At 42.7% G+C, this 72,089-nt stretch overlaps 1 protein-coding gene and 1 long non-coding RNA gene across 3 annotated transcripts; one reads left to right on the forward strand and one right to left on the reverse strand.

Annotated features, from left to right (window-relative positions):
- The first annotated feature begins 2,566 nt into the window (after window positions 1-2,566).
- Window positions 2,567-33,971, forward strand: LOC311285180 (interferon-induced protein 44-like). 2 transcript variants are annotated; one of them, XM_084400703.1, is made up of 6 exons: window positions 2,567-2,789; window positions 9,156-9,363; window positions 32,301-32,447; window positions 32,553-32,724; window positions 33,301-33,401; window positions 33,529-33,971. In XM_084400703.1, exons 3-6 carry the CDS (start codon window positions 32,361-32,363, stop codon window positions 33,745-33,747), a joined length of 579 nt encoding a protein of 192 aa, XP_084256829.1. In that variant the 5' UTR covers window positions 2,567-2,789; window positions 9,156-9,363; window positions 32,301-32,360; the 3' UTR covers window positions 33,748-33,971. The 2 variants fall into 2 exon arrangements, with proteins under 2 accessions (XP_084256829.1, XP_084256828.1); XM_084400702.1 differs by lacking the exons at window positions 2,567-2,789; window positions 9,156-9,363 and adding an exon at window positions 31,928-32,066.
- Window positions 21,802-22,904, reverse strand: LOC311285182. Its single transcript, XR_014626315.1, has 3 exons — window positions 22,405-22,904; window positions 22,244-22,306; window positions 21,802-22,112 (listed from the first exon to the last, which is right to left on the reverse strand). It is a non-coding gene; the product is annotated as an uncharacterized lncRNA (long non-coding RNA).
- Window positions 33,972-72,089: the final 38,118 nt, after the last annotated feature.

The raw sequence follows: 72,089 nt of genomic DNA on the forward strand, positions 1-72,089 counted from the left end.
TAGCGTCTTTAACTGCTGCTCTCTGTCGCATCCTGTCATGCAAACTGACCTGTCAATCATATTGTCAAAGATAAAATCCTCCACATTTCATTTAATTTAATTTCCTACTGTATCGGAGAGAAACGCAGAAGCATGTTGATATGCAGTCGCGGGTCTTTCATGAGAAAACACATTAAAAATGTGTTTGAAGAAAAAGATAATCCGGGGACTTCTGGCATTCTCTTTTCAGCATACTATGCTTTGGGACACACTTATTTTAATCTCACATACAGTTTAGGGTGGATAGTATGGACATTGAGATGCAGGGTGTGTCTCAGGGCCGTAGCTAGAGGATACAGGGCCCCATGAAAAAATATTGATGTGGGCCCCCACATATAACAGAAGGTGATGTTGTTGTAAAACCTTTACTTTAAAAGTGAAATGTTTATATAAAAATTACAACTAATAAAAACTTACAAAAATCAAGAAATTGTTAAATAATAATAATAGTAACAGCAAAATAAAATAAAAATTCCCCATCAGTCTGTTATAATTCATAAATCAAACATTTAGAAATTGACAAGAATGCAGTCAAATGAAAAAAATAAAATAATTTATTGTCTTATTTTTTTTAATACTGGTAATATTATTAAATAAAAAGCTCAAAAATAATAATAAAAATAAAGCTAATAAATGTATTCATTGAAGTGCAGCAGTGTGTTGTATTGGTGTTTTCTTGATGTAATAAATACATAATCAGCCGGCAGGTCAGGTGCATAATGCATCGTGACTCATGTCAATTTTTTAACTCTATTTACAATAGTGTAAAAGACAGGAATTTTGACCACGTAATCATTCGGTCGATTGTGGTGCGCGCCGATAATGAAGAGTGACTGTACCCGGCAGGCTGTAGGCTATATGGTAGTTTTCTTATTCCCAGCGAAATAACAATACAACCTGTCTTTAAGAACGTCTTGATCGACTGGGATACAACAACTCTCCTGGCCTCCCCCTCCTTCTTTTCATGGCGTTTCTGGTACCCTGATTTATGTTTTCTTTTCCCCGACATTTTTCAGTCAGTCAGTCACTCTCCTGCTCTTCCACCAAGTTCATCATTAACTTCAGGCACTGCCGCCTCATCTCTGATTGGTTCTGTTCACGAGCTGGGGTGGGACTTACAATTTTATTGGGTCCATCTGATGTTTGTCACTGACTGAATAATTAATAAATACTTTAGATCGGACTAAACCATTTTTAGGGAGTTAAGAGAAGCAGATATTTGGAAAAAAATATTTAACCAAATTGCATGTTTTTGTGGTTTTCCCCCCTGGGCAGCAGGGGCCCCTATAATTGTCACCACCTTTCACCCCACTAGCGACGGCCCCAGTCTCCACCCATGTGTGCTGTTGACTTTCATAAAAAAATGTCAATGCTGATCCAACACACTTTAAATATTGAAATGTCAATCTCAACCAAAATTATGGTTTGGATCAAAACTCAACATTGTATCAATGTCACCATGCTATCTGGCACATCTCATCCGACAGACAGAAAGGCGGCGCTCACAAGCACACTTCTGAGCACTGAAATGCCAAATGGGACACCCTACGGACTCATACACTTGGCGAGCACGCACAATTTAAGGCCACAAGACCGCGAGTCCACATGAAGTGTGCCATTTGGGATCCAGCCCTAGTTTTCCCAGGAGGTCTCCAATCCAGGTACTAACTAGGCTCAACCCTGCTAAGCTTCAGTGGACAACCAGTCTTGGGCTACAGGGTGATGTGGCTGCTGGCATCAATATGAAAATTATCACAATGACCTTCAGTCACCAGATCTCAACCCAATTGAACACCTATGGGATATTTTGGTATTTTGATGATGGTGGTAGCACTCTCTACTACCATTATCAAAATGGCAAAAAGGACTAAATTTTGAAGAAAAAAAAAAAAAAAAAAAAAAAACGATATTTGAATCATGTAGTAGAGCTACAGAGACTTGGTGAATTGATGGCAAAGTGCACTGAAGCTGTTTAAGTGGCACGTGGTGGCCCAACACCTTACCATGAAACTTTATCTTGTTCTTTTTTCTTTTCTTTTTTTTTGTCTCCAATCTCTGTTTATACATAATCAAGTATTAAATATAATAATTAACCCAAATGTTTGTTTTGAGAAAAAAATATTCTGTAGGTTTTTGCCTGTGCTATCTTGGCTCCCCCTCCCTAGAATGATACAGCACTTTCAAATCACTTTTAGTTCCTGTTTCCTGGAGATGTAGGCTGGCATTACATTGATTTTAACTCTTTCCATCCTGTTAGGACTTTATAATATTTCACGTTGTACTGATGATGTATATCAGACAATTAATTTTAGATTAATTAAAACAAAATGCCTTTAAGTATTCTGCTTTTACAAAATAAATTATGTGGTAAAGCAATTAATTCAATATGCATTTAAATGTGTTCCCAGTATTGTGTGTAAAATTGAAAGTGAAAGTGAAAAAGGAACAGTAGGCTATATAAACACAATCCAACGGGCTCCATTGACTTTGCATTGCGAGACGCTGCCTCCTTGTCATTTATGACTTATAACAAAAGACAGAAAAATGCCTAAAAGCTGCTGTGTGACAAGGTGTACAGCAAACAAGCTAAAAAAAAATGTATAAGCTTCCGAACCGTAAAAGCCAGCCTTTAAGGAGACAAAAGTGGATACAGGCAATAAGACGTGAAGCATCAGGAGGAAGAATGGGTATTAAATTGTGGGATCCTGACACTCAGTATGTCTACGTGTGCAGTAAACATTTTGTCACTGGTAAGTCAAATATCCAAATGTCAGTTTTATATATTATATTTATGTAAGCTAAGCTGTAGCATTTTTTAAAATATCATGTCGCGTTCCAGTGGGCGTAGTTCTCAGAGTAGTTTGAGAACTAGTTGCGCTCTGTCTCAGTTGATCCACTTTTATGTCCCCAACCGTTTTTTGGGGTCGACAGCTTATAAAAATGTATTTCTGGGTTATTTAGCTTGTTTGCTGTACACCTTGTCACATAGCAGCTTTTAGACATTGTTTTGTTTTTTAGTCATAAAAAATGACTTTTTTAGTCATAAAATGACAAGGAGGCAGCCTCTCACAATGCAAAGTCAATGGAGACTGTTGATTTGTTTTCCCCCCCGGTGTGGGCGTAGCCTAAATACACTCTGTCTCTATATTGTTTACCAACATAATGTACTGTTTTAAAGATTTCAGTAAGAGCTTATTCTTTTTATATTGCCAAACACACTAAGTCCTTGGCTAAATAAATATCTAAATAAAGGTGTGACCAAATGAGACTTGAATGTGCGATATATGACAAATCAGCAGTTCTCTTTGTGTTCGAGATCTCTTTCAGTTCTCTTTGTGTTCGAGATCCACCTATGGGAAGGGCATCCGCACCTGACCTCTGCAAAAGCATCCAATTGCACCAAGTCTGGCCTGACAAACAGAAGCACGTGTCCAAAGCCCGGTAAGGGACCCGCCCCTTACCAAGTGTATAAAAAACTAACACGCGCTATCTTACCTCAGTTGTTATTCGCTTCTTGCGACCTCTTTGCTTCGCAGCTCTACGGTTTTCGCTGACTTCACCACAGTCAACAGGAGGAAATATCTGTTTCGATCAGCCTCCGCCAGGCGTGATTGTCAGATGGTTAAGGTTAGTTGTGATATATTTCTGGTTGCAAGCCACCCACGGTCGCTATCTGGATTTGCTCAGGCTGCCCGCCTGTTTTCTTAGCTTTCACCTCTCCCATGGATCACAAGCTCTCCGGTCCCGCTAACGCGTCAGACTCGCAGTCGCGTGCATGCCCTGCCGCCTGCGGTTCACTCATTGCCGCGAGGGATACCCATCCTTTTTGCGTGGTATGCATGGGATTGAAGCATGCGGAAGAAGCGCTTTCACTTCCTGAGAACTGCAGCCATTGCCTCACTCTGCCTAGGAAGCTTCTTCGACGTAGACTTAAGGTTGCGTCCACCCAAAACACGGACGAACAATACGACTCGGATGTTGGAGTAGGTGAAAGCGTTGCAGCTCCGGGGACCTCCAAGTCTGCTCTCAGTTGGGCTGACCTGTCTAACGAGGGCTTACTCGAGGAAATCCTTCCCGGTATTTCCTCGCTCGACTATGAGCCACCCGGCTCAGGCGAGGACGAGGACCCCGCTATACTTGATGGCTCGGACGACGAGGAAACCATCCCGTCCGCCCAAGCTCCCCCGGTTAGCGGCTCGGCTACACTGCCGCACGCGGTCCTTCTCGAGGTGTGTGAGTGAGCGGCCGCTCGTCTCGGCATTGAATGGCCGGCCCTCCAGAATGCCGCCGACCAAGAGAGGGATGTGTATGATGGCAAACTCCTAGGCCCCCCTCCCAGTCCTAGGAAGCAGCTCATGCCTGTCCTCCCCGCGTGCGCTAAGCACATGCGTCACTATTGGAGAGACCCGCTAGATCTCAAGCACGGTTTGGCGGGTCTGGAGGTTAAGGATATGGCAGCGTGTGGCATGGGCGACCCTCCCACCATCGAGCCCTCGATTGCCAGACACCTTAACCACTCGCAGGGAGGGTTACTGGCCCCTCTTAAGCCAGTCCTTCCTAATAAAGTACAAGGCCTCAGCCCTCGCGGTACGGGCTCTAAATGTTTCCTCCCTCCTCTTGGCCTACCAGGCTGAGCTTTTGGAGGACATGAGTTCACATTTGGAGAAAGGCGTGTCATCGCCGACGCTGTGGAATGAGATCGTTACCGTGAACGACCTGGTCCTTCGCAACACCCGCCAGGCTGTTCAGGCCGGCGGACGTTCTATGGCCCTGTCTGTTGTGGGTGAACGCGCCCTCTGGCTCAATCTCTCTGGTCTGCCCGACAGCGAGAAAAGACGCATAGCAGGAGCCCCAGTGGAACCAGGCCAGGCTCTTTTTGACCCTGCTGTTGCCCTTATGCAACAGCGGTGCGATGATAAGAAGAAGGAGGATGAGGCGTTTAAACTGTGCCTGCCTAGTAAGGCCACTCCACATCAGCCCCCCTCACGGCCCCCTCAGGCCCCGGCCACGGGACGGCCGTACCATAACACAGCCAGACCCAAGGCTCACAGCAGGCAACCCAGCCAGCAGCCTAGCCAGCAGCCCAACCATCCTCCTAAGCCCTGGGGTAAAATGTCTTTCGCTGCGGCCGCAGCCAAAAAGCCCACCAACTCTACCCCGTCGGACGGGAAGAGGAAGCGGCCTACCTGATGTTCAGCTCCAGGGGCTTCTCGGTCCAGGTTTTCGGGCGACCAGCCCATTGGACACAAGTTTGAGTTCTTCCCCCTCTTCACCCAAGAAGAGGAAGTTCTCAACTCGAGGGCCCCTTTTCCCTAGTTCGGGTGCCCAACCTCAGTTCAACATGGACATGCCACAAGTTCAGGTGTGGTCCATAAAAAATTTCCCCTCCCAGCTTCCAGTTTTCGAACTGGAGGGAAATTCACTGTCGAAAAGTGCCCTACCACTGTTGAAAAGTGCTCAACCACGGTCATTTCACAGTTTAAACAAACCACCTCTCACACATTCAATAAAGGTTCAAACCCCTGTGTGTGTTTCAAATATAAAAAAAAAACAAAAACAACAAAAATATCAAACACTGAGAGCAAAAGCTCTGCCGAGTGCTGTTGTTTGTCAGAAATCCTACATGTCGCCCCTAAGTTGTCCACTAGATGGCGCCATTGTATCACAAATGAACGATCCGGTTGTATTGCCAGCCCTAGGCAACTCTCCGGTGAGGGTGGCTTCTCTCACGGCACACGTGACAGCCTGGCAGTCTGTGTCGTCTCCAGAATGGGTGATTCGCACCATAATGAAGGGCTACAGACTTCAGTTTGCCAGAAAACCTCCACGTTTCAGCAGAGTTATCTTTTCTCACACAGAAGAAAGCTCCGCTCACATTCTGAAAAACGAGATCTCTTCTCTTCTCAAGAAGGGGGCGGTGCAAGTGGTGCCTCCGCATCAATGTCACCAGGGTTTTTACTCCCGTTATTTCCTGATTCCAAAGAAGGACGGTTCACTTCGTCCTATTCTGGATCTCAGAGTGTTGAACAAACATTTAAGGAAATACAATTTCAGAATGTTAACCCACAACGTTCTCTCTCGTGCAGTAAAACAGAACGATTGGTTCACATCGATCGATCTGAAAGATGCTTTTTTCCACATAAGCATTTATCCTCCACACAGGAAGTTTCTTCGTTTCGCCTTCCAAGGCATATGTTACGAGTTCACAGTACTTCCATTTGGTCTAGCACTCTAGCCTCCATTTGGTCTAGCCCAAGAGTGTTCTGTCTGTGTGTGTTCTGTCAGGGTTAGCGCCGCTGAGATTAGCGGGGCTCAAAATCCTGACTTACATAGACGATTGGTTGATTATAGCCGATTCGAGAGAGACTGTCATGCAAAACACTGCTCGTGTAATTGCTCACATCACAGCGCTCGGCTTCAAAGTGAACGTGAGCAAGAGCAATTTCACTCCCGAGCAGAGAGTTATTTTTCTGGGTCTGGAGCTGAATTCGGTTACAATGCGCGCACGTCTCTCACAAGAGCGCGTTCTCTCCTTAATGAATTGCCTCTCACAATTCAGAAAAGGAGCGAGAGTACATTATCGCGCATGTCTCAGGCTACAGGGTCTTATGGCTGCGGCTATACACGTCCTGCCTTTGGGCCTTCTGAGAATGAGGGCTTTCATGAAGTGGGTTTTATCTCTTCATCTCAGCCCTTTACGCGATCTCCGCCGCTCTGTCACAGTGACGCGCTCGTGCACAGTAGCGCTGCGCCACTGGAGAAACGCGGAGTTTTACGCGCATGGGACCCCTCTCGGGGCGATTATACTGCGGAAAGTAGTAATGACAGACGCGTCCTTAACAGGATGGAGAGGGCAGAACAGTGAATGGTGTGTGGCCAAGCACACTTCACTCAGCCCATATAAATTATTTAGAGCTCCTCACTGTGTGGAAAGCTCTGAATCACTTTCTGCCCCGCTTGCAGGGGCATCATGTGCTGGTGCACTGCGACAACACGACAGCTGTAGCATATTCAACCGCCAGGGGGGGATGCGCTCCTCCAAGCTGCATGCTCTCGCTCACAGGCTGTTAGTATGGAGTAGGCGGCACTTTCTGTCGTTACGGGCGACCCATGTCCTAGGCATACTGAACAGGGGCGCAGACCTCTTGTCAAGGGGAAACCCTCTCTACAGGGACTGGCGCCTCCACCCTCTGATTGTGGGGCTACTGTGGAGGAGGTTCAGCCAGGCAACTGTAGATCTCTTCGCCTCGTGCGAAAACGCCCATTGTCCTACGTTCTTCTCGCTACGGGACGAGGACGCCCCCCTCGGCGTGGACGCACTGGCCCATCCGTGGCCCAACGTGCTGCTCTACGCATTTCCTCCCCTTTGCCTCATAACGCCCAGGGTGAGGGAACGGAGCTTGACCATGATTTTGATAGCTCCCAGGTGGCCCAGGGCACCGTGGCTCTCAGAGATTATCCCTCTGCTGTATGCCCAGCCGTGGCCCCTCCCACTTCGCACAGACCTTCTGTCCCAAGCGAATGGGGAAATCTACCACCCGCACCCAGACAGGGTGGCCCTCTGGGCTTGGCCTGTGAGAGCAGGAGCATGCTTTCTGCAGGACTTTATGGATAAGGGAAGATCCTTTGCCACTAATAAGGTCATGTGGGGTTCGACAGCGCTACGGTGGGGCAACATCCTCTTATTTGTAGATTTATGAAGGGCGCTGGTCTCTTCCAGTCCCCAGGTGAGTAGTTCCTGAGTGGGACCTCTCCATGGTGCTGGAGGCAATGTCTCAACAGCCGTTTGAGCCCCTGGGAAGTATTTCCCTGAAGAATTTGTCTTTCAAGACAGCTCTGCTCCTGGCCTTGGCATCTGCCAAGCGTGTCAGTGATTTCCATGCACTTTCTGTTCATCCCTCGTGCACTAAATTCTCTCTCAGTGGAGATAAGGTTTTTCTCAGGCCCAACCCGGCCTTTATGCCAAAATGCTTCCCTGCATTCACGTGTGAGGTGATTGAGCTTTCTGCGTTTCACCCAGCTCCTTTCTCCTCCACAGAGGATCAGAGGTTGAATGCTTTGTGTCCTGTTCGTGCCCTGCGGGTGTACTTAGACAGGACCAGCTCGTTTCAAAAAAGCGACCAGCTTTTCATGTCTTGGGGCCCCCCGTACTCAGGGAACCCCATTTCCAAGCAACGCCTTTCTCATTGGCTTGTGGAAGCTATATCTTTGGCATATGAATCTAAGGGAGTGCAGCCGCCTGAGGGCATCAGAGCTCACTCCACTAGAGGTATGGCTGCCTCTTGGGCTCTGTTTAAGGAGTCTCTTTGCAGGACATATGTGCCGCTGCAAGCTGGGCCTCTCCCCATACGTTTGTCAGATACTACCGGCTCGATGTCACCAGAAGTCCAGTAGCTCGTTCTGTCTTGGGTGTTGGCTCTTTGTAGCTTTGTGCTCTTAGGCCCTCTACCCCTAATTTAGCCTGGGCTGCTTAGTCCAGTAATTTTAAATTCACTAAGCATGTTTCTAACCTGCACCTGGCACCATTTACTCACCATTATGAGTGTGGTCAGGTTTATTCATGAATGCATGTTACCACATGTTACTCTTTGTTGCTATGTGTCTTCCTCACTGTGTGTGGTGGGTTCCTCGTGACGTGTCATGCACCGCCTTTCCAGGTGACCGTCCTCTGGCTTCAGGGCCTCATTGTAGTGTATTGGGCAATCGGGGAGCTGACCATATCTCCCATAGGTGGATCTCGAACACGAGATGATGAAAAAGAACAATAGGTTACTGTTCGTAACTCCGGTTCTCTGAAACATCGAGTGGAGAGATCCACCAAGTTTGCCCCGCTTGCTGCACGAGAAGCGAATATGCTCACTGAGGTAAGATAGCGCGTGTTAGTGTTTTATACACTTGGTAAGGGGCGGGTCCCTTACCGGGCATTGGACACGCGCTTCTGTCTGTCAGGCCAGACTTGGTGCAATTGGATGCTTCTGCAGAGGTCAGGTGCGGATGCCCTTCCCATAGGTGGATCTCTCCACTCGATGTTTCAGAGAACCGGGGTTACGAACAGTAACCTGTTGTTTTTCTGAAGTTCCTTTCTTCAAAGTATTTTGTTTCTTGTACTTGCATAGACAAAAAGAAGTGCTAAAGAAACGCCTAGAAGAGTTCTCTGTGAGTAATCCAGATGTAAAAGACATCAGGATCCTTGTAGCTGGACAAGTTGGAGGAGGGAAGTCCAGTTTTATTAATTCTGTCAACAGCGTTTTCCAAGGACGGATCACAAGTAGTGCAATAGCTTATTCAAGTAGTAGCACTACTATTCACGGTTGTACAAAAAAAGTAAGTATTATTTTTTAAATAATATTGCACATATATAATATGGAAGGCATTTTCTGCCAAATTTAAATAAATAAATGAAATAATTAAAATTAAAATTAAAACCAGATTAACGATTTCATTACAGCAAACTGTACGCAAAATATGTGACAAAATTGAGAATGAAATTAAATGATTTCATTTTCACGGTGACAGTGCATCATCCCTGTAAAATTGAAAAATAAAATGCAATTGGTGATTTCACATTTCATTTTCACTACAGTCTCGAGGCAAGACTGCCAATATTAAAATGAAAAGCCAAACGTGAAAAAGGAACTACAAATACAGTTTTTACAAAGCTCTTTATTAACGCTCACGCAATAATAGTGACACAATTCAAATTCAAATGTAAATTTTATTTGTCATTTTAATTCCTCTTTTATTTCAGTTTTCATTTTCGTTTTCATTTTCAAAGACGATCTGCATGCAAATTCTATGTTAAGAGTGGGTGTGGCTTATTCAAGTAACGGCGCTAGAGACATGCCTTCTGTAAAGCGAAGTCGTTGACGTCCCGTGTGCATGAGTTGAATGTGTGAAACGAAATTATTTAAATGTGATTATATTGTAATCGAGACGACGAGATATGGCAAAATCTGTTAGTGAGCTTTTGCGGGAAGCTGCCGCAGCATTAGAACGTGGAAACAACCAGCCTGACCAGCATGCGTCAAACCCTCGGCCCACTGCAGTTCCTCGGCCTGAGTCGCGGGCATCTTCAGTTGCCAGAGAAACTGTTCAGAGTAGGTATCCGGTAGGCCATGTTAGTTATGATGTTAGACTAGACCATAATCGATGAGGTTCATTCATGTATTAGGCTGTTTTGGAAATTCAACTATTTGGGTGTACAAAAGTCTTAGTAACACAATTTCTAAAACAATTATAGCCAGTATATATTTCCTTCCGCTGGAAAAAAATAGTCCCTGACCATAAACAGCAACAGAAGAAGTTACATTATTTCTCCATTAGATGGAGACAAAGACTGTCTTAATGAGTGAGTCAGTCAGTAGAGAAGACTTTTGAAATGACTCAAACCTGATCACGGAGAAGAAAGATGCAACTGACATGACTATAGGCTCTGACAACCCCTTAACTGTTAAAAGTTCAAGATATCACACCGGACATTCAACCAGATTTTTTATTATGAATATAGGACTGACCTGAAGGAAAATGCTATATCTAGCCTACTGTAAATGCAGTTACACTCGCTTTTTTTCTTTTCTTTTGGCTTTTAGTGATTTTACTTCATGAAAGTTGCATAGATACATATTTTTCGGGTTTAATATTTGTATTGCGTGGTAACCGTTTTATAAAAGCAATAAGGTACTCTAGGCTAGTGCTGTATCTGAATAAGTCACGGCTGAAGGCACGACGCGAATATGAAACATTGGCCGAGGTCCTCGGTTAAAGCTAGCGGGTATTAATGTCTGGCTATAATTGTTGTAGAAACAGCCTAATACATGAATGAACCTCATCGATTATGGTCTAGTCTAACATCATAACTAACATGGCCTACCGGATACCTACTCTGAACAGTTTCTCTGGCAACTGAAGATGCCCGCGACTCAGGCCGAGGAACTGCAGTGGGCCGAGGGTTTGACGCATGCTGGTCAGGCTGGTTGTTTCCACGTTCTAATGCTGCGGCAGCTTCCCGCAAAAGCTCACTAACAGATTTCGCCATATCTCGTTGTCTCAATTACAATATAATCACATAATTTCGTTTCACACATTCAACTCATGCACACGGGACGTTGACGACTTCGCTTTACAGAAGGCGTGTCTCTAGCACCGTTTCTTGAATAAGCCACACCCACTCATTAACATAGAATTTGCATGCAGATCATCTTTGAAAATGAAAACGAAAATGAAAACTGTGAAATAAAAGAGGAATTAAAATGACAACTAAAATTTACATTTGAATTTGAATTGTGTCACTATTATTGCGTGAGCGTTAATAAAGAGCTTTGTAAAAACTGTATTTGTAGTTTCTTTTTCACGTTTGGCTTTTCATTTTAATATTGGCAGTCTTGCCTCGAGACTGTAGTGAAAATGAAATGTGAAATCACCAATTGCATTTTATTTTTCAATTTGACAGGGATGATGCACTGTCACCATGAAAATGAAATCATTTAATTTCATTCTCAATTTTGTCACATATTTTGCGTACAGTTTGCTGTAATGAAATCGTTAATCTGGTTTTACTTTTCATTTTAATCATTTTATTTATTTATTTAAATTTGGCAGAAAATGCCTTCCATACTATTACAGTAAAAAAAAAAAAAAAAAAACCATACAATGTAACAAGTTTTTATTTTCTCAGTGAAATAAAAATCTCTAGTTGACCCATAGTTGTCACAATTATGTTTCTGTTGACTTTTAGTTTGATACTTTGATAATTCTGTTTCCGTTTGTCCCTGTTTCATTGAACTTTGACATGTTATAATGGAAGTCATGAGGGTTATTTTAGAGCTCTGACATGCAAGCATCAGCTCCCTCTCACCCTTCACATTCCAGAGCACAGGGGGATTGCTGGGGACAGTGGAAGTGAGAAAAAAAAGGTTTTCCAATAATGAAATTAAAATTGAACAGAACATATCATGAGGATGAAACATACGCACACACACAGACACACACACGCACACACACGCACACACACACACACACACAAACAAACATATATTTCACAAGATGTCACACTGAAGACAAGGAAGTATTGTTGCGCTCAGATGAAGGCTAGTTGTAAGTACAGGTGCGTGAAAACCAATGAAATATAGTAGAGACTGTAGAAGGTTCGCACTCTGAAAAAACTAGACAAAGTCTTTAGCAAAAATAATCAATTATTTTTGATCAATTATTAGCAAGAGCAGACGTTTCAGCCATCCAGCTATTCTCAATGCTCATAATGAATCAACAACAGACATGCAGTCAATTAATACCCAATAGTTAATCAGGAAACAATTAACAGGTGCAGAGGGAGGGGCTTCAGCCCAGACCCAGAGAACAAATAGAAACACAATTCTTTTTATAGACAAGATTTCACACTACCTACAGTTGAAAAAGTTGAATAAACATTCTGTTCTTTTAAAAGAATAGAAATGAAATGATTATATCGTTCAATTTAAAAATGAACACCTTTTCTAAATTTACTTATCAAATTATTTTAGTTTTAGATAAACAAAAATAAAAATACATCATTTTACATTTTTAGAGAGTTGAAGAAGCAGCTCCTAACACATAGATGTCCATACAACGTATGAATGGGTTTACAAAAATGCAATGAGTTTTAAAGAGTGTTTCCCTCTCACAGCACCGTCTGTCAGTCTCTGAGCCAGAGGGGAGTGTGTGTTCAGCGATCAGGATGAGACATTTTGAATGTTTTGTTGAATTTATTTTTAGATTTATAAAGTATAATCTTAAAAGTTATTTATAGTTAAAAGTTTAAATTAGATCTTTTAAAAATAAAAGATGTTTTAAATTAAATTCATTGAATTATTTAAAGTCTTAATAAAAACAAATATTCTACATCGATGGTCTGTGGAAAAACTTAACTTGAACTTAAAGTATGTTTTATTTATCAGGGGTATGTAAAATAATTCGAAATTTGAAGTGTCACAAGTCATCTCAGACATGTGAAATGTTCAATAATTCCTTAAGTTGTATCTGTGAGAAAATCACCACATAGGCCTATCTTCAGAGAGAGAGAGAGAGAGAGAGAGAGAGAGAGAGAGAGAGAGAGCGAGCAACAATGAAAACATTTAGAAACTGTGAAGCCTCAGGCTGTCCCCAGCTGCTTATAAGGTACTTCTAATCGCCAGCGTATCTTCAGTGAAATACGTTACTTGACAATAATGTTAGCTTCAGGATATAGGGTGACAGACCAGATGAGCCTCTGTGCATCATGTCACAGCATATGTAATGTAAGTCTGCTAACGCCTTTTCCAGAGCGAAAGTTTTGTTCACGCTAAATTTATTTCACATTATAATCGTAAAAGATTAATGATCTTTTAAAATGAAAATACTGTTTAAATTAAACCTTTAAAGTTTTAATACATTCGTATTTTCTATTTATCCTTTAGAAGATTACTGTAATAATTTTGTTTAACGGTGACCTAAAGTAACATTTTTATTAAACAACGTCTGTTCAAAAACTTTAGATTGTTGAACATTTTAAAGAAAAAACTGTACTTAGTCGTCTTAAATCTCATTTATATGAAAAGATTTAATCAGCATTTTTGTCCATGTTGGGTTTAAATTTTTATGGGAGGCTTTCCATAGCAATAATGATTTCTGTACTGTAACTGCATATTATATCCCGTACACCTAAACCCGACCATCACAGAAAACTGCACAGAAAACTGTGAGGGCGCTGTCTGTGCAAACTGCGATCTAATGCCCCTGAGAACGCTCCGCTCCCGCATGAGCCTGTTCGATGAATCAGGCCAGGCTCGCACTCCCCGTGGGTCAGGTCCCGCGTCTGTCAAGGCAGTGCGACGCCTGCACACATGGGGATTGCAAATGGAGCTGGCAGATGATGTTGAGACGGCTTCAGCCCTTTCTCAGCATTCAGCAGCCATCTCCATTGGTCCCATGCACGGGTCGGAAGCCCGCTCTGCGGCTTCTTCCACCCTTGACGAGAAATATTACCTAGTAGAATATCTAGACACCTGGTAAGGTCTTCAAAATATATCTCAGTGGGTCCTGTGCACAGTGGAAAAGGGGTACAGAATTCAGTTCGAGTATCGTCCACCGAAATTCAGCTGGGTTGTGCACACGCTTGTCAGACCCGAGCAGGGTCGGGTCATGGAAGAAGAAGTTCAGTCCCTTTTAGCAAAGGAAGCCATGGAGCAGGTTCCTCCACAAGAGAAGGAAGCCGGGTTCTACAGCCAGGACTTCATAGTTACCAAAAAGGATGGGGGATTATGTCCTATAATAGATCTCAGGGTATTGAACCATTCTCTGAGGAGATTCAGGTTCAAAATGCTAAGCATACCTATTATCGTGAGTCAGATCAGGTCTGAGGACTGGTTTGTCATGATAGACCTAAAAGACGCGTACTTCCACATATCCATCCTTCCCCAGCACAGGAAGTTTCTGAGGTTCGCTTTCGGGGGAAAAGCGTATCAATTCATAGATGCCACCTACGTCACTACCAAATAGAACGCTGCCATATTTACGACCGATCTCGCCCGGTATGGCCGCCCAAACTGCCCATTTGAATGAGAGAGAGAGACAGAGAAAATGGCTCTGATCCTTATTTTTTACCCCCAGTTTTCTTTTGTCCATTATTATCTGCCCCAGACTTGCCCCAATTGGCCTTCCATGATATATATAGAAATACTTAAGTCATAGAGACTTAACGCGTTCATGAGAGTCGGGGCGATGTCATGAATGAATCTATGAATCTAATCCGAAGATCATAAAAGACTGCCATATCTGTCCGAAAGAACAGATGTTCAATTATAGAGAAGGTTTAATATACACACATATCAAAATGAATGAATCTTTCGAGTCAAATTTTTTTGATGATTCACTCACGATTCGACTGCGATTAAAAGCTATCAAGAGGTAAAGCTAATCAGTGATTATAATATAACGACTTAAATTGCAGTTTGTTCGTCACATAAAGCTATCATATGAATAAATAACTATATTAATATAACGGATGAGTCGTATTAGATCACTTTTATGATACTTTTGTGATATTTTTTGTCTTTTATTATTATAATTTTTTTGCGTGACAGCCCCCAGTAGGCTACGTTACTCATTCACTTTCATTACATCGACAAGAAGAGTCTCCATTACATATTCAAAAATGTCCCTTTGTCTTCCACGGAAAGTAACCTTAAGGATTTGCACATGAAGGTGAGTAAATGACGGCAGAACTATCATTTTTGGAAGAACTAGTCCTATAATATGCATTTCAAGGCTGAGATTATGCATCGTCTGCAGAGCTAACTTTACTTTCACAAAATAACATCTAAAGTGCATGTGACGAAGACAATAATCTCTATGAACTTCATAAAACTATTTATTAGATTTAGATTATTTTAAATAAATTATTCTCTCTTCTATCCTTTTCTTTTGGTATAGAATAAAATACCAGTTCGGGGTTCCTCTTTCGCCTGTTGTTGCAGCCAACTGCACAACATATTGCAGGCATTACTGAGACCGTCGGTCGTAAAGATGGCGGCGCAAAGCTACAGTGACGTCATGTGACCCGAACGAATACAGAGTTCTTCCATTCGGCCTGGCACTGTCACCTCGCACCTTCACGAAATACATGGATACCACTCTAGTTCCACTGAGACTTTAGGGAATCTCAACTACATCGACGACTGGCTCATTCTGGCACAGTCAGAGGAGATGGTGGTTCAACATCAAGATGTTGTTCTGAACCATCTGAGGTGCTTAGGGTTCAGACTCAATGTCAAGAAGAGTTCACTAATTCCTCTACAGAGAGCTATTTTCCTGGGGGTAGTGTGGGAATCAGTTACGATGTGGGCACAGTTGTGTCCTGCTCATATAAACACCATCTTGACCACAGTAATGAGTATCAAGCTAGGCCAGGCCATTACTGTCAAACATTTTCAAAGGGTTCTGGGTCTTCTAGCAGCAGCGTCTAACGTAATACCTGTTTTGGCCTGCTGTATATGAGGGCCCTGCAGTGGTGGCTCAGGAGCGGTCAGGGGAGCGGTCATGGAGGGATGTGTGCAGGCGTGGCCGAGGCAACGTCTGTACGCATTTCCCCCGATCGCTCTGCTCCCAGGGGTTCTAGAAAGGGTCCGGCAGCATGGGATCAGCTTGCTCCTAGTAGCCTCATACTGGCCACCCCAAGTATGGTTTTCAGACATAATAGCTCTCCTAGCAGGCCCCCCATGGCAAATTCCTATCAGGAGGGACCTTCTGTCTCAGGCCGAGGGCACAATATATCACCCTCGGCCGGAGCTGTGGAAGCTGTGGGTCTGGCTCCTAAGGGGGGACACACTCGTAAATCCTGGTCTTTCAACTGAGGATGTTGAGGCCATCTTAAACTATAGAGCCCCCTCCACAAGGAAACTGTATGCATTAAAATGGAATGTATTTGATTTATGGTGCAGAGAACATCAGTTGGACCCAGTTAACTGCCCAGTGGCTTCAGTGCTGGAGTTCCTCCAGAGTCGCTTCTCTGACGGGCTCTCCCCATCTACGCTTAAGGTCTATGTGGCGGCCATAGCTACCTTCCACACACCTCTAGGGGTGGGCACTTTTGGGAGACACCCACTAATAATACGTTTCCTTCGTGGAGCTAGGAGGATGAGGCATGTCGTCCAGACCAGGGTCCCCACGTGGGATCTGACAATGGTTCTCGAAGGGTTATCGCTGGCACCTTTCGATCCTTTGGACGAAATGTCCGAGAAATATGTAACCCTGAAGGTAGCCTTCCTGCTAGCTATTACGTCCCTAAAAAGAGTTGGGGACCTGCAGGTGCTATCTGTTGCTCCCTCTTGCCTCGAGTTCGCTCCTGGCAGACTGAGAGCCATTCTCCACCCTAGACCCGGTTATGTGCCTAAGGTGCCTACAAATGTAGCACGGTCTGTAATCTTGCAGGAATTCCATCCTCCACCGAATGTGTCGGCTGATCAAGCTAAGCTACATCTATTATGCCAGTCCAAGCTCTGGAGGTCTACGTACACAGGTCCTCGGGCTGGAGGAAGTAGGACCAGGTGCTTGTGTGTTTTGGGTCCCCTAAGAAGGGTTCTCCTGCTTCTAAACAAACTATCAGCAGATGGATAGTAGAGGCTATTTCCTCAGCTTACGAGGCGCGCAACTTGCCTTCGTCTCTTCTGATAAAAGCCCACTCAACTAGAGGAGAGAATATTTAATTTCCCTTAAAAACCAAAGATTAGGCTAAATGACACTAGTTTCCAGCGTTCCCCCCCAAAAAATACTCTATACGATTTGTATTACACTTTTTCAAAGGATAATCTTGCTTTTAAGTTTGAAAACAAATTTAAAAGCATATTTTCTGTATTCTGACACAATGTCATTAATTGGTACTTTTTCTTTTATAAAATGTACTTTTCTTATTTCTACAAAGGTTCAATTTCAATTCATTTACTAGCAAGTATAAAGTAAAAAATATGTTATATGATATGTCTGATGCAGTGTTTTTACTCCAAACAGTTCAACACACGACACCATTAAAGATGGTCAACGGCTTAGGTCAATTGGTGAATTGACAGATTCTGAGGTATTGAGGCATTGTATGTGTAAGGTAGTTTTTCAGATTTCCCCAAAATCAAATACTGTATTACACTTTTCAAAGGATAATCTAGCTTTAAAGTTAGAATAAAAAGTTAAAACCAAACATATCTTCATACCTGTTGTGTTCTGACACAATGCCATTAACTGGTCCTTTTTGTTTTATAAATGTACTTTTCTTATTTCTACAAAGATTCATGCTACTTTTATCAGCCTGATAAATATGGAGTTATAACACGATGAAAACAAGAGAATCATGCTACCAAATATGCCTGACACAATGTTTTTAAGAAAAAGCAGTGGTGTAATATTGGTGTAATCTTTGCAAGGTCTCAATCCACAAACGCAAAACTTTTTTGGGTGAAAACTTGGGTGATCCAACTTGAAAACTTGGGTGATCCAGGCATAGCTTTACTAAAAGAAAATATTATGGAAGTCATTTTCAAACTGTAATTTATTAATGTTATGCTTTAAAAAAATTGTTTGTTTGTTATTAACTAATATCTTTATTTTTTTTACTAACAATTCAACATCCAGCACAAAATTAAAGAGATGAATGAGCTAAGGATGTTCTCTGACCCCAAATAAACAGCTAATGGAATGTTCACAATCTACAATATACAGTTAGATATTCTCCTACTTAGTATGTGTGTAAATAGTTGTGCTTAAATCTTTGGGTGTAATTTTACAAGGCAACATATTTTGTCACATCGTAGTGATGCAAAGTTCCACACTCTTGTAAAGCCTATGGACTAACTTTAAAACATCATCTTTAAACAGGAATCACATATGTCCAAAACACCCATGTAGATTCAAAAGACCAAAAAGACCAAATCACTAAGAAGGCAGGGTTGAAAAGCACAGTTTATAATAAATACACAAAAGTTAGCAAATTATGGTTTTATTACTCCACTAGATTGTGTAATCTTGTTCAGATAGCAGATGTCACTCCTCACATTTTGTATGTTGGACTGTATGTGTTTTAGGTGACGACATTTCTTTGAAAGCTGTCAACATTCAGTGTTTATAGGAATAAGTGACAATTAAGAATTTAAGTGATAGTCTTTCTGTTTGAGAATGTTTGACTAAATTGATACTTCGTTTAGTACAACTTTCCCTCTATCTGTGATGTGGAATCACACAAAGTATTAACACGAAAAGTAAGTGCATGCTGTTTTACACTTAAACTTTTACAACAGAATCACATCTGACTATTGCACTGAGAGATGCATATTCATTAAAGCTTGAGGCTGTTAAACAAAGTTCCACACTCCGGTAAAACCTGCAGATAAAATTGCACAAAAGTAAATTCTAGAGGTCAACATGCTAAAAAATAAATGTAACATGAGTCATTTAAACCAAATACAGAAAAGCCACTTGTGATCAGTTTTGAATTATTGTAATTGACATTTTATATACAAGTCGATTACGTTGTTTACATCTTGTTTCTTTTTGTACAGTTTGCAAAAACTATAGTCTCTGAGCGTGTGTGGCAAACAAGAGAATCTGTCCCACAACATTGTTTACTTTCACTTTCATTTTAGCGTGATTTTGGGTGGAGTGTGTCAATTAACGACGGAAGGAAGTTGTATTTAAAGGGAGTGTGTCATACCTGAATCAGAAGCGTCATCCGTTTGTTTGCACATGAGGGTTGCCCGTATGAGTGATGGTTTAAGGCCTCATTATACTTCTGCGTCGGACATACGCCGGAGCCTATACGCCGTAGGCAACGTGTTGGTTTTTATTTATACTTCTGTGTCGCTGTCCGCGTTGACGCGCACCTGGGGAGCATGAAACCCCGAGGGAGGGGTTCTGGCAGACCAATCACAGCGCTTGTGTCCGCGTAGAATTGACGCGTTGTTACATTTTTGGAGAGGTGCACGTCAGGGTACGCCGAAGGGTACGCGCGCTACACACAGCCTACGACGTAGCTACGGCGGCAGTTCGACGCAGAAGTATAAAACAGGCTTTACGGTGGAAAGACGGCTGCGTGTCAATCAGCTGTTTCACGTGTAACTTATGTCTGGTGCGTGACTGAAGCATTGCATTTCCAGACCAACTGTCGTGAGCTGTCCTGAAGACAAGGCAAAAAAACGCTTATCCACCTATCTGGTGTCTGTTGACCCGCGATACTCATTGGTGCCTTCAATACCTGCAAACGTGGTCAGTACCTCTGCGCCGCCATTACACACACTGCAATATACGCACGCACGCACCCACTCGCATAGCTTTCGTATTCGCACCTTCTGTGTGCTTAGTGTTTTGTTTATAATTGTTGTTGCCCGTTAAAATTATTGTTGCTGTTGATTTAATGTTGGTGATTTACTTAATGAGATGTTTATCCAATGTTTTCTTTGTTCTCTCTTTTCTTTTCTTATGGACATTTTTTTGTGAATGAATGTGGACACGAATCTGCGAACGTGGATTAGCGTGACGCGGTCGGTTTCCGGCACGGGGTTCGGATCTCGAAGACCAGAGACCGCTAGTGTGAACTTCATTTTTTTTTTTTTTTTTTTTTTTTGTCCTTTCCGTTTTTTCTGAGTGATTGTGATTTTGAGCATATGTGGAAGAATAAATATCCCTTGTGAAATGACCTTTTTTCTTGGATTATTATTATTTGTTGTGTAACAGGTGGTTACATTTCGTGCTATCCTGGGTTAAGTTAATTTTTGACAGGTTTAATCCTGTCTGGCGCCCGAAGTTTTTTTCTTTAAAATAATTATTTAAGTTAGGGCGGCGACCACCGTGATCAGAGTGGCGCCCGAACAGGGACCTGACTTGAAACCTGCTTGAACTATTGAACACTTGAGAGGAAAAAAAAAAAAACTCTGAAACATTGTGATTCGTAAACTTTATTTATTTTTTGATGGAAAATTGGTGAAACAATGGAATTGTCTGAATTAATCTGGTAAATTGTTTATGCTTGTGAAAAATTTTTTTTGTGTGTGTGTGTATAAACTGTGAACGCTAAATGAGCAATTAGAGTTGTTATCTCTAAGGTGTCACAGTAATTGATAATTGTTTGAATAATTGAAATAAGTGAAGGTGAATTACTTTGAATACTTATTGTTTTTGATTTACTTAGTGTTTTTGAGATAATACTGATTGAACAGTTGTGAAAAATTGTATTTTGTTGTTTAGTAGAAATATTTCAGGGACAAACAAACTGACACACATCTCATTTACTGATATTTATTGTTTTTCACACTCAACATTCTTACACTCAATCACAGCAATCATGGCGCATACCCCTCCTTCCCAAACTACTTTTGTGGAAATTGAGCCTCCACCAGACATCTCAACTCCAGTATGGCCGCCTGCACTGCGACCGTGGATGCCTCTGGTACCACCTCCATGTTCTCCTGTGTTCTACCACACCCCCACTCCACTCAGTCCTGTTCATCCTGGAGCCCGTGTGCACATGTCCACTCCTGTTCTGGCTGGGAGCACGCCAGTGCAAACTCTCACCTGGGCACCACAAGTGGATAACATGCAACTTTGCACCTCATCTGAAGGTGGAACTCCTTCTTCAGTAGCACAACATGACCTGCCTAACATTCTACCAACTCCTGGAAGGGAAATACAAGAAGTCACTGCTCGGGTACAAGGGAACTGGGATACCTTGTTTGACTTGATGGCAAGGCAAGAAAGGAGAGTGAATGAACTTACCCAGGAAGTGAGAGATACCTCTTCTCATCACCAGAGCCAGATTGCTGATCTTGCTGCAAAAGTGGAGGATAACAAAAAACAAGTTTTAACCCTGTTTACTACCACTAAGCAACAAGAGGAAACTGAAGCAGATAACCTGACTAAAGCGATGAAGTTAATGATCACGGAAGAACTCCAGAAGGTGGAATCTACCTTGGTGTCCGAACTACGATTCATGGTTGATCAACTCCAAGCAGAGGTTCAGCAGGACATCAAAGCTGTTCAAAACACTTTCCAAACAAGCCATAATAAGATAACTTCACAACTCCAACAATGTGTTACTCAAACTGATCAATGTCTCACCGGTTTCAAAGAGTTGAAAAGTGAAGTGGAGAAAGGATTTCAAAGTGTCAAAAAAAATGCAGATCAACAAAAGTTAAGTGTATTGACACCACCAGATCCCAACACAACCAGTACTTTATCCCAGCCATCTCCTGCTGCTCCAGTGACTCCTTCAACTTCTTCAACCCCTCCTTTAACATCTGTGGTTAAAAGTGACCATATTAAATTAACTTTCCCCACATTTGGAAGGCCTTCAGACGATGCAGACCCCCTATTGTACTTAACCAAATGTCAGGATTTTTTGGCTATACATCCCCTGACAGATGCAGACATCCTGGCTACCTTCCGAACTGTCTTGTACGGAACAGCACGTGACTGGTGGGAAGTCAGACGGTCCACCATAACCACTTGGAATGAGTTTGAGACTGCATTTCTATCTGCTTTCCTTTCTGAGGATTATGAGGACGAACTGGCTGAACGTGTCCGTACTAGGATTCAAAGAGACACAGAATCTATTAGAGACTTTGCGTTTTCTTACAGAGCTCTCTGTAAAAGATGGAAGGCAGATTTTACAGAGGGTGAGATTGTGAAGATGATACTTAAGAATATCAAGCCGTACCTTGCCAGCCAATTGCGTAGCCGAGTGAATACTGTGGAAGAGCTGGTAAAATTAGGACATCAACTGGAAAAAGATTATGAGCAACAGCTTCGTTATGATTGTGGTCGAATGGGCCCTAAGCATCAAGCCACATCACAAAGACCCTCCTCAAACCAACCTACTGAGAAAATCCCAGTTCAGTGTTGGAGATGTAGAGGACAGCATCCACCAGGAAAATGTCCACACTATACCTCTCCCCAGTCACCTCAGACATCTGGTCCACAGTATTCCACCAGCGGCAAACAACCTTATCACCCCAAGTCAGGTGGTCATCCGTCCAACAACTCTGTTGCAGCAACAAGAAGTCATAAGTCACAATCAGCAACCAAGAAAACCTCCTCCTCATCTACAAGCTCTAATGAACGTGTAGCGATACCTCAACAACTAGTTGTTCCCCTTTGTATCGATGCCTGGTCAGGTAAAGCCATTGTGGACACTGGTGCAAGCTACACACTCATCAATGAGAATCTCATGAGGCAGCTTACATCCCCGGACCAGCTGCAACCGTGGTGCCGTGGTCCTCTTTATCTGGCAAATGGAAAAGCAGAGACTCCATTAGGATGGCTGAATACCACAATTAATTTACATGACCAAGCCTTTACCTTACCTACTGCTGTACTTTCATCCCAAGCTCTAGCCTATGCTGTAGTGTTGGGGTTGGACTTTATTTTCTTCAGTGGGCTGCAACTCAATGTCATTGATCAAAAATACTCCTTCAAGCTGGATCCTTCAAAAGAGTACCCCTTTCAACCAGGAAATCCAAGTGTGCCAAATGTAAGTCCCCAAAAAGAGAGATGTCAACTTAATGAAGCCACACAAAACCTTTCCTTATTAACTTCTGTGCCCCCTCCATCATCACCATTGCAAATTCAACACCCGGATGGTATTGACGAACAGACATTGATAAAAAATGCTGTAGACGCTGCTCATTTACCCTTTGATGATAAGCTACAGTTACTCCAAATCCTGAACGAAAGCCCTCAGGTGTGTACTCTCCGTACTGGACGTACTGAGGTTCTCCAACACAGCATCTATGCCACCAGCCAAGTCCCCATTAAACAACGGCCATACCGTTTGTCTCCCCTCAAGCAACTTGCCCTGGAGGAGCAACTTGATGAGATGTTGAGGCAAGGAATAGTTGAACCATCCCACTCTGGTTGGGCATCACCGGTGGTCTTAGTACCCAAAAAAGACGGCAAATTTAGATTTTGTGTGGATTATAGAAAAGTTAATTCTGTAACAGAAAGTGACGCTTACCCTCTTCCCAATATAACAGAAATTCTGGAATCACTCTCTGGGGCAGCCATCTTCTCAACGATTGATCTAAACAGTGGATATTGGCAGGTGACCATGGACCCCAACAGCAAAACCAAGACAGCCTTCATCACTCCTGCAGGTCTCTATCAATTTAATGTTATGCCGTTTGGGCTCAAAAATGCTCCCGCAACTTTTCAGAGGCTCATGGAGACAGTTCTGGGAGAACTAAGGAGAAAAATATGCTTTGTGTACATCGATGACATCATTGTGTACTTGCCTTCAATAACCCAGCATTTCCACGACCTCCAGACTGTCCTCCATAGACTAGAAACTGCTGGTCTCACCATAAACTTGAAGAAAAGTCAATTTTGTCTTCAAGAGCTCACTTTCCTAGGACATGTTGTAAGTGTCAAGGGCATTTCAGCAGACCCATGTAAGACTGAAGCCATTCATGCCTACCCTGTGCCTACGAACTTGAAGGAAGTTCAGCGGTTCCTCGGGTTAGCAGGGTGGTATCACCGTTTCGTTCCGAATTTTTCCAAGATTACTGAACCCCTCAATGCACTGAAAAAGAAGGGACATAGTTTTCAATGGTCAATTCCGTGTCAGCAAGCTTTTGACCAGCTTAAGTCTCACCTCACCTCACCTCCCATTCTGGGCCATCCCGATCTTCAGCGGCCATTCATTGTTTACACCGATGCCAGTGACATCGGCCTGGGTGCCATATTAGCACAACGTAGGGACGTAGGCAGAGAGGAGGTTATAGCCTATGCAAGCCGAACCTTAACTGGGGCCGAGCTCAATTATACTGCAACGGAGAAGGAATGTCTTGCAGTCATCTGGGCCCTGGAAAAGTGGCAACATTACTTGGAGCACAAGCTTTTTACAGTTGTTACCGATCATGCTGCGCTGCAATGGGTCATGAACTCCACGAAAACCACCAGCCGCCTCATTCGTTGGGTTCTGCGATTGCAGAAATTCGATTTCGTTATTGAGTACCGAAAAGGGAAGCTAAATGTAGCTCTGGATGCTCTATCCAGGTCTTCGGTTACCCCAGGATGTAACTTGTACACCAGCGGAAAAGACCCAGCACTGCCTGTATCAGATGTTGTCCTGTGGGACGAACAGCACAAAGACCCCGAAGTTACAAAATTATTGCAAGCAGTTGCAGATAACTGTGCGAGTCTGATTGACCAGTACGAAATAATTGAGGACAAATTGTATCACAAAACATACCTGACAAATAACCAACTACATTACAGAATCTACATCCCCAGCAGTCTCAGATCCACCCTTCTCCAGTACTATCACTCCACTCCCATCTGTGGCCATGGAGGAATCTACAAGACCTATAAGCGACTTCAGGAAGTAGCATTTTGGCCAGGAATGTGGTCAGCGGTGAAACAGCATGTGAGGACCTGTGTAAAATGTCAAACTCTGAAAAGTGATAACCGGAAGCCTGCTGGAAAACTACAGCAAATCACAACAAGCCGCCCAAACCAAATGCTGGGAGTCGACCTCATGGGTCCGTTGCCACGTAGCCCAAATCAAAATGAATACCTGCTGGTCTTTGTTGATTATTATTCCCGATGGGTTGAGTTGTTCCCCATTCGGAGTGCCACAGCAAAGAATGTTGCCTCCATCTTCAGAAAAGACATCCTGACACGGTGGGGCGTACCAGACTTCGTTCTCTCAGACAGAGGCGCTCAGTTTGTTTCATCTGTTTTCAGAGAGTTATGTGAGAACTGGGGTGTTACTCCCAAATTAACTACAGCCTATCACCCCCAAACCAACATGACAGAAAGAGTTAATCGAAATCTCAAGAGCATGATGGCGGCCTATGTGGACGACAACCATCAGAGGTGGGACCAGTTCTTACCAGAATTCAGATTCGCTCTTAATTCAGCCGTTCAAGAGACCACTGGATTAACCCCAGCAGAACTCCAGCTGGGTAGGAAACTCCAAAGTCCAATGGACAAAATACTCTCTGGGCCTAATCTAACCCCAGACACTGCCTCGTATGATGTAGTTCATCATCTTCATCATCTGCAAACTCAAGCCAAAGAAAACAGCAAGAGAGCCAAAATGAGACAACTAAGGAACTATAACAAAAATAGGAGAGATGTAACATTCAAAAGCAAGGATCGAGTATGGTTGCGTAACTTTCCACAGTCTAATGCACAGCGTAAATTTAGTGCAAAACTAGCCCAAAAATGGAAAGGTCCTTACCGCATTATCAAGCAGCTGGGTCCGTTGAACTATCAAATAGCCCTTGAAGACACTGGAGAAGACGTACGTACAGCTCACGTTTGTAACATAAAAATGTGTTATCCAACGGCTGAGGAATTGGAGATACAAGAAAAGAAAAAACTCCTGGATATATTTCAAGAATCCTCTGATGACGAAGATTTTCTAGGATTTTAATCTGCATTTTCTCTCTTCTAAACAACCATAGGTTGTTTTCTTCTAGGGGGGGAGAGTGTGGCAAACAAGAGAATCTGTCCCACAACATTGTTTACTTTCACTTTCATTTTAGCGTGATTTTGGGTGGAGTGTGTCAATTAACGACGGAAGGAAGTTGTATTTAAAGGGAGTGTGTCATACCTGAATCAGAAGCGTCATCCGTTTGTTTGCACATGAGGGTTGCCCGTATGAGTGATGGTTTACGGTGGAAAGACGGCTGCGTGTCAATCAGCTGTTTCACGTGTAACTTATGTCTGGTGCGTGACTGAAGCATTGCATTTCCAGACCAACTGTCGTGAGCTGTCCTGAAGACAAGGCAAAAAAACGCTTATCCACCTATCTGGTGTCTGTTGACCCGCGATACTCATTGGTGCCTTCAATACCTGCAAACGTGGTCAGTACCTCTGCGCCGCCATTACACACACTGCAATATACGCACGCACGCACCCACTCGCATAGCTTTCGTATTCGCACCTTCTGTGTGCTTAGTGTTTTGTTTATAATTGTTGTTGCCCGTTAAAATTATTGTTGCTGTTGATTTAATGTTGGTGATTTACTTAATGAGATGTTTATCCAATGTTTTCTTTGTTCTCTCTTTTCTTTTCTTATGGACATTTTTTGTGAATGAATGTGGACACGAATCTGCGAACGTGGATTAGCGTGACGCGGTCGGTTTCCGGCACGGGGTTCGGATCTCGAAGACCAGAGACCGCTAGTGTGAACTTCATTTTTTTTTTTTTTTTTTTTTTTTTTGTCCTTTCCGTTTTTTCTGAGTGATTGTGATTTTGAGCATATGTGGAAGAATAAATATCCCTTGTGAAATGACCTTTTTTCTTGGATTATTATTATTTGTTGTGTAACAGGTGGTTACATTTCGTGCTATCCTGGGTTAAGTTAATTTTTGACAGGTTTAATCCTGTCTGGCGCCCGAAGTTTTTTTCTTTAAAATAATTATTTAAGTTAGGGCGGCGACCACCGTTACACGTGGTCAAACATGTTCATATAGGAATTCATGAAAAACATGAACAAATATAGCATAAAGAGAATTAAATGACAGTCCTTATACATGAGAGTGTTTAAGACTAAACAAATCATATTTCTTTTAGAACATCTTTTTGCTATGTCTACAAAACATCGACATGAAAGATGAGTATTGCTGTTTTTCTGTTACCTATAAAACTATTACACTTCAAACTAGTCTAACTATTATACTTAAAGATGTGCATTTCACAGCACAGTCATAGATACACAGTGTGTATGTCGATAAACAACAGTTAAGCAAACGAATTACAGGTGATAAGTGGTATTTTTACATGAACTGTGGGATGATTAATTTTTTATTCTGTCCACACCAATACTTTTGACACCAGAGTTTTAGGGTTTTTTTTTTTTTAGGCCTGATCCAGAAAACAGACTTTGTGTTTTATGTCTTAATAATTATTGTTCTTTTTATGAAAACGTGTGGTAAGCAGTTTTTGGCCTCATCAGCAGAATGCCAAAATGTTTTAACATATCTTAATTTTCAATTGTTAGATAAATGATTGAACTATTATATCTACCTATCAACAGTTATATGTGAAACAAGCTCAGTTGCATTAGAGTTGGATTCTTGCTTATATTGAATATTGTTATTGAACCGCATGTTTAACAGTGCTAGTGTTCTCTGCCTCATCAAAGTTCACACAAGTCACAAAGTTTTCACCGGAGCATACCGACAGCAAGACCAAATATTAGCATGTAACATTTTGGACACCTTTGTTTTTAATGCATCTTTGATTTTGTTTGCATTTCTTCTGAAACACACTGTTTTGAAATTGTTTACCAATTTTTAACATCACCATTCTCAATATTGCAGCGTGTCTATTTTCCTTACACTTTGAAAAACAAACTTTGAAAAACAACTATGGTTTCCTAGAATGTCGTCAGCTGGTAGAAATGTCTTGCGTATGTCTATCTCACAGCTATCGCAGGTGTTGCCTGCACCACCTAATCTACAGCTAAAGAAAACATTTACAAGAGTTGAGAATGTGTGTTTGTATGTTGAAATGTATGTTATTAAATAAAAAATGCCACGAAACAAAGACAAGAAAACATCTTTCTATAAGTGACCCTTAAAATCTGTGCATACAACAAAGTATAGTGCATCCGTGTACAATGATTTATCAGAAAATTACTTTTGTCACTTTGTTTGAAGAAAAACTTAAATCAGCTGGTGGTTAATAACTATTGAAGTTATTAAACACCCCTGAATTCGGTAATGACGGGTTTTATGCAATATTTTTATCATGGTTTAATTTTAACTCAATAATGAGAATGAATAATGCAAAATGAAATACATCTTAGCTACTTTCTAAAATTCACCCATATTTTTTTTTTTTTTTTTATTTCACCATTCATATGTTGTATGGACATCTATGTGTTGGGAGCTACTTCTTCAACTCTCTAAAAATGTAAGATGATTTTATTTTTGTTTATCTAAAACTAAAATAATTGGATCACTAAATTTAGAAAAGGTGTTTATTTTTAAATTGAACTACATAATCATTTCATTTATATTCTTTTAGAAGAACAAATTTTTTTCAACTTTTTCAACTGTAGGTAGTGTGAAATCTTGTGAAATATGTGTGCGTGTGTGTGTGTGTGTGTGTGTGTGTGTGTGTGTGTGTGTGTGTGATTCATCCTCATGATATTTTCTTTTCATTTTTAATTTCATTATTAGAAAACCTCTTTTTTCTCACTTCCACTGTCCCCAGCAATCCCCCTGTGCTCTGGAACATGAAGGGTGAGAGGGAGCTGATGCTTGCATGTCAGAGCTCAATAATAACCCTCATGACTTCCATTATAACATGTCAAAGTTCAAACATGAATCAATGGACACATTATTCTCAGATATTCCTATTATCCAATTATTCCAATTATAACCCAGGTCAAAGGTGACATTGGCATGGTGGGGTCAAGGTCATTGCTAGGGCAGGGGGTATGGCAAGGTCAAGAGTTCACCAAAGGTCAAGAGGTCAACATCAATTATAGGGCCAACAATCATTTTTGACACATGCTATAGTATATTCACTACTCGGGTCCCTCACATGAGGCACTATGTATCTCATTCAGCGCTCCGGATAAGGATCTGATGTAGATCGCTGCCTTTTGTCCTCTGGAGAGGATGAGGAAGCTGAGCTGCCCCCCTTCGGGGTTGTGGCTCATTCTGAATCGGATTCAGAGTTGAAGGCCATGGTGTCCCGTGTCACCGTGGGCATTGGGCTCGAGTGGAACACTTCACCGTGTCCTGAGCCCTCGCGGTTGGATGATTAGTTCCTGGCTGAAGAATCGGGAGGAGAATCCTGTTTCCAAAACCTCTGGGCCATAATGGGCCTGTGCTGACAGTGAGCGATGCTCTGCTTCCTCACTCTCGGCCATAGCCTCATTCGCCCTGGGCAGGTAGCCCACACTTAGGGGATGCACTGCCTCTTAAGCCCTCACAGGACCCACGGAGCCAGGTACGTGCACCACACTCACAGCCTTTACTCCAGGCCGCTGTCCCTTTGGTGCCACTCGTACAGAGCTTGTGAGCCTGGCTAGTGCTTCCCAGCCCCTCACGCTGGCTCATTCGGACAGTCAGACTCAGCTATGCGATTCAGTTGGGTAGGCGTCCCCCCAGGTTCAGCAGCGTCCTGTTTACCTCAGTGGCAGGCAAAAACACCCCTTTCCTCTGTGCGGAGATTACAGTCCTCTTGGAGATGTCATTCTTCATCATCTAAGGTGCTTGGGGTTGAGACTCAATGTCAAGAAGAGTTCACTGTCTCCCCAACTACGTTCCTGGGGGTGGTAGTATGGGACTAAGTTACGATGCAGGCACAGTTGTCTCCTGCTCATATAGAGAAGATCTTGATAACATTCACCAGCATCAAGATAGGCAAGGAAAATTGTGACTATGGACACATCCCTTACAGTCTATGGAGCGGTCATGGAGGACTGCTACACCAGAGGTCTATGGAGGGACCATCATCTTTCATGGCACATCAATTGCCTGGAGATGTTGGTTGTGTTTCTGGCTCTAAGACATTTCCTCCCAGACCTCAGAGGCCATCGTGTTCTAGTTCGAACAGACAATACGTCAGTGGTCTCTTATATAAATCAGCAGGGTGGCTGGAGGTTGTGCCCTTTGTACAGACTTGCTCATCAGGTTTTCCTGTTGTCCTAGGACAAACTACTCTCACTTAGAGCAATGTTCATTCCCGGGGACCAAAATGTGGTGCAGACATCCTGTCAAGGCAGGGGCTGAGGCCCGGGGAATGGAGACTCCACCCCGAGGTGGTGGAGTTAATCTGGAGGGAGTTCAGCCAGGCTGAAGTAGATCTGTTCGCCTCTCACGAGAACACGCACTGTCCACTTTGGTTTTCCCTCACACATTCAGCTCCTCTGGGGCTGGATCCCATGGTAGGGGGAATTTTAGAGAGGATCCATTGGCACGGGGTCAATCTACTTCTGGTAGCCCCTTACTGGCCATCCCTAGTTTGATTCTCAGACATCATAGTGCTTTCTAGCAGGCCCTCCATGGCAGATTCCAATCAGGAGGGACCTTCTATCCCAAGCCGAGGGCTCAATACACCACCCTCGGCCAGAGCTTTGGAAGCTATGGGTCTGGGCCCTGAGGGGGACTAACTCATAAGTTGCTTGGAGGATGAGGTCCTTCGTCCAAGCCAGGGTTCCTGTTTGGGACCTGGCAGTAATTATCCCTGGCAACCTTTGAACCCATGTACGAGGTGTCTGAGAAGTTTCTCTCTTTCAAAAGTGGCCTTCCTGCTAGCTATTATGTCCATCAAGAGAGTTGGGGGCCTGCAGGTGCTATCTGCTGCTCCCTCTTGCCTTGAGTTTGATCCTGGAAGAGTAAAGTGCCATTCTCCAGCCTGGGCCGGGCTATGTGCCCAAGGTGCCATCTAATGTGGCACGGTCTGTTATCCTGCAGGCTTTTCATCCTCCACCACATGTGTCGGCTGAGCAGGAATAGCTACATCGCCTCTCCTGATAAAAGCCCACTCGACTGAGGGGTGGTGTCCTCCAAAGCCCTGCTATCGGGTGTTTCCCTTCAAGAGGTCTGCAATGGTGCTGGCTGAGCTTCCCCACACACTTTCATAAGGTATTATAGCCTGGATCTGCCCTCTACACCGGGTTTTAAAGTCCTTAAGTCCTGAATTGTGCCATACAAGCTTCACACCAGCACAGGCACTAGTCAGTGTGGTGCAATGGGTATTTCTTTCCGCAAAGTGTCGTCTTCGATGCAGTGCGAGTTCCCTCGAAAGGAACGTCTCGGGTTATGACTGTTATGACTCGGATTACGTCTCATTCCCTGAATGAAAAAAAAAATGAGGGGGAAATCAGTCTTCCACTCTACCCTACCGGATACTGTGTTCAGGGTATGCATGAAATCAACAAAAGAAAATCTTTTCTCAGCATATATTGAATTTTTACATAAAACAATTCACCATAAACACCAAACAAACAAACTCAAACATTAAATAAATCACACAAAAAGTAATACTGTGAGTGGATGAGTGAGAAATGTCCCATAAAGATGTTGACGAATAATGGGGTTGATAAAGTGAGCAGTCTTTAGAATGAACAGTCTTATCTGCAAATGGTAGGGATTGATGAAAGGAAGTATTTGTCCTTCTGGTTGTAGCCCGGGAGTCTTTGAATACAATCCTTGGGCAGTTGCATCCATGCACCCAAGCAAACTCCCAATCCAGCACTCAAGGGCAATGTAAGTCACATGTAATACAAAAATCCTAGCTGAGCAGCAAACAAAACGTTTCTCAAGCCAGGATTATTAAAGAGAACAGCAGATACCACGTGGTTACTCAAACTGAAGCTACCTCTTTCTCTTCTACTTCATCTTTTATCTATAAGGAATAGGTGCTACTGGTGTCCCCTAGTGGATGGGATGAACATAGCACTGACAATAAGAACAAATAAACCATGTGACAGCCAGTGACTGTTACAAGGGTTACACCTGTAACCCGAGAATCAGGGAATGGAGTTTACAATAGTAACCGAGACGTTCTTGGTCAGTTCTTGTTTATTATTTGTGTGGTTTGTGTTTACTAGAGATTTACTTCTACAATCTCATTTGTGTTTTGCTTCAGTTTATCAGTTTATCAACAATTTTCTTGGAACTCCTTCGTTATGTGATTGATACAGTCACACTGTTACAATAGTATGTGCATTATGGCTGTGTCTAAATTTGTCAGTTGGAAACAACATTATTTATGAATCCTCCTGAATGCTTTTTTTTTTTTAGCTTAAAACACACCGCTTCAAAAGTGTAGATGGTGATTTGCCTTTTTCCTTGATTGACACAATGGGTTTGGAACCTGCAGCAATGTGTGGGTCTCAGCCAGAAGATATCATCAATGCCATAAATGGACATGTCAAGAATGACTACAAAGTAATAAACCACATTTATTAGAAAAATTAAACATTGTACAAATACAAATTATTTTGACGGTCTAACTGACATTTTCATATGTTTTGTCTTCATTTTTAATCTTAGTTTGACCCAGAGGAGCCACTCAGTCATGAGAGTGAAGATTACATAAGTGACCCTTTGCTCTCTGATCAGGCTTTCTGCCTGGTTTACGTTGTGGATGCAAATTTAGTCCAGTTCTTAGATGAAAAATTTACTGATAAATTGCGCATAATCCACTCAAGATGCAGCAAAAAGGGTAAGACTGGCCTTTAAATATGTGGTTACTGACACTGGAGAGTTTAAGAGTACAGTACAGAGGTGGAATGTAACGTTAATAGAAAACATTGACAACTGTTTGCATGGAATTATTATTGTAATTAATTCTTGTTCAAAACCACTGTTGGCAAAACCTTGATTATTAATTTGATTGGATGCAAACCTAGTAAAGAAAGATTCTCTAGAATCATTTTGTTAATAATTATAAATCTGTTGAACTTAATTGTTAAGCATGTTCCCCAGTACAATGACATGTCCTCCAAACACAAAGTCCAATTGTGTCACTAGGAATATTTCACATTAGCATATTTATTTGCCTTTAAAAAAAAAAAAAAGTTTTCCCATAGCTAAATTCTACACAATAAATTCTATTTGTATTGGACAGTAAATATGAAAAAAGGTCTGTACCAATCACTGGAAGTCAAAGATATATTCTGCAAAATAGATTAAAACTTAATAAATACTTTTGTCTTCCATATTTGTAAACAATGGAAGGTGCACTTTTCTTATAAAAACATAACAGGATTTTTTTTTTTTTTTATCACTATCATTGTAGGGATTCCTCAAGTGATCGTCATGACTAAAGTGGATTTAGTATGTCCACTGGTGAGTAAAGACTTAAGGAAGATCTACACCAGCAAGAAGATCAGAGATCAGGTGCATTTAACATCCTATATGTGTTTTACTTTGTGGAAGTGAATTTAAAAATATATATATATTAGGTTTGTCTGATATTTGTTGAATCATCATTAATTTTTTGGCTTTACATCTTTTTGTTCTTTAGATGCAGATATGTAGTGACAAGATCGGAGTGCCAATAAAACACATCTTTCCAGTGAAGAACTACAGTGAGGAGTTCGACACAGATGATGATGTTGATGTTCTCATTCTAAAGGCACTTGAGCAAATGCTAAACCTTGCTAATGATAGACTGAGAGATGCTGCTTCAAACTGTGGCAAACAATTAATACAATACAGTCAATACAATTACTCTGCTCAATAACAGTGCAAACAAAGCATGGAATGCACATTGATGACATTTACTAACTATACATGCATGTATAAAATACCCTTTTCATTGTATGACGAATCAAGGAAGTCTAGCAGATTCACTGCAGGTAATAATGTCCATCACTGTTGAAAATATGCTATACTGTTTTTTGCAATTAGTTATATATTTTTAAAATGTTAATTGTAAAGCAGTACAAGAGTTTTTGCCTACAATAGATTCAGCTTTAAAGGGTTAGTTCAACCAAAAATGAAAATTCTGTCAGTAATTACTCACCCTCATGTTGTTCCATCCCCGTAAGAATTTTGTTCATCTTCGGAACACAAATTAAGATATTTTTTATTAAATCTGAGAGCTCGATCACTCCTCCATAGGCTTCTAAGACACTATAACTTGCTGGCCCAGAAGTTGTATTAAAGACATCGTTAATATAGTCCAAGTGACTCCAGTGGCTCAATCTTAAGTTTATAAAGCGACGAGAATACTTTTTGTGCGCAAAAACAAACAAAAATAACGACTTTATTCCACTTTTCTTTTCCTTCTCTCTGGGCCTCGAGTCTTTTCACGTAGTGTTTAAGCGTAGCGCGTCTGTGTTGCACGTCACCACGTAGGCTCACTATTGGGCGACGCTGGTCATGTGTGTGATACGTGGTGACGTGCAACACAGACGCGCTACGCTTAAACACTACGTGAAAAGACTCGAGGCCCAGAGAGAAGGAAAAGAAAAGTGGAATAAAGTCATTATTTTTGTTTGTTTTTGCGCACAAAAAGTATTCTCGTCGCTTTATAAACTTAAGATTGAGCCACTGGAGTCACTTGGACTATATTAACGATGTCTTTAATACAACTTCTGGGCCAGCAAGTTATAGTGTCTTAGAAGCCTATGGAGGAATGATCCAGCTCTCAGATTTAATAAAGAATATCTTAATTTGTGTTCCGAAGATGAACGAAGGTCTTACAGGGTTGGAACAACATGAGGGTAAGTAATTACTGACAGAATTTTCATTTTTGGGTGAACTAACCCTTTAAGTACATTCATACACTAATTGAAGTACTCACATACATGACAAGTCTACCAGTTGACATTAACCCTCTGGGGTCTGAGCTGTTTTCTGGGCCCTGGAGGTGTTCTGACATGCTCTGACATTTGTGCTTATTTCTGTTACTTGTGACATTTTCATGGCTAAAGTCTAATTACACTGTATTCAGCACAAACTCTGCTACAATAATATATCAGCAGCATGTGTGTAAAAGTTTGTTGTTTTGAGACATTTATGCGTGGTTTGTGAAAATACAAAAAAAAATTCTCACTGAAATAAGGTCATGAAACCCATACTGATTATTTCTTCACAAGACTTTTGAAAATTGTATGACGTAGCCTAGAATATTTGCTCTAAAACTATGTGAAAATCACCCTGACTGCTCATTCAGATAAGACAATATATTGATTTAAAATTTTTACGACGTGTTTTGTGTGAAAAAGCTTTATGCGGGAGCTCATTAATATGTAAGCTTTTCACACCTGAGAAAGACAAAGACCCTCCCCTAACGGCCCTATTAGGAGCTATCAGGCCCTATCATTCTGAGCAACCTTGCACAAAGAATGAGGAGATTTAAAAAATAATGGCTTTTAGATTTTTGGGATTTATTTACAACACAACATAATCCAAAGATACACAACAAATGACAAAAAAGCACTCATTGAAAACAATTATCCAAAGACAGAGACCTTTGTGCCATTCCTAAAAACATTGTACATACCTTTCATTTCCAAGGTGTTTGATTTTCACTTTACCATGTTCATGTACAGAGACTCATGTGAATGTTGAAGTCAGCAGGAGTGGCATCTGGGCCCTGAAAGAAAAAAAAAAGTGAACATACTGATATCAAGAGAAAGGCCTGCACGATTTTGGTAATAAATTTTAGATTTTTCTGGTTAAAATTGCTTTTTAAAATTCACAGAATACACACACACACACACATAAATGTTTCCAACAATATAAAATATAATGAACACCAGGTTTGTTGTGCCTTGTAGGCATAGGCTATGCGCAGTGCTGCATAAAGTAAAATAATAATAACAATAACTTATAGCAGCCTATAAATCTTCCAAAATATTTCAGTAACAACTAAGCTAGAGAAAAATATACTGATTATCATGTTACTTCAAATGTTTCCATTCGTTATGATGATATGAAATGAGATAAAAGTAAAAACATGAAGCCGTTTGGTGCTTTTCAAATGCGATCGCAATCCAAAATATGATACATTCAAACGCGATCGCGCTCAAATATAAAACATTATGGTTACCATATACATATCTACATTTGAGCAGATATCCACAAACACAGTAACAGTAAACACGGGTCTAAATATTATAATATTCACCATATATCTAGCAACAGTTCAACTGCAATGTGAAATTTGTCACTTTGAATTGCCATTGTGTATGAAATGTGCTATATAAATAAACTTGCCTTGCCTTGCCTTGCCTATAGGCTATATGTTTTTGCCAGATATGACGACGCTACTGGAACACACATCACCGCAGATGAGCAACTGAGCATATTCATCAAGCCAATGTGCAAACTATCGCAAATCAAAGTGAAAGTAAGTCGCAGACGCTTAACACACAATCATCATCATTAAAAGTAAAGAAACGAAATGATCTTACCAGGGCTGTTGCCGCTCTCTCTTATTGCGGTCTTTGATTTAGAAATTTTAGCTGATGATCAATAAAATGCAGTTCATATCTGTTGCTTTCGGTGACGTGCACTCCATTAAATCTGCATATAGCACGAGAATTGAAGATCGGATTTAAATCCGTTTCGCAAAAACACATTTATGTGACCAGGTGTAAATGGAATTGTTTTGATAAATCAGATAGCTATCCGATCTGAGAAAACGCATGAAGTGGCCAGTAAATAAATCTCTTATTTGTAAACTTGTTTGCATTCTATGTTGTATGTTGTTGCACTTGCTTGTAGTAGGCTATGTCATTTTTTTTACATGCTGTTCATTCATCCATTTCTGATAATTAGACCAGTCCAATAATTTCCACATATGTCTAGCTAGCTTTCGATTATCAGAGCTGTTGACAGACTTACAAACACTCTGTCACGGATACATCAGCGTCAGCGCCAGCTCTCTACACTCTCTTTCAGAGATCTCTTTGCGATCTCTTTCAGCGCAAGCTTTAATTGACTCTGGGTCCGCTGAAAATTTGATCTCTCTCTCCACTCTTCAAAAACTTCAAACCCGCAGACGATCCATTCCACAAACTCTTCAGGTCCAATCCATCCTCAGCAATCCGATCAGCCACAGCAGTCCGACCATCACTATGAAAATCGGTTGTCTTCATCAAGAGGATTTGTCATTTCTGGTGCTGGAGGGCTCTACGGCAGAAATCATCCTGGGACGCCCATGGCTGGAACTACATTCCCCGAACATCTGCTGGGCTACGGGAGAGGTCTGCCAATGGGGAATCCGCTGCTTTTCCCACTGTCTGACTCAAGTCAAGAAACCTCGTCACTCATCTTCTTCTTCCGCTCGGGAAATTCCCATGTGTTCGACCTCCATCGAAAGTCCAGCCACTGATCAACACCATGAAATCCCTGCCGTCTACCGGGCGTTCCAGGATGTCTTCGATAAGCAACTTGCCACCAAGCTTCCACCACACCGGCCATGGGACTGCGCGATCGACCTGCTGCCTGGGGCGGTTCTGCCGCGTGGTAAGATCTATCCACTGTCCATCCCGGAACAGAAGGCCATGGAGGAGTATATTGAGGAGGCCCTACGTCAAGATTACATCCGGCCATCCACGTCCCCTGCCGCTTCCAGTTTCTTTTTTGTTGGCAAAAAGGACGGAGGCTTGCGCCCCTGTATTGACTACCGGACCCTCAATAACTCCACAGTCAAGTATCGGTATCCCCTTCCTCTGGTTCCAGCAGCTCTGGAACAACTCCGTGGTGCTCAGATCTTCACGAAACTGGACCTTCGCAGTGCCTACAATTTGATAAGGATCAGAAAGGGAGACGAGTGGAAGACGGGGTTCATCACCCCTGCAGGCCACTATGAATACAGGGTCATGCCCTTCGGGTTGTCCAACGCTCCCGCAGTATTCCAGGGGTTTATGAACGAGATCTTCAGAGACTTCCTGCATCAATTCGTCATCATCTATATAGACGATATTCTCATCTACTCCGCCAACCTGTCTGAGCATCACCGCCATGTCCAGTCTGTCCTTCATCATCTGCGCAAACACCACTTGTATCTGAAATTGGAGAAATGTGAGTTTCATCAAAGTACTATCCATTTCCTGGGGTATGTGATTACTCCTCATGGGATCACCATGGACCAGAGGAAGGTGGATGCCGTCACCAACTGGCCACAACCCTCCAACTTGAAAGAACTTCAGCGTTTCCTGGGGTTTGCGAACTTCTACCGCAGATTCAAAAAAGGTTACAGTCAAATCAGTGCACCCATCACCTCTCTTCTGAAAAAAGTGGCCAAGTCTCTGTCCTGGACCACCGAAGCCCTACTAGCCTTTGAGAAGCTGAAACACTCCTTCAGTTCCGCTCCCACTCTCGTCCATCCCAACCCAGATCTGCCATTTCTCGTCGAGGTGGATGCCTCACGCACCGGGGTGGGAGCGGTTCTGTTGCAGCGGCAGGGGGAGCCTCCTCGACTCCATCCATGTGCCTTCTTCTCCAAGAAGATGTCCCCGGCGGAGCAGAATTATGACATCGGCAACTGGGAACTGCTGGCAATCAAGCTAGCACTTGAAGAGTGGAGACACTGGCTGGAGGGAGCACAACACCCCTTTGAAGCAGTGTTGTTTTCGTCAACGATGACGATAACGAAATGATTTCGTTGACGCACCTTTTTTTTATGACGATAACGCGACGATGACTAGCTAAAAATGGCTCCAAGGTGACTAAAACATGACGAGACGTTTTCGAGTTTTCGTTGACGAGACGAGATGGAACGAAAATTATTACACGTCTGACGGTTGAATCATCACGTATTTGACACAATAAAGTCTTGTTCCGTTCCGTATTTTTGAGAATTAATTCAGTGCAAATCCATGACAGACACATAGCTTCTAATATGTCAGACTATGAACAAAGACATTTGTAGGCTATGAGAAAAAAAACCGACGGTGCGGTAGATACTAATTTCTCCCCCTGTTTGTCTATGATCAGCGTAGCTTTTTTAACATCTTGGAACATCATCAGAGAATGCCCTTTTAATTGGTCGTTTCAGTCATTGTGAGTCACGTATCGTAGCAACGATGACGACAAGTGACAACAGCGGGAAATGTAAAAATGACCTCCGAGCAGCCGGCGAAAAAGAAAAGAGCACAGAAATGTAAAATTGAATGGGATTAAAATACCCGTGGCTGGAATGCGTGAGGGACAATGAATACAAGGCCAATTGTACCATATGCCGTCGCGTTTTTTTTTTTTTCGTTTGTCACGGCGGAGTGTGTGATATTAAGCAGCACGCATCAGGAGATAATCTAATAATTCTATTGAATAAATTCGCACAGAAGGCTACAGAAAACTGTTGTGTTTATCTTTCTTCAAATGCAGTCTAAGCAGGTGAGTTTTGAATGTTATTGTATTTGTTTAAGTTAAAAATAAAACGTATTATAAACTAAACAAATCCATGGTTCATTGTTGGCAAAATGATCATGATAGCCTTTATATTTCACATCTATGTGGTTCAGTCTTGTATATTGATTAGGCCTACTTTGCTATTCTATAAATATAAAGGCATTAGGCCTAATACGTTGTATTATAATATGCTATATGAAATATATTTATCTAAATGTATCAATTAGTTTCCACAGTATTCACCAGAAGTAATCATTTCAGGGGTTATTTTTCACAAAAAAAAATTATGAATTGCAACACTTCCTACAACCTGTCAAACCTAAGCCTATTTCCAATACTTTTTAACCTAAATAAATTGTTAAAGACTTTTTTTTTCTTTTTTTTTACTAAAATTGACTAAAACTTGACTAAAACTTTTTTGTGTTTTCGTCGACTAAAACTTGACTAAAACTATCAAATTTATAAGTGACTAAAATGTGACTAAAACTAAAAAGCATTTTCGTCCAAAAGACTAAAACTAAGACTAAAACTAAAAGTGCTGCCAAAAACAACACTGCTTTGAAGTCATCACGGATCACCGCAACCTGGAATACCTCCGTGAAGCCAAAAGACTCAACACTCGTCAAGCCCGCTGGTCATTGTTCTTCACCCGTTTCAACTTCAAAGTAACCTATCGTCCTGGGGACAAGAATGTCAAAGCTGATTCTCTGTCTCGTCTGCATCAACCTGATATAGTCAGTTCTACTCCAGAATCCATACTCCCTCCAGCCATGATTGTCAGTCCCATCCAGTGGAGCTTAGACGATCACATTACTGATGCTACCCGTACTGAACCTGCTCCGCCGGGAGGTCCTGAGGGACGGACTTACGTACCCACTCGCCTGCGTCTGTCCCTCATGGACTCCATCCATACATCTCCGGGCTCTGGGCACCCAGGCAGCCAACAGACCCTCTCGCTTGTACAACAACGGTACTGGTGGCCCAATATGACCCAGTATGTCTCCCGATTCGTGAAGAGCTGCTCAGTCTGTGCCATGGCCAAGGGCCAGACTGAGTGAAAGATACAAGAAATCGGGAGATACCTGCGGTCATATTGCCATGATCATCAAGACTGCTGGAGCAGGTATCTACCCTGGGCCGAGTATGCACAAAACTCCCTTCAACAGTCCACCACTGGTCTCACGCCTTTCCAGTGCATACTCGGCTTCCAGCCGCCTCTGTTTCCCTGGTCAGGTGAGCCTTCCGATGTTCCAGCAGTCCATCATTGGTTCCAGGAAAGTGAGAGGGTCTGGGACTCAGCACACGTCCATCTGCAAAGGGCTGTTCGGAGACACAAGAGCCAGGCCAATGCAAGAAGATCAGCTACCCCCTTATACCAACCTGGGCAAAAGGTCTGGCTCTCAACCAGGGATATCCATCTCCGACAGCCCTGTCGCAAGCTGAGTCCCAAGTACATAGGTCCGTTCGCGATACAGAGGCAGATCAATGATGTCACCTACCGGTTATCACTACCTCCTCACTACCGCATCTCACCTTCATTCCATGTTTCCCTGTTAAAGCCATACACTGATCCTCTTCTTCCTCCTTCCACAGAGTCTGGCGCTGATGTGGTACCTCCTCCTCCAGTGGATCCCGAAGTCGACAACATCTACCGGGTCCAGGACATTCTCGACTCCCGACGACGGGGCGGTCAACTGGAGTATCTCGTGGACTGGGAAGGTTTTGGTCCTGAGGAGAGATGCTGGGTTCACCGTGATGACATCCTCGATCCCACACTCTTACAGGACTTTCACTCTGCTAATCCCAATCGTCCGGCGCCGAGAGGTCGTGGTCGTCCCCGTCGTCGGTCTTCTCTGCCCTCAGGAGCTGGCCGTGGAGGAGGGGGTACTGTCACGGATACATCAGCGTCAGCGCCAGCTCTCTACACTCCGCCCACCCGATCAGCATCCCCGGAATACTAATCACCTGCACCTGTCTTCACCACCTGTCATCAATCTCCTGCCACTTCCCGCACTCCTTATAGTCACCTCCAGTTCCCTCAGTCCCTTGTCAGGTCTCGTTGAAACCTACTCAACATTCTGACTCTCTCATGCAAACTCAAATACGCTACTTACCTTCTTCAGCTACTTACCTGCCGTCAGCCTGTTCTCCGGATCCTCCGTCTGCTTCAGCTATCCCGCTCCCGATCGTCAAACCTCATCCAGTCATTTACAACCTGAAACAGATAAGAGACTTTGTCAGATCCACCACATCCATAAACTCTGCTAGAATATTTCACTACTCATCAAACTCACCTGCCGTGACTGTGCTTTGTGTTAAAAAACATCCTTGCAACTTACCTGTCTGTTCTGTGCTGATTTGTGACACACTCGTTCTCTTACGTGTTTTTTGCGTTATGTTTTATTGCCTAGCTTGCCTCACTAGTTTGCCAGCTGAACTCAGGTGTTGTGAGGTGTATTTATCACATAGTCCTGAGGGATATCAGACGACGCTGTTGATGTTGGTTCTTGCGATTATCATGAGAACAGTTTTCAATATCTCACATAAATATCAGGACTAATGAGCCTAATAAATAAGCCTAATGTAGAGGTTGTAAATAAACGAGCACAATTTGCAAACTATTATGATAAATTGCAATAATCATGTCTTCGGAGTCTATGTGTGCCTGTTCCATGCCCGACGCAGGTACCGGTGTACAGGGTGGGAGGTAGGGGGGTGGAGGGGTATTTACGACAGTGCATGTATTCCACAGCGACTCTAGGGGTCGCTGTTTGACAAAAACACAATTTCTCCACAGTGTGCCTTTAAAGTTTTTGACACGTTAGAGCTTAATGTTAAAAAGAGTTATTACGCGCAATAATCAGTGAACAATTACTCAACAACCCGCCTTGAGTATTTACATAAACAGTTGGTTGTGTCTTAAGTGCAGAGGTGGAAAGTAACTAATTGCAAATACGTTCATTATAGTACTTGAGTAGATTTTTTTCTACTTCCTTGAGTATAATTAAATTGTGGTACTTTTACTTTTACTTGAGTTTAATAAAATACAAAGTATTCAACTTCGCTACATTTATTTTTCATCAAAAGTGCAAAATACTTTGACAAAGGTGCCGATGGCGTAATAGGGCAAGCTAGCTGACATTTCACAGACACTTTTCAAACTACAGCGCTGCACTTCAGCGAATAACAGACAGGTCTGACTCGGGTGCAAAACCAATCAAAACTTCCAGTTCGGCTGGGGGGCGGAGCTTTGACATTCTGTCATTGGCGCTCGTGTTTTGAATCAGCTAACGTTTCAATATTTCATTGAATTTAAGTGCGTTATGCTCATATTCTGATTTTAATTATGGCAACTCCTGAAATGGGCCATCCCATTGGTAATACCAGAACACTGATCAATTGAGGTAAATACAAAAACTGGGCTCATAACATAGACGCAGTTATTGCATGGACAGAGCAAGAACAATGTAAGTGTCTAAAATACATGCACACAGTTCAATTAAATGGTAAAGCTCGCCCTCTTTAACAATACAGTTAAACTAAATGTATGAAGCAAACTTTGTACAAAGCTTAAAAAAAACTCAATAACAGTGAATTCAGATGCATGATTTATATCAATCAGATGCATGTAAAAGTGTAGTTCCCTTTAGTGGTCACTATGAGTTACGTCAGTGACGACAAATGGGGTTTCGCTTAGAAAGCCTCTCACCTTCGAGTATACAAAACAAGCTATTTTTCCTCTCTCTAATGCCTCGTTTCCACTGAGCAGTACGGTACGGGACAGTACGGGACGGTTCGGGTCTGTTAACCATGATCTGGCTAGCGTTTCCACTGCCAACAGTACCCTTACTTGATAGGTGTGGTCTTTTGATCGAGGTCATTTTCGCGCGAAGAAGAACATAGTAAACTACAATGGATGACATACAGCAGATCTTGTTCTTGCTCCTCGACATGTTTGTCACAAGAAGACAAGCGCTGACATTAGGCTTTTATCAATATCAAGTACGCAAAATTTGTACTTGCCATGTGCGACTCCTACATGCAAATGCGCGTTCTTAAAAGTGTCACTCAGGTCGCTCTGCTACTCTGGTTATCTGTTACTCTACATTTTAAGCAACAATAAAACAAAATATGTTATTAAACACCACTCTGCCTCTTTTCGTTTTCATTTAAATAAATTTAACATTATAGGGACACAAATGTGGTTCATGCGCAACGCATATTGATTATTCACTGCACGTTATACGTTATTCTATTTATAACAAAACGAAAGTTAAAACACAACCTCTTTTTGTTTAAATAAAATAAAAAAATTAAACATATTCCAGGCAATATATGCATTTGTTCAAATGTTGCAATAAACATCAGTGATTATCTTGTAATAAAAAAAGACAAGAAACCATATTTCTTTTTGTAAAATTTCAGTTTTATCAATAATAGCCAATATAAAAGTTTAAGTAAAAGGTACAAGAAGCTATACAATAAGAAATAAAGCAAACAATTCAGTCAAATATCCAAATGCAGCGCTCTAGTCTAACATTACAACAGTAAAGTTACTTTTGATAGTGGAAACGCAAATAAATGCGTACCGTTCCGTACCGTACCGTACCGCTCAGTGGAAACGAGCCATAAAAGAGCTGCACGCGGCACGTCTTTTTCAAGACGGCTTGCCCGTGTATTTACTGGATGTAGGCGCATGATTCATCTGCCTAACGGTCATGAGTGCTGTTTCGTGTGTTGGGCTTAATCACGCTCGGCAGCACTCGTGGATGAGTCATATTTTCATTGCGGGAACATGACCATCGCGATGTTTATAGATCGAGACTCAATGATCTCAGTGTGGGTAGAGTCCCCTCTGCCACACCCCAATCTATCTCTTCCTCGAGAGGGGATACTTTGGCTGGTGGCCAGGGTGACCTGAGGGTTACGGTGTGGCATAATACCGATGAGCATTCCTCGGGCCACGCCCCCCTCCAAATCATAAACCATGGGGCTTCCGTGTGTGCCTGGTTCCTTTCGAGGAAAGGGTGACCCCCACATGTGTATTTCCACTGTAAGCCTCTCTGAGCATGTGTCTTTCCCTTGGCAAGCCACCTTGCCACCCCTGGGGTTGAAATTTTCCACCTACGGAAAACCAAGTAGTTTTCCACCCCAGTGATTCTCCACATGCAGCCCTCCCCTCTTAAGTCCCCCCCTTCGGGTTGGGCATGGTTGCATATTTCCACTGAGATATGCTTCCCAGTGTACCTTGGTATTCCTGTGTTAAGTAGGACTCCTTCGTCCGTGTTAGTCTCACGACAGGGGGCTCAGACTTGCACAGGGCACTGGAAGACAGCCGAGGTGGCGTGATTAGACTGGGGGCCCCATTCGTCGTCACTGACGTAACTCGTAGTGACCACGAAAGGGAACGTCTCGGTTACGTATGTAACCCTAGTTGCCTGAGTAGGGAACGGAGACGTTACGTCTCCCTGCCACTTCCGCTGTACCGCTGGAACGGAGTTCAGTCTCGGCTCCTCAGCAAAGAAACATATCTGCATTTTGCCAGCGTACTTCCTTATATACTCACGACGTGGGGCGGACTTACACTATGCAAATTCCGCAGAACCATGGCATTTTCTTGCCATTGGCTCATTTTGTATACTCGAAGGTGAGAGGCTTTCTAAGCGAAACACCATTCGTCATCACTGACGTAACGTCTCCGTTCCCTACTCAGGGAACGAGGGTTACATACGTAACCGAGACATTCGTTACTGTAGCAACAGTGGGCTCCCAGCACATTTCCGTTTTTTTTTCTTTTTTTCTTTTTTTTTCTTTTTTTTTATTACTGCCACTTTTTTATTCATACTGTTCACTTAACCTTCTTTGCTTTCAATTATGAAATGATTCAAATGAAAACATTCAAATGATCTTACCTGGACTTACTTTTCAAAATTAATAGTAAAACAATCGCTCTTGACAACAGGGAAAGCTAGTATGTTTGCTTAGCATACCATCAAACACTACAATTTATGAGTTTAATATCATGTTTTGCTCCAAAATCACAATACATGTCAGTCGTGTATGAAATTAGCTATGTGGTTTCATGTTGCTTCTTAACACTAACATTAGCCCATGATTTACGTTTATATGACATTCTTTTTTCAGACAAATACAATCAGAGTTATATAAAAAAATTGTCCTGGCTCTTTCAGGCTTTATAATGGGGAGTGAATGAAAATACCCATATTTATAACTTTATAATCTAAAATAACTAGCTTCCACTAGACGATCGTATGCATACTACGCAATTCGGCTTGCGCCACAAGAGTAACCTGTATGACGTAGGAGGTAGGAGTATTGTAAGCTAAGACGCCTCTCGCTGTTTAAACAAATAGGGCTGTGCAATTATATAGAAATTCGACATTTCTCTTCAAAATTGCTAATTTGCGACCAGTGTTTTGTTTAGCTCTGAGCTTACATGTTTGTCATTACACTGTGCGTCGAGTCAGGGGTTAGTCTTCCACCGTCAATCGATGTGTACAGCCGTCTGGCGGAAGCTAGTGATTATAGTTTATAAAGTTTTAAATATGGGTTCACCTCAGAAGGCCTTTATTAACCCCCTGGAGTAAAAGTTGAGCAATTTTATCGTGGATGGATGCACTTTTTGGGCTTCACATTTTCTTCAGCCATTCACCGACATTATAAAGCTTAGAAGAGCCAGGACATTTTTTAATATAACTCTGATTGTATTCGTCTGAAAGAAGAATGTCATATACACCTAGGATGGCTTCAGGGTGAGTAAATCATGGGCTAATCTTCCTTTCTGGGTGAACTATCTCTTTAAAGACATACATCATTCTTATGAAAATACCTGAAATAGCTTGATGAACACAGATATATTATTGCTATCATCTGTTTGTCTTCATGTTTCATCAGTCATCACTTCATATCAGCTGGAGGGACCAGCTCTATTGCGTCCTTCGCCAGTAGGACTGCGATTTCTGTCTGTAAGACAGGAGCATCCTTGGTCAGCACGGAGGTGAACTGGCAGAACTGAACTGCATAGCAGAGTCTAGCGTTCACAGACGTACCCGCAGTGGGGCAACAAGGTGGAGGGCAGGGACCCAATCTGGAAGTCACAGTGTCCCGGAGTGGAGACTTACATTGTTTGAAAATATTGATATAAAATTGAATATTTTATGAATAAAATATAAAACTGAATTAAGGCAGTTCTGAAGGCGAAAGGGGGTCAAACACAGTATTAGTATGGTGTTCCTAATAATCCTTTAGGTGAGTGTATATATATATATATATATATAAACTTTGCTTACACCTCACACGTGCAAAGCCCGCAAATAAAATAAAAAACATATTTAATTTAAATATAAATTTAAATATTATTTAAAATAAAATAAAAATACATTTATATCACCACACGTGTGCTGTTTTACCTGGCATAAAAGAAATATTGTCTGTGTGGGAACCAGTTGTGATTTTTTGTATATATATATATATATATATATATATATTTTTTTTTTTTTTTTTTTTTTTTGTTGTTATTGGAGAAAATGCTAATATAAAAATTACTCTGTTCTCTCACTAAGAACTAATTTTAAATTCCTCCATCCACGTGTTTTTTTTATAATTTTTTTTTTTATTTAACATCCAGCGTGTGCATAGCTTATAAATGAAAACGCAGATTCATGATTTTCCTCTGCAGAACAAGATGGGGGGGGGGGGGAAACTATAGAACATTATCATGTGATATTTTAATATACCTAAAACATAAATATAATATGCCTATACACACTTCAAGAAATCTGTCTTCTTCTTTTACAGTAGCACTACTGCTTTTGCATAAACAGTAAAGTACTGCAAATTCCCATATACAGTAAGTTACTGTAAATTTGATAAAAATACCCACAATGCAGTGCATATTACAGTAGTTAACCGTAAATAATAGAATTGCTATTTTACTGGGGTTTTTTGCGGTAAGTAACTGTAAAATTATGGCAAAGTCTAACAGTGTATATCAGGTGTTTCAACAAACAAGACTTCTGTTTAGAATGCACCTGTGTTTTCTCTCTAATGAGGAAGCATCAATTAGACTACTGAGAAGTGCACATGCAAATCAAAATTGGGCATTTACCAATCAGTGGCCAATTTTCAAACTACAATAAATAGGCTTGTTTGAGATTATCAACATCTGCGCAGAACCGATCACCGTGAGATGCATGCTGGTTAGAAATAAGCTTGTTTGAAATGTGCCTTGCCTCTCCTGAAATATAGAGGACAGTTCTCTCTCTTCGCAGTGGATCAGACACCTGTGAGATCAAAGACGGATATTGCGGGATTCATGGAATTCATGCTTGTGTACAGTGTAGCTAATAAACTGGATGTAATTTAAGTTATTTTGCTTTTATATGAAAAGAAATATGATGAGCAAGACACCCAAAGTACTTGTCATTTAATTCCATTCCAAATACATGTTTATCAATCATTTTTACTTTCATTCCTTCACTCACTGCAGCCGCCTACTCTCGACTACATTTCAGGCGAGGCAAGGCGCATCTCAAACAAGCCTATTGTTTTTCAACAGACTTGCTAAAATCATGAAGGCCCACCCCTAAACCAAGCCCCCAGTGGATTAGAACAAATCGGGTAAAGCGGTTGAAAACCGCTGCTCTCTGTCGCTTCCTGTCATGCAAACTGACCTGTCAATCATATTTTCAAAGATAAATCCTTCACATTTCATTTCATTTAATTTCCTACCGCATCGGAGAGAAAAGCAGAACCACGTTGATCTGCAGTCTTTCATGACAAAACACATTTATAATGTGTTGGAAGAAAAACACTTCAAAAATCCACCGGAAATAGTAGATCATCCGAGGACTTCTGGCATTCTCTTTACAACATACTATACTTTGGGACACACTTATTTTAATCTCACATGCTGTTTAGGGTGGATAGTATGGACATTGAGACGCAGGGTGTGTCTCCACCCATGTGTGCTGTTGACTTTCATCAAAATTTCATTGCTGATCCAACACACATTAAACATTGAAATGTCAATCTCAACCAAAATGATGGTTTGGATCAAAACACAACATCAGAATCAGAATCAGAATCAGAATCAGAAAGAGCTTTATTGCCAAGTATGCTTGCGCATACGAGGAATTTGTCTTGGTGACAGCTTCCAGTACACATACAATATAAAGTGACAAGACAAGTGACAAGTAACATAGGTATAAATAAAAAATAGAAAAAATAAAAATAAAATAAAAATAAAAGATTATAAATTATAAATATATATAAAGTTATAAGGTGCTATAGTAAAATGTCTGAGGGAAGTATTGCACATGTTTGTTCCACAGTAGGGGAACATTTAAGTGTTCATGAGGTAGATGGCCTGGGGAAAGAAACTTTTCCTGTGTCTGGTTGTTTTTGTGCTCGGTGCTCTGTAGCGTCGACCAGACGGTAACAGTTCAAACAGAAAGTGTGCTGGGTGTGACGGGTCCAGAGTGATTTTGCGAGCCCTTTTACTCACTCTGGATGAGTGCAGTACTTTGAGTGTGGGAAGGGTAGTGCCAGTGATTCGCTCAGCAGTCCGAACTATCCGCTGTAGTCTACGGAGGTCGGTTTTGGTAGCAGAGCCGAACCAGACGGTGATGGAAGTGCAGAGGATGGACTGGATGACAGCTGAGTAGAACTGTACGAGCAGCTCCTGTGGCAGGTTGAATTTCCTCAGCTGACGCAGGAAATACAGTCTCTGTTGGGCTTTCTTCACAATAGAGTCTATGTGAGTGTCCCACTTCAGATCCTGAGAGATGGTGGTGCCCAGGAACCTGAATGACTCTACTGCAGTCACAGTTCTGTCCATGATGGTAAGTGAAGGGAGTGCAAGGGGGTTTCTCCTGAAGTCCACGATCATCTCCACTGTTTTGAGCGTGTTCAGCTCCAGGTTGTTATAACTGCACCAAAGAGCCAGCTGCTCCACCTCCTGTCTGTACGCAGACTCGTCACAGTTCCGGATGAGTCCGATAACAGTAGTGTCGTCCGCAAACTTCAGGAGCTTGACAGAGGTGTCTTTAGAGGTGCAGTCATTTGTGTACAGGGAGAAGAGCAGTGGTGAGAGAACACATCCCTGTGGAGCACCGGTGCTGATGGTGCGGCTGTCGGACGTGATTTTGCCCATTCTGACTAGCTGTTGTCTGTCTGTCAGAAAGCTGGTGATCCATTGACAGATGGAGCTAGGGACAGAGAGCTGGGTCAGTTTGGTCTGGAGCAGTGATGGGACGATGGTGTTGAAGGCAGAACTAAAGTCCACGAACAGAATCCTTGCATAGGTCCCTGGTTTGTCCAGATGTTGTAGGGTGTAATGCAGTCCCATATTGACCACATCATCCACAGACCGGTTTGCTCTGTAGGCAAACTGCAGGGGGTCCAGCAAGGGTCCAGTGATGTCCTTCAGATATGCTAACACCAGTCTTTCGAATGACTTCATGGCCACAGATGTTAAGGCAACAGGTCTGTAGTCATTGAGTCCTGTGATCTTTGGTTTCTTCGGGATTGGGATGATGGTGGAGCGTTTAAAGCAGAAAGGGACTTTGCACTGCTCCAGTGATCTGTTGAAGATCAGTGAGAAGATAGAGGCCAGCTGGTCAGCGCAGGTTTTCAGACAGGCTGGTGAAACACCGTCTGGGCCTGGTGCTTTCCTTCTCTTCTGTTTCCTGAAGATCTGACGCACATTATCCTCACTGATCTGAAGTGCAGGGGGGGAGGGGAGGGGGATGGCTGGAGGTGTTGATGGCTGTGTAGAGAGATGGTCAGGGCGGGTATGGGGTGTCTGATCGGGGGTCTCAAATCTACAGTAAAAGACATTCAGCTCGTTCGCAAGATGCTTGTTGCTGTCGATGCTGGGGGATGGTGTCTTGTAGTTGGTAATGTCTTTCAGGCCTTTCCACACTGATGCAGGGTCGTTGGAGGAAAACTGGTTTTCCAGCTTTTTGGCATAGCTCTTCTTAGCCACTTCAATCTCCTTTGTCAATGTGTTCCTGGCCTGATTATACAAGATCCTATCCCCACTCCTGTAGGCATCTTCTTTGACCTGACGAAGCTGTCTGAGTTTTGGTGTGAACCATGGTTTATCATTGTTGAATGATAAGTAAGTCCTGGTAGGGATGCATAAATCCTCACAGAAACTGATGTACGATGTTACAGTCTCTGTGAGCTCGTCCAGATCGCTGGCAGCAGCTTCAAAAACACTCCAGTCAGTGCATTCAAAACAGGCTTGTAAGACCTGCTCTGTGTCGTTGGTCCATCTCTTTACAGTCCTTATTACTGGCTTAGCAGTTTTAAGTTTTTGCCTGTAAGTTGGTAGAAGATGAACCAGGCAGTGATCGGAAAGTCCTAGAGCTGCTCTGGCGACGGAGCGATATGCATCCTTTGTTGTGGTGTAGCAATGGTCCAAAATATTATTGTCTCTGGTGGGGCATGTAATGTGCTGTTTGAATTTAGGCAGTTCACGTGTGAGTTTTGCCTGATTAAAGTCTCCGAGAATGATAAGAACAGAGTCCGGGTGTTGTTGTTCTGTTTCTGTGATCAGATCAGCCAGCTGTTGCAGCGCCGTACTCACGTGTGCTTGCGGTGGAATGTAAACACTGATGAGAACGAGCGAGGAAAACTCCTTACGGCTTACAGTTAATGAAAAGCACTTCCACATCAGGACAGCACATCTTCCTTAACACAGTTACATCAGTACACCACCAACATTGTATCAATGTCACCATGCTATCTGGCACGTCTCATCCGACAGACAGAAAGGTGGCGCTCGCGAGCACACTTCTGAGCACTGAAATGCGGAATGGGACACCCTACGGACTCGTACACTTGGCGACCACGCACAATTTAAGGCCAGAAGACCGCGAGTCCACATGAAGTGTGCCATTTGGGATCCAGCCCTAGTTTTCCCAGGAGGTCTCCAATCCAGGTACTAACTAGGCTCACCCCTGCTAAGCTTCAGTGGACAACCAGTATTGGGCTACAGGGTGATGTGGCTGCTGGCATCAATATGAAAATTATTATTACCCAATTGAACACCTATGGGCGATTTTGGTATTTTGATGATGGTGTTAGTAGCACTCTCTACTACCATTATCAAAATGCCAAAAAGGACTAATTAAAAAAAAAAATTTGTGGCGCTTTTCCACTGCATGGTACGGTACGGCTCGGTTCGGTATGGCTCACTTATGGCGCATTTCCACTGCATGGTACGGTACGGCTCGGTTCGGTACGGCTCACTTATGGCGCATTTCCACTGCATGGTACGGTACGGTACGGCTCGCTTCGGCTCGCTTTAAATGGTACCACCTCTGTTGAGGTTCCAAGTGTACCGTACCGATACTAAAATGTGACGTGAAAACACTGCAGATCACTGATTGATCAGACAGAATCATCACTACCAGCGTCATTGTATTTACGACACGAGACACTAAACCCGCTAGATTTAAATAGCCAGTAGACAAAACAAAGCCAACACTGTAGCGCCTGTTTTAAAAGTATTTGCTTAAAAAAAAAAAAAAAAAGAGTATAAACTTAAAAAAAAGAAATGGCTGAATCGTGGTCAGTGGACGAGGTGCAGACGTTCTTCTCTTTGGTTGCCGAGGAGTGGATGGGGAAACACGGAATGAAAAATTCGCATTTAATATGATGATGCCATGGCAGTAGAGACGGCAACTATTAACGATCAGTCCCACCCACTTTGAAGCGATACTAACTGCAGTGGAAAAGCAAACGAGCTAAAGCGAGCCGAGCCGTGCCGTACCGAGTCGAGTCGTACCACGCAGTGGAAAAGCGAAGCCAGCCGAACCGTTCCGCGCCGAGTCGAACCGTACCGAACCGAGCCGTACCATGCAGTGGAAAAGCGCCAAGAGACTTGGTGAATTGATGGCAAAGTGCACTGAAGCTGTTTAAGCGCCGCGTGGTGGCCCAACACCTTACCATGAAACTTTATCTTGTTCTTTTTTTTTTCTTCTCCAATCTCTGTTTATACATAATCAAGTATTAAATATAATAATTAACCCAAATGTTAGTTTTGAGAAAAAAAATATTCTGTAGGGTTTTGCCTGTGCTATCTTGGCTCCCCCTCCCTAGAATGATACAGCACTTTCAAATCACTTTTAGCTTCTGTTTCCTGGAAATGGAGGCTGGCATTACATCGATTTTTAACTCTTTCCATCCTGTTAGGGCTTTATAAATATTTCACTTTGTACTGATGATGTATATCAGACAATTCATTTTAGGTTAATTCAAACAAAATGCCTTGAAGTATTCTGCTTTTACAAAATAAATGATGTGGTAAAGCAATTAATTCAATATGCATTTAAATGTGTTCCCAGTATTGTGTGTAAAATTGAAAGTGAAAGTGAAAAAGGAACAGTAGGCTATATACATGAGCACCGTGATGCAAGCTTCCACACTGGGCTGCAGACTGACTGAAAAACGTGAAGTGACCATTCTTCTGAGAAAAAAACAGCAGAAAATGGGAGACAAAGGTGAATTAGGTAATGATTTACATATATTTTTTGCATAATTTTGCAGTATTATATGATTTGTATTCTGACAGGGGACACACCATAGATAATCATATTTTCTGTTTATATACTGTATGTAGAACTGGAAAAACCATGGAGGAAATTTGACTGGGGGTAAGTTTACCATATAATATTCATGCTATGTAGAAAATAATGTTGCCTATTTGTCTTATTTCCATGAATAGATATAAATATATTTATAAAAAGGTGATGGTATATATGACTGTGATGAGGTTCAGTGTGTGTGAGAAGGAAGAAGACATGGTCGGCGTGACTGGGACTCATACAGCTCTTTATTTAAAGCAAAAGAAAAATAAACAAAAGGTGTGCCCACTGCACGTTCACCGTAGCTCTTCACTACAGCACAGAAAATTAATTGACAGTTCACACAAGCTCTTACTGCTGCATCAGCTTTCTCTGGTTCATATCTAGCATGGCCTCTAATTCGCTCTGAAATGAAAGCTTTAGCATAAGTTCTGCTGGGAAGACTCAATTACTACGTCACTTATTGCCTTCACTTCTATCCAATCATATTCTTATGCTCACTGTATAAAAGCACGGTACTTACACATGTTTGAGTTCGCAGATACTGAAGCGACGATTAGTTCGCAGATGCTGACGCTTCAATTCAGTTAGCAGTTGCTGACGCTTCAATTCAATGCGCAGTATGACACCGGCGTTCCTTCACTTGCGTTCGAATCCAATCATATAACAACACAAGTCATATCGTTGATTTGATCTCAGCCATTTTCGCGGTGCGCGAATGCACCACGCTTGCAGAGGAAACAAGAATGTGGCGGCTTTAAATCTCACGAGAGACGATCTCCTAACAGGTTTTTCAAGTTCAAGTTCCATTTTCAAGGCTTTCACGTTGAATAGCTTCCCGCGGCCACTGTTTATATCCCTATTAGGCTACTATGATTAAATTCCATTCAGGTAAGTATATTAATTTGCTACTCTACTGCTCCCTTCATCAGCGGTAAAGTTCAATTGTGACTCTGGAGACACGGTAGTTTTCTAAAAAAAAAAAAAAACACTGCCAATACATAGCCTACAGTCTGCACCGCAACATACTGTAACGCTTTAAAAAGAAGGGACTGGTGGACACGTATGATATCCACAGCGCAGTAGCTACTAATCTATTTCAGCGTTGTTGATTCCACGCTCTCATGGTTAATTGCAAAATATTAACAGCTGGGTTGCTGAAAATAATTAAATCAAGCTTAAGAGCAACTTTATCAAATTGGCTTTATGTATATGCCATTTGCAGCTCGCGCTCCTCATCTGCTCACTATGACGTGCCTTTCAATAAAGGAGCATACCTATTCAACTCGTTTACGCCCTTATCTGAATTCGTTATTGCTTCGGCCTTCATGGAGACGTTTGCTAGTCACTTCCCGACTGCCGGTAAAATTTCGACTTAAATGCTGCGCTTTAACAATAAAGGGGGAATTTTATCTCCGTTCATTTTCTGTAAATATAACTATCTATTATTCAAACATAAAACAAAAGCAATTAATAGCTACTGTTAAATTAAAAATAAAAATAAATACATAAGTTATAAATTTATAAAGGGTTTGTAAAAATTTGAAAGTGATATAAATATATGTCCATATCAGAAGCAAGTTGTTTGTTGGACGTTATACGTATGCCGTAGTAGACATGGTTATGAAGGGTATATGTAGGGTATGTAGCAGGAGTGTTTAATACAAAAGAAGTATATCATAAATTTACAGTGCTAATAATTCTCTATATCTCTATCAATTCGACTTGTTGCATATAGGCCTACAATGATATGATTTTCATATCAAGATCTTTTAATTCTTGCATTTAAGTTCTTCACTAACAGATTTATGGTACAACCGCCATAACCCAAATTTTCTTGGCGACTACTTTAATCCACCGATATGTGTCATAGAAATATAGACATTATAAGGATTCGATATTAAATGTACAAAGGCAGACTAAGGATGCTCGGGTCAAGGTCACAGACTTTGCCAAAACTTGCCTAACATAGTAGAACTAACAGTTATAAGTGTAGACTATATAATTCAACCAATCACCAGACGAACGTCAGTCAAGAAGACTCGAATGACATTATATTTACTTATCTGTATGATTTAATTATCTGTATGATTTAAATGTTCACCTATTTTTCTATTCAAGGGACTCACTTGGTTGCCATGGCAGTGATCTCTCGGTCGTGAATTCATATAACTCGAGAGTAATGTCAGGTGTACGCTGCCAGCTGAGAAAGATTCTATGCTCAAAGTCAACAACAGAATATCAAGTGTGATTGAGGTATCTTTTCGGTATGCAGTCACCTTACTACAGGTAAGTATTGCACTGAGTTAAAAAAGATTTAAAAAAAAAAAAAAAAAAAAAATTCTAGTATAAGTATCTCTTTAAGGCAGGGCATTTATTTCTCGTCTGTTAACACTGGCCATAGTCGAAGGGTGCATATCCATTCAGATTTGGACATTTGGAATACCAAAGGTCAGATAATTTACCAAGCCTGCTCAGACTCCGTTCATTCGCACTTCATCGAATTATCTTATAGCGGCTGCTAACATCTCTGGGTTCGAAGTGGTGGCAAAACTTATGTTGTACGTGCTAACGAAGCTCGGTTGCATTCCTAAGGCAGATCGTGTTAGACGATCATGCTATTCCCGAGACGTTCAGCTGGCAATCAGTAGTCTCCAATTTCATGATTAAGGTCCCGCAAGCACATTCCTGACCACTGCAATGCATAGCTACGCACTGTAGTCTTCAGGCGGCTCTGCCTTCAGCAACCCTTATCCATCACCCTGCCCTCCTCTAACTGTGATCAAATAAATTAGTCACTCTGCTCAATCCAGCTAGACAGTATATCACTGAAGATGTGGCTCCCTACACCTTTAAAGCTTGTATTTCTGCAGAATTGATTTTGTTTCGCTTTTCTTTCAGATTCCTAATTTCTTATCCGGATCACGGCCGGTTGTTCCTTCCTTATCTACAATTAGTAAAATTGATGTGTGGTGGGTCTCCTGTGTCCCCATGGTGTGTGTGAGGGGTTTGGCTTGGAATGTCCTAAATACATTTCATATCCTATGCTGGAATTGTCATTGAGGGTGAGTAAAGTGCATGGTTTTTGTCGTCCCTTTGGATGCAGTCGAGCTGCTGCTCCCGGAACAGGGCTGGAGTTCAACAGCTCGTTTTGCAGCTTTGATTACCTCTCACAGACATTTCAAAACTTTTAGATTATATTCAAACCAAGTCAGCCAAAGATGGAGAGACTCAAGAAGCGTCAACATGTATACCCCATTTCCGGATGGTTGGTTGATGTATCATGTAGCTTATGCGTAGTTATCTTCTAGTATTGACAGCTCATTCTGTTTGTTATGCTATAAATCATATTCCGGGAGCTAAATATATAACTTTATGGTTTGTGATGCCACTAATCCAAAGGAATGCCGCACAGTCCCTCTCAGCATTGTTGTAGTCCTTAAAAAGCGATCTCTTTAAATTAAATCTTCAATGCTTGAACTTGTGCATTGTAACTTTGCAGATGTTGGTTATGCTTTAACAGTAACATTACAGGAAAACGAAATCCATTTAACCCCCTTTTATTACCTCCCATCCATCTTGGTTACTTTTCCTATTTTCATATTCAGATCGTATCCATGTTTAACTATGTTCATGGCTCATGCATCCAGGGGAATTTTCTTCAGATCTAACACTCCGATCTTGCCCTAGGTCCTTTTTCTGATTCACCTTCTCCCCTAATTTCTTTACTCTTTCTTAAGCACTCCAACCGACTCAAGTTTCTGGTATCATATCAACAATTTCTAAAATTAGCAATACATTTTGTCCCTTCTCATCTGATTACATTCCTAAAATCCGCTCTAGATTCTCAGATCACTTTCCCCATTTTCCTACCTACGAAGCATCTCTCTCTAAATCCTGGTTCAGGACTCATCTAGTTCTGTCCTCAAAAGCTGCAGTTATCTCCCCTCCAGTATAATGGTCATTCATTTAGGATTGGGGCAGCCACTACAGCAGCTGAACGTGGCATTTCTACTTCAGCTTTCAAGATCCTGGGCAGATGGTCTTCCTCTGCATTCAAGTCTTATATAAGACCAGATTCTAAAACTATTCTTCAAGCCCAGCAAGCTCTACAATAACCATAAGGTAAAAAACTATGCAACTACTGGTGGTGGTGTCAATCTTATTTCCTTCATCCTGTTATTATTCTAGCCAGCACTCCTCAATGACTATCTAGTCATCTATTCTGTGTGGCTTAGCGGCTCTGTTCAATGTGGCCTCGACTCTATGTGGCTGTAGCAGCCGTTGTGCCTTTGTTACATGTTCGTCATTTAATTTAAAAACAAAAATAAATAATAATAATTATAATTATATAATAAAAAAAAAAAAAAAAAAAAAAAAAACAGTGACTATTTCATGCGATATTCATGTTCTATGTGGTCTACTGTGACCGTGTAGCCTAATGTGGCTGTCCCGTGGTCTTGTGGCCATTAAGTATGGCAGGTTCTGTGTGGCCTAGTGGCTCTGTCTCGTTGGCCTCGTTCAGTGTGGCTTAGCAGCCTTGTGGCCCGGTGGGCCTCGTCTCTGTGGCGGTCTCATGGCTTCGTGGTACCATGTCGCCATGTCCTATGTTCGGCCTCCAGGCTGTGGCCCTATGGCCTCGTTCCGTGTGGCTTAGTGGCCGTTGTCTGTACGTCTCGTCTATGTGTGGGCTTATGGTTTGGAACCCTTTATGTTCTGTGTGGTCTACTGTGACCGTGTAGCCTAATGTGGCCTTGTCTCGTGGTCTTGTGGCCTTCATGGCATGGTTAAATGTGGCCTAGTGGCCTTGTTCTCAAGTATGTCTGTCTACGTGTGGCATTAGTGGCCTTGTGGCCACGTGGGCCTTGTGTACATGTGGGGCTTGGCGCCTTGTGGCATATGTTTGCCTTGTCCTTTTAAAAAGATGCCTGAATGGCCAGTGGCCCCTTTGGGGCAGAGGTTTAATGTGGCTTAGATGCCGTAGTCTTGTGTGGTTTGTCTTTATGTGGCTCTAGTGGCTCGGTCTTGTCCTTAAAAGATGCTATGGTGGCCAGTTGCCCCCCGGGGCATAGGTTTCGTGATCTTAAAGCTGTTGTATCCCGTTAAAAAAAAAAAAAAAAAAAAAACCTTATGTGTTGTCCAGTCTTACCTCGTCTCTTTGTGGCATTAGCGGCCGTTGTGGCTTAGTAGCCTCGTCTCTGTGGTCTATTGTGGCCGTGTGGCTCATTAAAGCCTCGTCTCTGTGGTCTATAAAGGCCATGTGGTCCAATGAGGCCAGAGTCTGTGTTATGCTCAGCCCCAGGTGGCTGCTATATGTGGTCCAAGGAGGCCTGTTTATTATTTTGCCAAGGCGGCTGTCTGTGTGGTCCAATGTGGCCTTGTCTATGCAAGCCAAAAGCGGCATTGCCGGTCCAATGAGGCCTTGTCTCTGTGTTTTCCTAGGAGTGAACTGGCAATTAAAAAATAAATATATAAATAAATAAAATAAAATACTTTTAAATTAACATATAAAAACATAGTTATTTTAGAATTTTCTGTCCTTCTCCCCTATTAAACTTTAGGCACGCTGTATTTTCACATCTAATTTGTATCTTCACCATTTGTTTCTTCCTTCTCTATTTTTCAGGAACCCCAGGACTCTAGACTGGTGGGTATACTCAGTTACCATCTTTTGGGGGTTGGCGTGCCCCGTTCCAGTGTAGTCATACTCCACCTATTTTTGGGGGTCGGCTGCGCCCCTGCCTTCATCTCTAGGCAGGAATTGCAGATCCGATACTCTCGGATTATGCACTACGGACGGGGCCTACGCCAAATGACTTTGTAGTTTATCAGCTTGCTGAGCTGTCAATAAATGTATGGTTTATTGAAATAACTCTCCCGAGTCTTTCTGGTAGAAATGAAAGCTTTAGCATAAGTTCTGCTGGGAAGACTCAATTACTACGTCACTTATTGCCTTCACTTCTATCCAATCATATTCTTATGCTCACTGTATAAAAGCACGGTACTTACACATGTTTGAGTTCGCAGATACTGAAGCGACGATTACCCCCATCCTCCCCACCACCACCAGGATGGTCCCGTCCATATCTCCCAGGGGGGTCGGCTGCGCCCCTGCCTTCATCTCTAGGCAGGAATTGCAGATCCGATACTCTCGGATTATGCACTACGGACGGGGCCTACGCCAAATGACTTTGTAGTTTATCAGCTTGCTGAGCTGTCAATAAATGTATGGTTTATTGAAATAACTCTCCAGAGTCTTTCTGGTAGAACTACCTTTTTCTTATGTTCAGGCAGGCGATATGGCCAGCTGCGCACTATCACGCCTAGCTCTGTCTCAATATGGTGCTGAATAAGGTCTGTTCGGCCAGGCAGGGGCGAGAACACATCGGCAAAATCTGCCTGCAATTTAGCCAGGTCAGTGAGCTGGGAGGGTGAGAGGTGATCTCCCCCTGGGGCCAGCACGAGGGATGATTTTTTTGTGTTCGCCTCCGGCCCGAGATCTTCCTTTCCGCTCACCACCGTCGCAGCATCACTGACTCCACCTCACTCCATTTTTTGAGGAGATTGAGATGATACACCTGATGTGCCCCGTTCCTGTCTGTTTGAACCACCTCATAATTGAGATCCCCAACACGCCGTGTGACCTCAAAGGGTCCTTGCCACTTTGCGAGCAATTTAGAGCTAGAAGTGGGGAGCAATACAAGCACTTTATCTCCCGATGCAAATTCACGCAGTCTAGTTCCCCTGTTGTACAGCCGGCTTTGTTTGTCCTGGGCCTGTAACAAATTCTCCATAGAGAGCCGCCCCAATGTGTGGAGTTTTGTTCTCAGGTCCAGTACATACTGAATTTCGTTTTTGCTGTTCGAAGGGCCCTCCTCCCAAGTCTCTCTAAGGACGTCCAACACCCCGCGGGGTTGGCGCCCGTAGAGAAGCTCGAAAGGGGAAAACCCTGTAGAGGCTTGTGGGACCTCGCGCACAGTGAACAAGAGGGGTTCTAACCATTTGTCCCAATTTTTGGCATCTTCTTGAACAAACTTACGAATCATGGTTTTCAACGTGCGATTAAATCGTTCCACCAGCCCGTCTGTTTGTGGGTGATAGACGCTGGTGCGAATCGATTTAATGACCAACATTTCGTAAAGTTCGTGAATACTTCGTGACATAAACGCTGTGCCTTGATCGGTGAGAATCTCTTTTGGGATTCCCACCCGGGAGATTAACTGAAACAGTGCACAACAGTGCACTCGCTACACTCTTCGTGGAAATAGAGCGTAGCGGCACTGCCTCTGGGTATTGCGTTGCATAATCCACCAGAACTAATGCAAAGCAATGCCCTCGTGCTGATCGTTCTAATGGCCCGATGAGGTCCATGCCAATTCGTTCGAAGGGGACCTGCATAAGAGGGAGAGGGAACAATGGTGCTTTTGGGGTGGCCGGTAGATTTACCAACTGACATTCCCGACAAGACGCGCACCACCTGCGCACATTTTCGTGAATGCCCGGCCAAAAACAACGGGTCATTAGACGATTAAGTGTTGCTGTTTGTTCCAAATGTCCGGCCATTGGATTACAATGAGCCGCCTGGAAAAGCATGTCCCTACGGCTTTTTGGCATTAACAACTGGGTTGTATCTTCTTTTGACTGAGTGTCTTGGGTCACTCGATACAACTTCTCTTTTAAAATAGCAAAATAAGGATAAGAAAGCGGTCGATCTGGTTGGAGAAGCTGCCCGTCGATGGAACGGACCTGTTCAAAGGCATGTTTGAGCGTTTCATCCTGGGATTGTTCCAGAGGAAAATCATCATGCTCTGAGAGGATTCTCCTTTCAAGAGCACTCCGTTCCTCTGGCCCATCTCCCATTGGTCCTGGCTCAGCTTCTCCCACCTGAGCAACCGCCCCCTTCCCCCGCTGTTCTTTCTTCCAAGAGACATCTGCACATAAACATCCCAATAATACGCTAAAGTCTGGCCAATTGGCCCAAAATCTGCCCAAAATCAGCGGATGACGGAGGTGCGGGCTAACCGCCACCTCTACCCTATGCTTTTGTCCCCAAAATTGAATAGCCACTAACATTACAGGATAATTCACCACGTCCCCGTGCACACACCAAACCTTAACCATGTGGCTCTTATCCAATGCCCCCGGCTGAATCAAGCTTTGATGAATAGAGGTTTGGTTACATCCTGAATCCACCAAAGCCTGATACGTACCCCCCTTGATACTCACAGGTATCTGGTACAGGCCAGCTTGATCGGGGGCAGCCTGCGGCGCGTCCGGGACCCAGATCATTGTCCCCACCTCCATCACCGGGCACCGATCTATAAAATGACTCGGATCCCTGCAACGCCAACAGGCCGGCCCAGGCTTCCCCTCCGCCTTAGTGGCAGGAAGCGGATCAAGGAACCGGCGTGGAGAGAACGGAGGTACAGGAGGTGCTATGGAGGTTACAGACGATGGCCCTGCCCCCCTATTCGGAGCTCTGGAACTGCTGGGCAGCTCAGCCGCTGGCCCAGTCCTCCATTGGGGTTCTGGTTGGGGTGGGAGACCCCCTCTGGACCTGGGAAGCGGGACAGGTTTAGAGGGGGAAGAGGGGAAAGACACAAGGGAAGAGGGAGAGAGAGAGAGAGATAAGCTGCTGGAAGGGGTTCGCCGCCCCCAGGGCACGCCACCATCTGGTCCTCCGCCAGTTGGATGGTCTGGTTCAGCGACGTGGGACGGTGGCACTGGACCCACTGCGCAGTCTTCTTTGGCGGCCACGCCACGAACTGCTCCAGCACCACCTTGTCGATGATAGCATCCAAATCGCTTTCCCTGGCCATCAGCCATCTGCGCCATGAGTCCCTGAGCTGTTGCGCCATCATGAAGGGCCGGCCGACCCGCTGAAGGATGGTGCGCTTCAGGTCTTCATAGACCAGGAAGTTCTGGACTGGTAACTGCTATGCGGCCACCTGCGCCTCTCCGGAGAGCAGAGGGATTAGCCGCACTGACCAGCGGACCATGCCTCAGCGGACCTCTCAAAGAGGTCGAGGAACGCCTCGGGGTCATCCTGCGGACCCATCTTATTGAGAGGCACGTGAGCAGGCTGGTCGGATTTAGCAGCTGGAACCTCCCGGTCAATCCAGCTCCATAACTGCTCGTGGTCTGCCTGCTGGGCCTGGATGAGGGCATGGAACCGTCGCTCCTGGTCTTCCCTCAAGGCCAGCAGTGCTTCATGATGTTCTCTATGCAGACTCGCAAGCGATTGTATAACATCCGCAAATGGCGATCCTGGCGGTGACTGCATGATGGCAGCGGGCCCTCTTCTTGCTTCCCGGGTTTCGGCACCAGAGTGATGAGGTTCAGTGTGTGTGAGAAGGAAGAATTAGTCCCGGCGTGACTGGGACTTGTACAGCTCTTTATTTAAAGCAAAAGAAAAAGAAACAAAAGGTGCGCCCACTGCGTGTTCACCGTAGCTCAGTACATTGTTTATCAACATAATGTACTGTTTTAAAGATTTCAGTAAGAACTTATTCTTTTTGTATTGCCAAACACACTAAGTCCTTGGCTAAATAAAAATCTAAATAAAGGTGTGACCAAATGAGACTTGAATGTGCGATATATGACAAATCAGCAGTTTTTCTTAAGTTCCTTTCTTCAAAGTATTTTGTTTCTTGTACTTGCATAGACAAAAAGAAAAGCTGAAGAAACGCCTAGAAGCGTTCTCTGTGAGTAATCCAGAAGTAAAAGACATCAGGATCCTTATAGCTGGACAAGTTGGAGGAGGGAAGTCCAGTTTTATTAATTCTGTCAACAGCGTTTTCCAAGAACGGATCACAAGTAGCGCAATAGCTAATTCAAGTAGTGGCGCTACTAGTCACAGTTTTACAAAACAAGTAAGTATTATTTTTTAAATAATATTGCACATATACAGTAAAAAATACAATTTCCAATAAAATGTATCAACAAGTTTTTTTCTCAGTAAAATAAAATTCTCTAGTTGACTCATAGTTGTCACAATTACGTCTCTGTTTACTTTTAGTTTGATACTTTGATAATTCTGTTTCCGTTTGTCCCTGTTTCTCCTTTCTGTTTACTTTCTGGCTTCTTTGAGCCGTCGAGTTGCTGAATGTTGGTGCGGATCAGTAGTGAATATACTATAGCATGTGTCAAAAATGATGGATGGCCCTATAATTGATGTTGACCTCTTGACCTTTGGTAAACTCTTGACCTGGCCACGCCCCCTGCCCTAGCAAAGACCTTGACCTCTCCATGCCAGTGTCGCCTTTGACCTTGGTTATAATTGGAATAATTGGATAATTGGAATAATTGGATAATAGGAATGTCTGAGAATAATGTGTCCATTGATTAATGTTTGAACTTTGACATGTTATAATGGAAGTCATGAGGGTTATTTTTGAGCTCTGATATGCAAGCATCAGAAAAGAGCCCAAAAAAGAGGTTTTCTAATAATGAAATTAAAACTGAACAGAACATTTCATGAGGATGAATCACACACACACACACACACACACACACATACATATTTCACAAGATTTCACACTACCTACAGTTGAAAAAGTTGAAAAAACATTCTGTTCTTTTAAAAGAATAGAAATTAAATGATTATAGCGTTCAATTAAAAAAATAAACACCTTTTCTAAATTTACTGATCCAATTATTTTAACCCTCATGTGGTGTTCGGGTCATTTTGACCCGGAGAGAATTTTCTTTTACCCCAAAATACTAGTTAATGTTATCGCTTTGGACTGAAACTTAGTGACTCTATTCACAGATGGTATAACTTCTTCTCAAATGTTTTTTTTTTACAATTTTCTTACTTTTTTAGGGGGGATTTTGTCACCTTGTTACACTTGTGGTCTTCCCGGTCAAAAATGATCGGACTACAAAAAAATAGCTTATAAATCACTTGTTATGCAATATTATCGCCCAATATTGGATTCAATCTTTTTGTCAACTTGTTCTCTTTCAATTAGGACTGGTTTTATATTTCTATTTGCATCTGATTAATTGTAGGCCTAATTTATTTGAGAGTAGGCATCTCCATTTTTGAGTTAAAAAAACAACATTATTTTTGAATAATAAAAAAAAAAAAAAAAAAAAAATCTGAAAAAAATTGGCACTGTTGATCACACTAGTGTACTTTAATTTTTCACCAGGAATTTTGTTTTGAAAAACTTTTATTTTGTACAATATGGCACAAAGTAACACTTGTGGTGTTCCACTGGGCCATTGAGGGACATTGTGGGCCATTGTTTCAATGGGCCATTGAAATTGAATGGGAGAGACCAATGCAAACAATGAATGGAACAACACAAAATAGGTATCATCTTAGAATCTCAGCTTTTTAATGCATCTAATCACTTTGATCAACTCCTAACGAGAGCTGAGTTATCACTCTAAAACAGAGTGTACCCCCCGCAGGCGCCACCTAGCTGCGAAATAAATAATCATAATATTTTTCAAAACTATTACCTTGATCAACTTAAAATAGGTGTCATTTGAAAGCTTAGAGTCTGAGATTTACAATGAATGTAGCCAATTTGATAAACTCCTAAGTAGTGCCGAGTTATTTGCTGATAAAAATAAAAAATAAAAAATCATAATTTATAAACTACTTTCTTGTACATATTCAGCAATATGTCAAATACATCATACAGCTCAGATAGTCCTGTGTCATATGTCATTTGAAAGGTCTCAATGAGTAGAATACAGCAAGCATAATTGTTTCAGGCTTTTTACTAAACTTGAGTGAGGTTTTTGTAAAAGAAGCCCTTCAAGAGACCAATGTGTAAACCATATATGGATGATGGAATTTTAGACACATTTCCACTCGTAACTTCATGAAACATGCTCTGATTGTGGAAAATGACACATCATTATTTACAGCAGATGCTTACAATTAAAATGAGTCAAAACATAATCCATCACTCAGAACTAAAGATATTTCTCATGAAGTTCTAACACAAAAAATACCACAGACACACAGACTCACATAGCCAAGCAAGGTAGCTTAGACTTGGCCTTTTTACTCGTATCTTCATGAAACATACATCGATCATGAAAAATGACACATCGTTATTTACAGCAGGAGCTCACGATTAAAAAGAGCCCAAACTCAATATATTCCATCAATAAGATCTAAAGATATTCCTCATGGTGTTCTAACACAAAAAATACCATAGCCAAGTATATACTCATGAAGCTCTCACATTTGGTTTTCGCTCATAACTTCACAAAGCATGCACAGATCGTAGAAAAATGTACATCATTATTTTCAGTAGACTATCACAATTAAAAAGAGCCCAAACTCAGCATAATCCATCACTCAGATCTAAAGATATTCCTAATGGAGTTGTAACACACGAACCCCCACAGGCGCTCACAGAGCCTTGAATATAGATGTAGCCTAGCACTTAAGTCGCATTTTAACTCATAACTCAATGAAACATGCATAAATTGTGGAAAATGGAACATCATTATTTACATGAGATTGTTAAGATTAAAAAGAGCCCAAACTCACCATAATCCATCACATGCACATATGTGTACATAAACAATGAACATGCTCCTGAAAACTTTTCAGTCTCTCCCATTCACTTTCAATGGCCCATTGAAACAATGACCCTCAATGGCCCAGTAGAACACCACAAGTGTAACGCTGTGAAATGTTCAATAATTCCTTAAGTTGTATCTGTGAGAAAATCACCACATAGGCCTATCTTCAGAGAGAGAAAGAGAGAGCAACAATGAAAACATTTAGAAACTGAAGCCTCAGGCTGCCCCCATTGATAGGCTGCTTATAAGGTACATCTAATCGCCAGCGTATCTTCAGAGAAATACGTTACTTGACAATAATGTTAGCTTCAGGATATAGGGTGACAGACCAGATGAGCCTCTGTGCATCATGTCACAGCATATGTAATGTTAGTCTGCTAACGCCTTTTCCAGAGCGAAAGTTTTGTTCACGCTAAATTTATTTCAAAGCATAATCGTAAAAGATTAAAATTAAGATCTTTAAAAATGAAAGATTGTTTAAATTAAATCTTTAAAGTTTTAATACATTCATATCTTCTATTTATCTTTTAAAAGATTACTGTAATGATTTTGTTTAACGGTGACCTAACGTTTAATTTTTATTAAACAACGTCTGTTCAAAAACTTTAGATTGTTGAACATTTTAAAGAAAAAACTGTACTTAGTCGTCTTAAATCTCATTTATATGAAAAGATTCAATCATCATTTTTGTCCATGTTGGGTTTAAATTTTTATGGGAGGCTTTCCATAGCAATAATGGTACTGTAACTGCATATTCTATCCCGTACACCTAAACCCGACCATCACAGAAAACTGCACAGAAAACTGCGAGGGCTCTGTCTGTGCAAACTGCGATCTAATGCCCCTGAGAACGCTCCGCTCCATCCTGAGCCTGTTCGATGAATCAGGCCAGGCTCGCACTCCCCGTGTCTGTCAAAGCAGCATGGTGCCTGCACACATGGGGATTGCAAATGGAGCTGGCAGATGATGTTGAGACGGCTTCGGCCCTTTCTCAGCATTCAGCAGCCATCTCCGTTGGTCCCGTGCACGGGTCGGAAGCCCGCTCTGCGGCTTCTTCCGTCCGTGACAAGGAATATTCTCTAGTAGAATATCTAGACACCTGGAAAGGTCTTCGAAATATATCTCAGTGGGTCCTGCGCACAGTGGAAAAGGGGTACAGAATTCAGTTCGAGTATCGTCCACCGAAATTCAGCGGGGTTGTGCATATGCTTGTCAGCCTCGAGCAGGGTCGGGTCATGGAACAAGAAGTTCAGTCCCTTTTAGCAAAGGAAGCCATAGAGCAGGCTCCTCTCAAAAGAGGGAAGCCGGGTTCTACAGCCGGTACTTCATAGGTCCCAAAAAGGATGGGGGGTTACGTCCTATAATAGATCTCAGGGTATTGAACCAATCTCTGATGAGATTCAGGTTCAAAATGCTAACCATACCTATTATCATGAGTCAGATCAGGTCCAAGGACTGGTTTATCACGATAGATCTAAAAGACGCGCACTTTCACATATCCGTCCTTCCCCAGCACAGAAAGTTCTGAGGTTCACTTTCGGGGGGAAAGCGTATCAATACAGAGTTCTTCCATTCGGCCTAACACTGTCACCTCGCACCTTCACGAAATGCATGGATGCTGCTCTAGCTCCACTGAGACTTCAGGGCATTCGCATTTTCAACTACATCGACGACTGGCTCATTCTGGCACAGTCAGAGGAGATGGCGGTTCAACATCGAGATGTTGTTCTGAACCATCTGAGGTGCTTGGGGTTTAGACTTAATGTCAAGAAGAGTTCACTCATTTCTCTACAGAGAACTATATTCCTGGGGGTAGTGTGGGAATCAGTTACGATTTGGGCACAATTGTCTCCTGCTTATATAAACACCATCTTGACCACAGTAATGAGTATCAAGCTAGGCCTGGCCATCACTGTCAAACATTTTTAAAGGGTTCTGGGTCTTCTAGCAGCAGCGTTCAAAGTAATATCTTTTGGCCTGCTGTATATGAGGGCCCTGCAGTGGTGGCTCAGGATCAGAGGGTTTTCCCAGAGGGGGAACCCATTTCGTACGATCAAAGTAACGAGCAGATGCCTTCGTTCTTTGGTCATGTGGAAGAAACCATCGTTCCTGTCCCAAGGCCCTGTGTTGGGAGCACCGTGTCAGAGAAAAATAGTGACCATGGATGCGTCCTTCACAGGCTGGGGAGCGGTTATGGAGGGCCACTACACCAGGGGTTCATGGAAGGACCACCATCTCTCTTGGCACATCAATTGCCTGGAGATGTTGGCAGTATTTCCGGCTCTCAGACATTTCCTTCCAGACCTCAGAGGCCATCATGTTCTAGTGTGAACAGACAATACGTCGATGGTCTCATGTATAAATCAGCAGGGGGGCCTGAGATTGCGACTTCTATACAGACTCATGCACCAGGTTCTTCTGTGGTCCCAGGGCAAACTTCTCTCAATCAGGGCAATTTTTATTCCCGGGGACAAAAATGTGGGGGAAGACATCCTGTCGAGGCAGGGGCTGAGGCCCAGGGAATGGAGACTCCACCCCGAGACGGTTGAGTTGATATGGAGGAATTTCGGTCAGGGGGAAGTGGATCTGTTCGCCTCTCACCAGAACACACACTGTCCGCTCTGGTTTTCCTTCACACATCCAGCTCCCATGGGACTGGACGTCATGGTGCAGACGTGGACGAGGCAACGTCTGTACGCATTTCCCCCAATCTATCTGCTCCCAGGGGTTCTAGAAAGGGTCCGGCAGCATGATATCAGCTTACTCCTAATAGCCTCGTACTGGCCAGCCCAAGTATGGTTTTCAGACATAATAGCTCTCCTAGCAGGCCCTCCGTGGCAAATTCCTATCAGGAGGGACCTTCTATCTCTGGCTGGGTGCACAATATATCACCCTCGGCCCTCGGAATGTATTAGATTAGATTAGATTAGATTCAACTTTATTGTCATTACACAAGTACAGGTACAAGGCAACGAAATGCAGTTTAGGTCTAACCAGAAGTGCAATAGCAGCAAGTGCAGGATATACAGTGGTTCATAAGTGCAGAACATGGATATGTACTGAATAAATATAGAGTTGAATACTATTATAAACAAAAATTTACAGATAGATTGTCCTATGAATATAATATACAGATAACTATTACTGTGAACAGAATTTACAGCTAGATATGTACTGAATATAATAATATACAGATGGCTATTACTATAAACAGAATGTTTACAGATAGATATGTACTGAATATAATATACAGATGGCTGTTACTATAAACATAATTTTACAGATAGATATGTACTATGAATATATATACAGATGGCTGTTACTATAAACAGAATGTGAGCATAATATACAGATGGCTATTACTATAAACAGAATTTAACAAATAGATATATGTATAAGTTAGGCTAATGAGCAGTATAACAATGGATTTAAAGTAGTGCAAATAAAGTTTGGACAGAAGCTATCCGAGTGAGTGCAGTGGAAAGTAATTGCATATTACAGTTAAGGTACGATATTGCAATGTATATATAACAGTCGGTACTGTAAATAAACAGTCGGCAGTGCAAATGAGCATATTCCAGTCAAGGTAGTAGTGCAAGATGCATATGTAAACAGTTGTTACTGTAATAACAGTCAGCAGTGCAAATGAACATTATAGTATTGCAAATAACAAAATGGAGGCAGGTGTGAGGAGGGAGAGGAGAGTCAATCAGTATATAAGGGGAGTGGGATCAATGAGGGTTAGAGTTTAATAAAGAGACAGCTCTGGGGAAAAAACTGTTCTTTAGTCTGCTGGTCCTGGTCCGGAGGCACCTGAAACGCCTGCCGGAAGGCAGGAGAGAAAACAGTCTGTGGGCTGGGTGAGAGGAGTCCTTAAGGATGCTGCGAGCTCGATGCAGACAGCGTTTCCTCTGGATGTGCTCGATGGCAGGTAGTGGAGTCCCAGTGATGCGCTGGGCGGTTTTCACCACCCGCTGCAGTGCCTTGCGCTCTGCAACAGAACAGCTCCCATACCACACTGTAGCACAGTTGGTCAGGATGCTTTCTATTGCACAGCGATAGAAGTTCACCAGGATAGTGGAGGAAAGCTGATTCTTCCTCAGTGTCCTCAGGAAGAAAAGGCGCTGGTGAGCCTTCTTGACCAGGCTGGAGGTGTTGGTTGTCCAGGTCATGTCCGCCGAGATGTGGATCCCCAGGAACTTGAAACTGGAGACACGCTCAACAGCCATTCCATTGATGTGGATGGTGTCGTGTGTGCCTCTTGACACTTTCCTGAAGTCCACGATGAGCTCCTTCGTTTTGGTGGTGTTGAGGAGCTGGTTATTTTCGGTGCACCATGTGGCCAGGTGCTTGATCTCCTCCCTATAGGCAGTCTCATCGTTGTTGCTGATGAGACCAATCACCGTAGTGTCGTCCGCAAACTTGACGATGGAATTAGATCCGTACACAGGCTTGCAGTCGGAGGTGAAGAGGGAGTAGAGGAACGGGCTTAGCACACAGCCCTGTGGTACACCAGTGTTGAGTGTGATGGATGTGGAGCAGTTGGAGCCTGATCGAACATTCTGGGGTCTGTTGGTCAAGAAGTCCAAAATCCAGTTGCACATGGAGGTGTTGAAGCCCAGGTCTCCAAGTTTGGCTATTAACTTAGTTGGGATGACAGTGTTGAATGCTGAGCTGAAGTCAACAAACAGCATGCGTGCATAAGTGTTCTTATTGTCCAGATGTGTGAGCACAGAGTGCAGTGCCATGGAGACTGCATCCTCTGTGCTCCTATTGCTACGGTAGGCAAACTGGTGTGAGTCCAATGTGGATGGTAGAGAGTCTTTTAGGTGTGCCAGGACCAGCCGCTCAAAGCACTTCATTACGATGGGTGTGAGTGCTACAGGGCGGTAGTCATTAAGGCACTTCGGGCTGGAGTGTTTTGGCACTGGCACAATGGAAGTGCATTTAAAGCATGTTGGTACAGCTGCTTGGGCAAGAGACAGGTTGAAAATGTCTGTAAAAACCCCAGCGAGCTGCTCCGCACATGCCCTGAGTACGCGTCCAGGGATGTTGTCTGGTCCAGCAGCCTTGTGCGCGCTGATCCTGCTCAGTGCATTGCAGACATCTGTGGAGGAGAGTGTGATCGGTGGGTGGTCAGCTGAGGATTTGAGCTTGGTGGCAGTTTCTCTGTTGTCTCTTTCAAAGCGAGCATAAAAGTCATTTAGCTCGTTCAGGAAGTTGACATCAGTGGCTGCGGGGGTGGAGTGAGAGGGTTTGTAGTCACTGATGGCCTGAATGCCCTGCCACATGCGCCGAGGGTCAGCGTTGGAAAAGTGTCCCTCTATCTTAAGCTTGTAGCAGTGCTTGGCCTCTTTGATGCCCCTTTTCAGATTTGCTCTGGATGTGCTATAGGCTTGTGCATCTCCTGATCTGAAGGCAGTATTGCGTGTCTTCAATAGGAGTCGCACTTCCCTGTTCATCCATGGCTTCTGATTTGGGTATGTGGTGATCTGCTTCTGGGTTGTAACACTGTCAATGGTGGTATTAATATAATCCAGTACAGAGGAGGTGTAGCAGTCAATGTCCGTGTGAGAGCCACTGGTGGCTTGAGAAGCAAACATACTCCAGTCTGTGTGTAGAAACCTTTCCTGGAGTGAGAAATCTGCCCCCGCAGGCCACACCTTGATGGTCTTCACTGATGGCTTCACGCGATTGATCAGAGGTGCATATTTGGGGGTGAGGAACAAAGAAAGGTGATCTGACTGTCCCAAGTGGGGGAGGGGTGTCGCGACGTAAGCTTCAGCCATGTTTGTGTAAACATGGTCTAAGGTTTTGTTTCCTCTGGTGTGACAGGAAACATGCTGGTGAAATTTCGGTAGCACTGACTTTAAGTTTGAATGATTAAAATCACCCGCAACAATAAACGCAGCTTCCGGGTGAACGGTCTGTTGTTTACTGATGGCTGCGTGAAGTTCTTTCATAGCAAACTTGGCATCAGCATCCGGGGGAATATAGGCTGCAGTTATAATAGTGGAAGTGAACTCCCGCGGTAGATAAAACGGTCTACATTTAACCATGAGAAACTCAAGGTTAGCTGAACAATGTCTCCCAACAATAGCAGAGTTTGTGCACCAAGCTTTGTTAATGTAAATGCACAATCCACCACCTCTGGTCTTACCGGAGCCATGTAATGTTCTATCCGCCCGGAATGTATGGCGTCCCGCTAGCTCAATAGCGTTGTCCGGTATTCCGCTGTTTAACCATGTTTCCGTGAAAATTAGAACATTACAGTTCAAAAGTCTCTTGCTGTATGTGATGTTGAGTCGAATCTCCTCCATTTTGTTCAACAGCGACCGTACATTGGCAAGGAAAATGCTGGGTAAAGAGAGCCGGTGTGGTGTTAGCTTTAGCTTAGCTCTTAGTCCTCCGCGCTTCCCCCGCCTTTGTTTACGATCTCGCCGGCGCCTGCGAGCACTTCCGCCCGGCCGGGCAGAGTGCATAGCCTCGGGTGATCTGGCGATCTCAGGAAGGAGTCGAAGGTTGTCCATAAAACTGTCGGAAATTC

This window comes from Rutilus rutilus (assembly GCF_951802725.1).
Source record: "Rutilus rutilus genome assembly, chromosome: 25".
In the NCBI taxonomy this organism is placed as follows: Eukaryota; Metazoa; Chordata; class Actinopteri; order Cypriniformes; family Leuciscidae; genus Rutilus; species Rutilus rutilus.

Excerpts from the sequence above, each read along its gene's own strand:
- LOC311285180 (XM_084400702.1), top strand. The coding sequence starts at position 32,034 with ATGGAGTTTACAATAGTAACCGAGACGTTCTTG. Across the intron at positions 32,448-32,552 it reads ATGTCAAGAATGACTACAAA|TTTGACCCAGAGGAGCCACT; the intron begins GTAATAAACCAC and ends TTTTAATCTTAG. Across the intron at positions 33,402-33,528 it reads GCAAGAAGATCAGAGATCAG|ATGCAGATATGTAGTGACAA; the intron begins GTGCATTTAACA and ends TTTGTTCTTTAG.